General features: G+C 29.6%; 7 protein-coding genes across 7 annotated transcripts; 6 read left to right on the top strand and 1 right to left on the bottom strand.

Annotated features, from left to right (window-relative positions):
• The first annotated feature begins 2,455 nt into the window (after positions 1–2,455).
• On the top strand, positions 2,456–6,844 carry LOC113393586 (endocuticle structural glycoprotein SgAbd-2). Its single transcript, XM_026630562.2, has 4 exons — positions 2,456–2,597; positions 4,445–4,677; positions 5,575–5,839; positions 6,149–6,844. The coding sequence occupies exons 1-4, from the start codon at positions 2,586–2,588 to the stop codon at positions 6,242–6,244; spliced, it is 606 nt and encodes a 201-aa protein (XP_026486347.2). The 5' UTR covers positions 2,456–2,585; the 3' UTR covers positions 6,245–6,844.
• An 11,663-nt stretch (positions 6,845–18,507) lies between these two features.
• LOC113393589 (endocuticle structural glycoprotein SgAbd-8-like) lies at positions 18,508–23,915 on the top strand. Its single transcript, XM_026630566.2, has 3 exons — positions 18,508–18,701; positions 19,843–20,014; positions 23,093–23,915. Exons 1-3 carry the CDS (start codon positions 18,508–18,510, stop codon positions 23,219–23,221), a joined length of 495 nt encoding a protein of 164 aa, XP_026486351.2. The 3' UTR covers positions 23,222–23,915.
• A 9,632-nt stretch (positions 23,916–33,547) lies between these two features.
• On the top strand, positions 33,548–36,555 carry LOC113393469 (endocuticle structural glycoprotein SgAbd-2-like). The gene is made up of 4 exons (XM_026630357.2): positions 33,548–33,679; positions 34,435–34,577; positions 35,775–35,929; positions 36,270–36,555. The coding sequence occupies exons 1-4, from the start codon at positions 33,671–33,673 to the stop codon at positions 36,389–36,391; spliced, it is 429 nt and encodes a 142-aa protein (XP_026486142.1). The 5' UTR covers positions 33,548–33,670; the 3' UTR covers positions 36,392–36,555.
• A 6,645-nt stretch (positions 36,556–43,200) lies between these two features.
• Positions 43,201–44,605, top strand: LOC113393268 (uncharacterized). The gene is made up of 4 exons (XM_064215251.1): positions 43,201–43,297; positions 43,402–43,530; positions 43,917–44,085; positions 44,425–44,605. The coding sequence occupies exons 1-4, from the start codon at positions 43,230–43,232 to the stop codon at positions 44,479–44,481; spliced, it is 423 nt and encodes a 140-aa protein (XP_064071321.1). The 5' UTR covers positions 43,201–43,229; the 3' UTR covers positions 44,482–44,605.
• A 9,046-nt stretch (positions 44,606–53,651) lies between these two features.
• On the top strand, positions 53,652–55,592 carry LOC135193347 (uncharacterized). The gene is made up of 5 exons (XM_064215250.1): positions 53,652–53,729; positions 53,814–53,860; positions 54,061–54,142; positions 54,566–54,670; positions 55,420–55,592. The coding sequence occupies exons 1-5, from the start codon at positions 53,667–53,669 to the stop codon at positions 55,570–55,572; spliced, it is 450 nt and encodes a 149-aa protein (XP_064071320.1). The 5' UTR covers positions 53,652–53,666; the 3' UTR covers positions 55,573–55,592.
• An 8,089-nt stretch (positions 55,593–63,681) lies between these two features.
• On the top strand, positions 63,682–64,395 carry LOC113393251 (endocuticle structural glycoprotein SgAbd-5-like). The gene is made up of 3 exons (XM_026630042.2): positions 63,682–63,741; positions 63,852–63,964; positions 64,048–64,395. The coding sequence occupies exons 1-3, from the start codon at positions 63,733–63,735 to the stop codon at positions 64,271–64,273; spliced, it is 348 nt and encodes a 115-aa protein (XP_026485827.1). The 5' UTR covers positions 63,682–63,732; the 3' UTR covers positions 64,274–64,395.
• A 2,842-nt stretch (positions 64,396–67,237) lies between these two features.
• Positions 67,238–68,506, bottom strand: LOC113401749 (flexible cuticle protein 12-like). The gene is made up of 3 exons (XM_064215252.1): positions 68,439–68,506; positions 67,907–68,016; positions 67,238–67,499 (listed from the first exon to the last, which is right to left on the bottom strand). Exons 1-3 carry the CDS (start codon positions 68,445–68,447, stop codon positions 67,298–67,300), a joined length of 321 nt encoding a protein of 106 aa, XP_064071322.1. The 5' UTR covers positions 68,448–68,506; the 3' UTR covers positions 67,238–67,297.
• Positions 68,507–72,089: the final 3,583 nt, after the last annotated feature.

The following is a 72,089-nucleotide window of genomic DNA, read 5'->3' as shown; positions in this document are numbered from 1 at the left end:
ATTAGTTGACAACAGATGTATTGAACATTATTTAATGAAATACTAACTGAACATGCGGCTTCAACCGTGCGAAAATCATAAAACTATCAATAGTACCCAAATCTTCAAAACCCATTTTAGCACCCGATTAGCGTAACATTACACGTAGCATAACATTCGAATTTTAATAGTTATATAGATTATTATAAAAGACAACTTTTAAAATACTTAAAAGACTTTTAGTTTCAAACATCCGACTTTTAATTCGATACCATTATCTGTTTATAAATAAGCTGAAACAAAAAATTGGTCATGAAATACTGCTTATATGTTTTTATAGATTTATTATATTGTTAATAATTTTTGGTTGTCATATATAATACTTCATAATATATAAACATAAATTAAAAAATCAATATTCGTAACAAACAAGCTGTACTTTACATTCAATCTATATTATTGGTCGATCAGAAAATATCATCCGTCCTGTGCAGATAGGAACAAAGGCATACCTTTGTATTACAAGCTTTTATTTAACTTGCAATATTTGTTTGTTTGTTCCAGTCAAATCTTGCAAGCCGGAGTTGGAACTTGACTTGTTGGTTCAATTACGATGTCAATGCATTTTTATGGTAATCATGAGCTGATTGTAAACCCAGGATTGGTTCCAGATAATAGAATTACTCAACAGTCAACAGTCAACAGAGTTGGAATTTCACGCCGGGAAACATATATTGCGTGTAATGTGTTTGGTTTACTTATTAGGAATATTTTTCGAAATAATATTTACATACCTATAATCATTAAAAGCCCTTAACGTAATTCTATATTTAAAATTAATTTTCAGAGTGTTTATCAGAATTTTAATCGTCCATATGGTCTTTCGACAGAACACGTGAATCTTAAATGTATGCCGCGTGTTCCAATATGAGCGAGCAATAACTAGATTTTTAAATTATTTTCTTTAAATCTTGTTTGTGTCGAGGAAAAACACCCCGAGGAAATAAACATGTCATAAAATTTGTATAATTTATATATAAACAGTGAGATTTTAAGCCTGTAGAGGGGAAAAGGCCCCTATTTATATATTTAATAAAAATACCCACAGAAACAGTCTGTTAGTTTTTGAGCAAAGGTCATATGTCATCACTTTTTTAGTGTGCATTTGGTGATATAAGTTTGATTGAATATCATATGAATGACTAAAATTCAAAGAGATGTATTTTCAAACATTTTAGCTGTAGTTAGACCTTTGTTGATTAAATTAGATAGTATGTAGCTGCTGAAAATATTCGTTAAACACTTTTACAAGAAAGTATAACTATTTTAGTCATTATGAAATATCGCCGAATAATACGATATTTGTTATCATAATCGTATTGCGTGGTTCGTTTGACTGTGAAACCGATACAGTTAAAATTAATTAATTGAAATTTGATGCACAACATTAAATCTTTACTTTTCGATGGATTCGTAATAAATAAGTAAGTTATGTATTCCTTTTACGTTAGTATACATACATGTAGATGCGTTATTAAATATATCTAAAGTTAAATGTAACCCGTAGGTACACCTTTCTTCATCTGGGGTTAGTTGTCACTTAGCTCCAATAAATGAGATTAAAATGTGAATATATGACAGAATTTCATTGAACCCATATAGGTTTCCCCAGGATACTTTACTTCACCGCCAAAGTTAATTAAAAATACAAATTATACACATGATTTGAACCTGGATCTTCGGTTAAGTCTCTGATTTTAAATACGAAGCTAATCTACGATTTAAGTAATTTGAAACATTAAGTTTCATTCTGTATTTGCTATTTCAATAATACCGTTTTATTCAAAATGTTCAGTATACTTTATAATTTATATATATTATTTTGGTAGCAATTACAGGATTCCACATGGACACCCCTTTGAACTTGTTGCACAAGTTAAGATAAGTGATACTAAGATGTTGCTACACTGACGAACGAAAACAACGCCTTCTTATGTAATGTAAGCTTCTATAACAACTTGTCCCAATACACGGACATATTTTATAGTATTGTAAAGCTTTAGAATTATCATTAGAATTAGAATTTGTAACAATTTAAGACTAGTTAAAAGTTTCTACAGAAACTGTAACAATTTTATGAAATAAAAAATAATCGTAATATTACTTTATATTGTCGAATGTCATGATTACTTAATTAAAATAGTAAATTCTTAATTAAATATATTTATTACGAATTTAATGTATTATCATTAAATTTAAAAGAAACTGCGCGTTTAATATCGAATTAAAAAGTTTTTAAAAGGAATGGTAAAAAAATAAATATCAATAATTATCGTCAATGGTAGATTAATTAAAAACATATCAAATTATTTACCTAAAAATATAACATTAACGAAAAATCAATTGAAAAAAAAAAATTACAACTAGATGTAGCTGATTCAGCACATCGGAGCGACAAATCAGGTATGAAAGTGTGATGGCTCAGGGCAGAGCGCGAGTAAGTGGCAGGGGTGAAGTATATAAGTAAGCGCACTACTACCACTCTGACATAGTTCAGAGACATCACGTGCCTCGCTGCTACACCAAAAAAACACACAAAAACAACAATGAAAATACTGGTAAGTTCATAAAGTTCATTAATATCTTCTCGCGTCGATAAGGACGATATGAAGCTCGACAGGTTTTAAATTTTTGCCATGTGACTAACCTTAAGATATGGGTCAGTGTGTGAGTGGCTTTTTAATGAAATATTATAAATATTTGAGGATTTCCGCAATCGTTTGTTGCGAGATGCGGCATCTAATAGGGACGGTAGACGAGTCGGTTGTTGAACTTTGACATAATGTTGGAATGCCTGCACCTAATTGTGGCATCGGTGCACTAGGTCACGACTTTTGTTCTCAATTCTCTTTTAAATTTAGTTTCACTTTTGATGAGCTTTGATCATATTTGTTTAATTTGTTAATTTTTTTCGTTCTGTTATAATCTTAAATCTGTTTAAAAACTAAATAATAATAACAAAACATATTTAATTATATACCTAGTTATATTATTTCGAAATATTTGCTCAATTTATAAATTTATTCACAATTTATAATTAAAAGTTAATTGCATATGCGTGTATGCCATAAGTATTATCGTAATCATAATCATTTTTATATAAAAGTTCCGTAATTGAACGCGGCTATTATTGAATATATCATCATTACGATACATTACGCATTTAACAAGCAAAAAAATAATGAATGGGAAGCATTTGTATAAGCGATTCTAAGCGTTGGCATTTCTTTTTCATACCGCTGCGCATAGCCTCGTTTATGAGAATATCTGTTATACAAACGTCTGTAATTGCATAATATCACTTTCTAGGTCATTATTTGGCGTTAAGTATGCTTAGTGCTTTATTACTGTTTGAACTATTGATAGCGTACTTTTAACAATCAAAATTTAATATATTTTTTTTACATTACTAGATTTTATTTTCGCTTATATCAAATACGTGATCCGTTTTCTTTTTTTTTTTGAATGCTTAATGTTTTTGTTTCTTCTACCGAATGTAATTATATTAAGTCTTGTTCCTCAATCCATTTAGATAAATGGATTGAGGATATTTGTTATTAATAATACCATATGACCCTAATATATTTTGTGGTTATTTGAACATCATTCAAAGCGTGCGGTAACATGTTCTTACCAAATCGATGTCACATTATTATTCATTTATGTCTACTCTAATATTTAATATGTAAATTATTTTAATAGGATTCGCGATCTTGACATATTACTCTTCGACCCTTTCTTGGTATTTTAAGCCGTCTGTGAATTTTAATGATTACCATATATTACTATTGATGATACTCTTATTTTTATTTAAATATGTCTTCATTAATAATTAATGATATATATATATTTTATCCATACATACTTATATTTTTACTAAATATTGTCTTACCTAAATTTTAAATGAAATGTAAAATATTATATTTTACATTTCATTTTATTTTTTTAATTTAAAATTAGTATTTCAATAAATAGTATTGAATAATTTACTTTAATAAATTAGATTAAATATATTTAACATGACCGATATAAGTTAGGTCATATTGCTCACGATTTTTCTGCTAAGTTGCGTAAGAGCAAACACGTCGATACGGTGTTCAATGTTAAAACGTAACAAAAGTTTAACACATCTGAATGAAAACAATGCAGCAAGTGTAGATGTGTAATGTCAATACATGTTTTACCGGGACCTGCTTTCGCACAAGCACCGTGGCGAATAAGCCGCTGTCGCAATTCGTTACCTATTGTATCCGCTCACGAGATAAGGTATCTTGCGACATCGCGAATATGATTAAGCTCTTCTCCGTCTGACATCATCTCGACTCATTATTCCTTACAACAATACAACAATCATTACATCGTTTTCAACTTTTCTTTATGTAATTATAAGTTTTGTAATTTACAGATCGTGCTGTCTGTTGCGCTAGCGCTTGCGGCTGCTCTTCCTCAGAGAAAATTATCCCTCAAGCCTGAAGATGACCAAGCCACCGCTGAGCAGAATTACAATAACTATCCACAACCAGACTACAGACAATCTCCTCCGGACTTCAGGCCTAAAGTACAGATCGACACTACTACTTTCATTCCTATCATCCACTTCGACAAAGAACAGGGTACTGATGGCAGCTACAAAACTTCGTAAGTAATTAAATATCAAATTTTATAATGCCAGTTATTTAATTATGTGACTCAATCACCGTTTAAAAAAACAGCCATAGTATTTGAGAAATAAACGAAATAATTATAGAGACAATTTCTAGAAAATTCGATTTCGAAATTTTTAAGAAATAACATGATTCATGAATAACTCTTCGTATATTTAATCATAAATCATTACGAAATTCTTAAACGCTAAACATTCTTAAATCTGTCTTGTTGGTTGTTGGTGTTGTTGTCTGTAATGCTATCGCGTAATATGTTCGTCTAATAATTCAATTATAACTATGAACTATGCCTCAAATAAGATGATTTAAAAATATTCTCTCATCCAGTCTAGCAATATTTTCATCTTAATCGAAAAATAAAATAAATAGTCAGGTCAAACCTACTTCTTGAAATAAATTTAATTCAACTAAAGATGATAATTACGAATATTAAACCGACCTTTATATACCACCAATTCTATTCAAGGATAAGTGCACTCTACTTTACAAGGTATAATAAATAATTGCAATATTTAGTCACCAGATAAACAATAGGCTTTATTAAAATTATTAATATATAGATTTTAATTTAATTTTAAATATTTAACGTGTAGACTTTATTATTTCCAACATTTACTCAATCAAAACAAACAAAAAAAAAATCTAGGCGCCGAAGCTAGTTAACTACTAATATTATTCCTTTCACTTTGTACCTAATTGATAAAATGTCAATGTACCAGAAATGAATGTGTCTGTATTTCCTCACTCATGTTTGATTAAAACATAGCACTTGTAGTTATATAGTATTTGATATACTTAAATATATGCCTTCTTCTTCTGAATAAAGTTATTCTAAATTTTTATAATAATTTGCAACTGATATAATTTTCAGATACGAAACCGGTAACAACATCCACGCTCAAGAAAATGGTTACCTGAAGAATGTGGTGAACAGTGAAAACGAAAACATTCCAAGTCTCGTACAAGAGGGCTCCTACACCTACACCGCCCCCGACGGTCAAGTCATCACCGTGGAATACACCGCTGACGAGTTCGGTTTCAGAGTCAAGGGTGACCATATCCCAACTCCTCCCCCCGTATCCGCTGAAATCCAAAAAGGTCTTGACCTCATCTACGCTGGAATTAAGGCTAATGCGGTAATTAAATTAATATATTAAATACAGAAATATTCCGATAGATTTCATGGCATACAACGCAGGTTTTTCAAGATCTATTTGCGTGTTTATTTTACACAGAATTTCTTCATCTTCTCGATTTTAAATAGAAATTGTGTAAATTATTGAATTATTTTTGATTAATACGAATACAATAAAAACGAAAGATTTCGGTAGATACATTCATAGCTATGTATAATATATATCATAGCTTTACAACTTTACTAAAAACACCTATATATTTAATATATTTTTACTGTCATAATTTAATTTTTTTTATATAATTTTCAGGAACGTACTGCCCTTGAATCCAAAAACCCCGAGACAGCAAGACAAAACGAAGCGAATGCAGCTCGCGACTACAAAGGTCAATACTACCAACAGTAAACTTAGACAGTGAACGCTAACTGTGAATTGAGTGACTATACCCATTCTATCAAGCAATAATAATAGTGTCACATTATCAATTGTGATTAGTACTAGTGCTCTGTGAGCATGCCGAAAGTCATTCGTTATAGATAATAAATATGGAACTGAAAAGTGCAGATCAACTAAAAATGCCAGGTTACAAAATATTCGTATTAAGTGTGTAAATTTTAAAAACCTAGTTCTAATTTGATATCAAACAGACTGTCTTGTATAATGCCATTCGACATTTATAATGTTAACTTAATATTTAGGAATTTAGAATTTATTCACAATATTTTCAAACTCTCGTTATTGAAATACGAAGAAACACATTCAAACAATTCTCGTATAAGTTGATAATATATCTGGTACAATTATAGTGGGCTCATTAATATTGAACATTTTATACTGAATTAATACTCACCCTTTAAAATTATAGACTTGTTGGTTTTTGTTACAATATGATACAATGAGCATAAGCTACTAATTTAATTGTACCAGTATACGCTTTATACTTTTGTACATATTTTTATACAACTTATCATTAATTTGATATAATAAACTGTTAAAATATTAAAACTTCTTATTAATTCTGACCTCCTTTCATTGAAATATGAACACTTATAAGTCTTTTTGTCACATGACAAAATATTTGATTACATTTTTATAAGTTAAAATTACAAACAAATGTACATATCATGACTCCGTCAAATAGTTGGAAGGATTCTAGTTACATTTATTCTTTAAAAAGCGATCCAGTTTCTCTAGACTTAATATTAAGTGTCTATATATTTTGAGGATACAATGATATAGGGTATTACTCGTTTATTATACAACTCATCCATAACTATAGCACACATTCTTAAGGAGAAGAGTCGAGATCACCCAGTGGTTAGATTAAGTGAATCTTAAACTGATTGACAAAGGTTATTTTGTAATTTCAACTTATTGAGCATATCATTTAATCGTAACGCTATTATATTATAGTGGCAATACTTGTCTCATTTAGAATTGTGAACAACAAAGTATTTTAATCTCGGAGATAAAGAATATTTGAAGATTGACGTAACTTTTTTTTTCCCTTTAAACTCGAAATGAACAAAGTAAAATCATTTTATTTTTCATTAGAATACTATCACTCAGAGCCCCACTATTTTACAGAATCAATTTATATGACTCTTCAAAGAACGACAGGTAGAACAGATCAATGAGACGATGTTGATGATTTACTTTTTGTATATTTATGCATTATACGGCCATCACGTTTGCATAATCTTAAACTCATGTATTATCATAGGCATAAAATATTGACGTATTACACAGGATAATAAGGCAAAGTTAAAGATTGAATGAGTGTCCACCCTTTAAACAGTGCGAGTCTACTTTGCCTACGCCAAATTTCAAGTCTACATACAGCCTTATTAATAATTATTATTTGTCAGTGAGGATATTTTCTTTTGTAAACCCACTTTTTACAAGGCATATGCCCGACGTGATACCTGCCTAAGTAGACTTCCAATGTCTAGACCTGAATGCTTTGAAAGTACCAAGAATAGCACCGGTTAGCCTCTCCTCTCTTAAGCTTTTGGCGGGTAAAAGAGCGAGTATCGTTGCTTCCTCTCGCGAGATGTCTTCCTAGATAAGCAATAAAATTACAATACAAAACGATTTTAAGCGAATTAGTATTGATATAATTATCATTTTAATAATTTTTTAACAGATGAAAATCGAAGATGGTCAATACCTCCCTACAAAACTACCCTAAAATATATTTATAAATAATCAATATTCATAAATAAGAAGTTTTTACAAAATATCTAACTGAAATAAACTACAAATATACATAAAATTATACCAGAAGATGCAGCGACTCGCGGAGAATTTGTAGTATATAATATAATTATCTAGCTAGCTGTTTCAGCCACTTTAAAATTTCAATATTGACGTGATAATAATACATTCCATGTTCTTACTATTTATATTCATATTATAAGGTATTTTGAATACAAAGTATGACAATTAACTCATGATCTAACTGACGTTACGATCGTAGTTTTGTTGCAATAGTAATTACATTTGAAATCCGTTAGGAAATCTAAAAGCATCTACTGAACATTCAATTTTATGTTCAATCAGTCGCATCAAATCGTTTAAGTTGAAATCGGCCGTACGTACTACTCATGACTTAATCGAGCCCTCAAATTTATTTCAATAACAAAATGTCGAGTGTATTATAATATGAAATGACAAAAAAGCGGGATTAGTTGTTGCATCAACTAAATTACAAAAACAGTAATTACGAAAAAAGGAAAATCAAAATTGCATGCAAATGTGGCCTCTTTAACTAATAGTCATTTTTATTTCTTTACGTGAAGTGCGATTTGACCAACAGAGTAGTTCTATTGGTATATAAATGTCTGCAACACTAGCCCTTCCACCTTCCTAACAAACGCGGAAGAAAACAACCTTATAAACGATGGAAAAAGGACATTCAGAATAGTGTATTAGATCGCGTAAAAATCGCCTTTTAGGATAAAATAGCTTACTTTAAGATCCTTAGATTCATAAAAAGACGATACAATTTCAAAAATAGCACCCAGTCATATAAAATGTTGAGGTGGATGTGCGGCGTAAAGCGGGCTGACCGCATACACAACTCGTACATCCGAGGTAGTCTCGGTGTCCGTGACGTAGCTTAGTAGTAGTAGTAGCATAGTAGATAAGCTCCAAGAGCGTCGTCTGAGGTGGTATGGCCATGTCGCACATCAAACTAAGGACTATGTCGGGAGAAAGTGCCTTAATATATTTGTACATGGAACTAGGCTTTTCAGGCGCCCAAGGAAGCGATGGCTGGATGTCGTGAAGCAGGACATGAGAGCCTAGACTTGCACAGAATGACGCTAAAGACTGTGCATAGTGGAGTAGACTATGTCGGAAGGCAAACCCTGGTAATAGCTGGGATTAATAAATACCAGTCGGAAGAAGAAGAATTTAAATTGAAATTGTAAAAGCATGTTAAATTCTCACCAAGCAGAAGTTGATGTATCGGATTTATCTGCATATTATTAGCATAGCTTATATATTAAGAAAAATTTAACATTTTATTAATTGAAACCAGTACTGTTAGACATTTATAAAAACACTTCTTTCACCGTCAATTTGCCTTTAGCTACTATTTAATAATATGATGCGCCTGAAAAAATATTATTTTTAAGTTTTCAGTTTAAGTGCACATGCAGCTACATTTTTGAAGTCGATTTCGTTATATTTTTCGCAACAATTTATTTTGCTTTTAATGTTTATTAATAAGGTATAAATCGTAGTACCATTTTTGAAGAATAGTAATATATCTTCTAGTTTTTTTGGTATATTTAAATTTACATCAGACCTATGTTCGTGATATCCTTGTTACAAGACGTGAATCTTAACCGGTGATTCTGTGTCCAAGTATTTATGATTCATATCGTGTTCAAAGGTGAAGGAAAACATCATGTGGAAACCTGCAAGTCTAAAATGTTTCCACTAGAGAATTAGAGCAGCGTGGTGTTAAGCTCAAAACCTTTGCATCATAAGGGAGAGGATGCTTTTGCCCAGCAGTGGGTCATTAACTAGCTATTAATTTACTCTACTTTACGATACGCAATATCATTAATTAAAATAATCATCAATATAATTTAGCAGCTGGCGAAGATATCGCTTAATAATAGATAACTTTAGATTGGAATTTGATACCCTCTTACTTTATAGTTGGTAAAAGTGAGTCATATTTTAAAATAATGTAACATACTATCATTTTAATGTTAATAAACAATATTTTTAAGCGTTTTTAGGGATCAACATCAGCTTCGCCTTTCAAAGAAATATACCCATGAGGAGAGCCATAAGTTTCGAAGAAGTTGCGATAGCTTTCATGGCTTCCCTGTATCAGTGCAGCTTGTCTTGGTCAGCACTAAGAGAAGGAGGAGGAGGTGGAACTACGGGCAGTCTTATTAAACATTCCCATTTCTATGAAACCGCTGCCACAAACATGTCAAAGTATTTATTTTTAGTATTAAAGTCATAATCACTTTTTTTTCTCATATTAAATTTTTAACGTCAGCAGTGAAAAAATAATACTTACTTGTTTCGAGATAAACGTGTTCATAAACTCTCGTTGTGTTAAAACATCTTTACCACGGATCACACATTATTTAAAGTTATAAAATATTTTTTATTAAAATACAACAAAGAACAACGTATGTCGTAGTAGGTTGGCCGGTTTTTAATTTTTTTTTATACAGCCGTTCTCTAACCAGCCAGTAACTTTTTTTTTTTCAATCTCTAAAATTGATTCTTTGTTAAATCATAACAATTTAGTAAATTGAAATCAAGAATCCTCTTAATTTTTCTGCACATCTACGGCTACAGCTCTTCAAAATGAGACCATAACCGATTTTTTTATGTGCAGCTATCGTTCCATAATCGCTGGGACAAAAATCGGCTTAAGCTATTAATTAAGCTAAGCTAAACGAAAATGATATCAGAATTTAGGAAGTAAAATTAAAATGTAATTAAGTAGTTAGCGTAATAGGGTTGTATTATAGATACATAAGGATATAATATACGTATTTATATATTAATCATAAACTCTTAGTAGTGCACAATACAGCTGAGTTATTAACAAATCGCGTGAAATAAGTTTGTTTATCTTTATTCCTAATTCCATTTGAATAGTCAATAGACTTTTGTATTTGTATATAATTTGTTATGTATGCAGACACCCACTAAATTATCATGAAAAATATATTTCCAAGGTGTGTAATCTTCCTTCATATAATACAAAAACAACAAATTCTCCCGCTTGATTCTGATTATATTAATATACTTATTTAAAACTGCTTGCGTTAACGTTAGGTTAAGCTTTGTCTTCATGAAATTTGAGTACAAATGATGGGGCGAAATTAAACGTATTGAACTATAAATCATACGAAATTTTACTCTATAATAATGGTTAATGATAACATCCGTTTAAGTTAACAATTGAGGACATATATCATAAATTAAAAATGACAAAAGGTGGCAGAGGCCGGTCTGTGATGACTGTATGTAACGGCGCTTGCTGGAAGAACTGAATTTGAACAGAGAAGCTCCTCAAGCAACGGTGGCTTCCACGTGGCTTTTGAATAATATATAATGTGTTTATATTACCATACTTTATGTTTGTAATGCAGATGTTATTGTTATTATAAAATTGCTTTAGAGCAATTAAATAAAATACAGACGTTTTGTCAATATTTTGAAAAATATAATACATATATATATAAATTATATATAATAAATAAGACGCACCACTAAATAAAAAACATGTTTTCAACACCTAATATTGAATACACAACGGTGAGGTTTTTTTTTAAAATAAGAATATAATTACCGCAATAAGAAGACACGTGGAGGTACTATAATTATTATTAATTTTCAGTCTGACGTTAAATACTTATGACACGTATCATGCAGTGCTATTTGACAGCAAACATCAACAAGAACCGTTGATTTGAATTCCGCTACGGACAAACATTAAACTAACATGCTGTCTCGAATAAAGTATGTATGCAAATCTATATATAAAAAATATTTATAGTATATGAACTTTTTAACAAATAAAAAATTAAATTATTATAATTTCCTATGTTTTTTTACATATGTATATAATTATTGATTTGGTGTGTATTTAAGTGCCTTTGAAATCCTTATATATATATATTTTTATGAAATACATAGCAAACAAGCATGAGGCTCATCTGATGAAAAGGAACTACCTATGGATAGACATCTGCAACACCGGAGGCCTTGCAAATGCGTTAATCTATATAATATCATTACAATTATGACCATTATTAAATGAAATAATTTCACTATAATACTCTCAGAGACAAAAAGAAAAAGATAAAACTGTGCCATATCTGCACGATTGTCTCGGCCTAATCACTGAACTATTTTCCCCTTCAGCTTTCGTTCCCTTTTCCGTCACTCTGACACAATTAAAATTTTGTACAGTTTTAATTTTGTGTTTGTCTAGTAGTATAGTAGTATACATAAAAGTCAATGGTCTGTCTGTCTGTTATACTTTCATGCCTAAATCACTGAACCTTGAAATTTGGAACGAATTAAGCTTGAGCCCCAAGGACAGACATAGGTTACTTTTGGACCCTTTAAGGGAGTAAATTTTATGCAATTTTTTTTAAATGAAACTGATCAATACGCGTGCGATGCTGCGGTTACAACTAGTTTTTTTTTATATTAATTATTTAAACAAACAAGTGACTTGTTATTAGTTAAACGATAAAGTGTTGAGAAGGTCCACCGCTCTGTATAAAAACATAAATAAGATTTCAGATAAACGCTGTCTGTATAGTTGGAAAATATAATATATATATATCATTATATAACACAAAACTAAATCAAGGAAATGAATATGTGTATATATCCTTTAAATACTTTTTTTCATTTGTTTTATACATCATGACGTATCCAGAAAAATAAATATTGTCTCTTGGGGTAGAATGTGTTGGTTACCTTACCCTATTACGAGAGGATTTACTTTCATCATGACAACAGTTTGCATAATGGCATAATGTCATAGGATCAGTTTACAATAATATTATGTATTATGTATATTCACAATACTATAGATCTTTTCGAAAGAAACGGTGTCAATAAGTACAGATACGAGGAGGAAAGGTAAACTAATAACACCTAGATTTTGACTTCGCAAAGTTAATACATCCTTCCTGGGGAACGGTATTCGTTTTGTACCGGTTCTTCTCGGTAGAATCTACTTTCCGAACCGGTCGCGGCTACCAAGCTTTACAATGAATTCAACAAGTGCTCTTATGAGCCTACTTGAATAAAGAATATTTTGATTTTGATTTCGATAACATTAGTTTATTTCGGTAATTTTAACATTTTAATGTCAAATGTTTTTATTTTATAATAAACATTTTTTTTATAAAAACCATTAGTGACAGTTTTTTATTTAATAGAATATTAGCAATATCTTGCACAGCCTCATCATCATCAGCCTGATCATAATAAACAGATAGATAAAAAATATTACAGAGATTAATTTAATAAAAAATTAAGGCCTCTATCACTAATAGTAATCTTTTACAGACGTACTCGGGTGTAACATGTTATGGCTTATATTTATGAGCCATTAAACTAAGGGTAGTGCAAATATATGTTAATTGATAACACAATTAAATTGTATAATAAAAAAATATTAAAAAACCAGACTAGGCACTCATGCAACACGAATTAGAACGAACTTTTAACAATAATTAATTTAATGTATGTATATAATATAATTTAAGATTACTCGTACCTATATGAAAAGTCGCATGCTAAACAAATACCAGAAGTACACTATAATTATTAATTCATACGTTATTAAACGCAATAATTCAGATAATGTAAATTTATTCTTGTTACATTGATTGTACGTATTTTATAAGTGTCATCAAATACCACCCGCAAAACAGGATTTGCAGATCATTTATGGACGATTTGTATATGTATTACTAAATATATACTTGGCCTTTATGGACAAGTCAAGTATTGAACGATGGTGAAATAAACCATAATGAACGGTTTCTATTTAATAAAACATTTGATTAGCCTGCCACTATATGTCAGATTCACTTGTTAACACTTTGGCTGATTTGCAATATTATTTGGCAATCTTTGGATAATAAGGTGCTTACAATGATTTACTGAATAACATCAGTTTTATATGCATGCAATTAATTGCATTTTGTTCAACAAAAGCTTAAAGAGTTTAGATATTTTTCTTAGTTTAATATCTCGGTCAGGTTTGTTTCATATCATTAAAAAAAATCCTTAAATAGCTGAGATGGTCCAGCGGTTGGTACACATACATCTTTTACGATTACGAACAACTCTTCTCGTACTCAGCAGTGATGAAACACAGCTTGAGAAAAGAAATGGGCATGTGTCATATAACATTCTGCCACACTTGTATCCATACAGGAGCTGATATACTTCTCCCTAGTTTAATAGGGGAAAATTGACAGCTATTACTTTTAAAAAAAAATTTTTTTTTGTTAAGTTATTGCATTAATAAAGAAAATAGCAGAAATTGGTATAATTTTAAAAACAAAAAAGGAGTAGCTGAAACTGTCGCTTGCAATGTTTAAAGACAAAGTTGAATGTTTATAATATTATGTACATTTTTGTTCCATTTTTTACTTCTTTTTTGCACATTTATCAGAAAAAAAAATATTAATTATATTTTATAAAAGGTAATATCAATAAATAGTTTTAAAATTATTTAAAATATCTATTAGCTTTTGAATTACAGTTTAACGCTCACCCAACCTTTATAAATAATTCTATACCTGGTGAAATATTTAAGTTAATAAATATATAAATTTAATAATACCTCAGAAATTACATACGTTGATAATATAACTTAAAATTTTCCAACAAAGATAAAAATATTAATCTAAGATCCGTATATCGTATAACATCTAAGCCTTGACATTATACAGCGTGTTCCCATACTACATTTTCCTATGTTATATTTAATAATTCCTTGAACAAGTTAATGTATTGAAAGATGTTTTTAATATCGCAAATATTGTGTTTTTATTGATTTTTTGTTAATACTACTAACTAATGTTGAAGTTGAATTTAATATAACTCAATTTATACAGTAACGACCTCACTAATAAATGTTGTGTAGGTAAATAAAGTGGTTTTAACTATTAAATAATGCATTGATTTATTTACAAATGTTTAGGGTTTTGGTTATATTTCGATAGTGAAGTGATTGTCGAATTTGTGACGACTGTATTTTGCATTGTAGCATAATCGTGGTTATATATATTTAAAATATACGCATTACATAACGCGATAAAATTTAATATTACTAGTTATATTTTGAGTTATAATTATAATGATCACTGAATTACTTACTTAATTGACCTTAGCATTTTTTTGTAATTACTAGTATTCAAAATAATTAAAAAAAATCTAATTGCTAGAACAATTGCGTGCGTGCATATATAAATTTACCGTTACTTTCATTCTATTGAATATTTGCTTTAACGAAACTATAAGAAATAAACAACTGTCGTCAGCCACTAGTATTATTAGGAATTTAATTAATATTAATACTTAGAGTATATAGATAACTTGCAACATACGGTATCGAAAATTTACGATGGACAATTCATAAGAGATTAGCGATAAGTAGAATTGTTATATTTTAACAATAAAATAAATTATGCTTAATATTGTTAGTAGTAAGTCTTAAGATACGTTGTACTAAACTAACGTAAATGAAATAATAATTCATCAAAGTAAACAAATTTGTCTTAAACTTATCAAAATTCAATTTAGTATTTGCGTTGACGGTGGCTTTGACGTTCGTTTTGATGTAGGGCTGATGTTTACGCTTCGTCTGTTTCTGGGCCACTTATATATATGTACAGCAGGACCAGGCCGAAACAATATATTTTGGTAAATCATCAAATTCAGTGAACTGAGAGTATATATTGTTTTTTATTCAATTGTGCCGTGGCCTCAACTTTAACCGTAATGATAATAACTTAATTTGATATGATAATAATGATGTTGCTTAAGAAATAATACATTATGAGCAGTTTTTGTATGATTATTAATTATGACTAGCTTATGAAATACAGGCTGAATGTTAATAAAGTAACTAACCAGTAACCTTAGCTCTCTTATTGAAAATCCAGATGATAATAACGTTAAATTTACTCAAAAGATTTAATGTACGTAAGGTATGTTTATTTAAAATAGGTAGGCAGAATGGCGAGTGGACTTTATGATGAATTATCACAACTATATATAAAAATATTAACATATCCCTTACATCCTCATTGCGCCGTCAACCTTGGGAACTGGGATGTTATGTCACTTGTGCCTGTAGTTATACAGGCTAACTTGATGTTTGGTCATAAGTGAGTGGTACCTACCTAGAAGGGTTTGCACAAAGCCCTACGACCAAGAGTATTGAAATATGTCTTGGTGTATTTTCTCTTCCCTTGTTATTGGTATAAGAATTTTACCAGAGATTTGTGTCTTCCGGTTAACGGATCCGATACAGCAACAAAATATTTTGATATCTCTATAAATAAGTCTTATTCCATATTTACTATGTATAATAATATTTTACTTTGTGTATTGTCTGTTAAAAACGTATTGATGAGAAATAATCAGCTTATTTTATTATATGATGCCTGAATAGAACCATTAATTTGATCTCATATAATTAAAGTACCGAGTTAAATTAACGCAAGCTTCCGCATGATAATAAGAATTGTTTAGATATATTTAAATATAAAAAGTTTATAACCATCAATGAAACGTGGGTTCAATTTATACAATAACAAAGATCATCCGAAATTGGCGCTGCTAACAATAAACGTAAAATACAATTCCAATCAAGGATTCAATAAAACTGTAATTACTTATAATGGGTATCCATTAGTAACTTATTGTTTAAAATGCATTTGTTATGTGTGCGTTCAATAAATATATTCATAAGTTAGCTAATGTGCGCTTCGTTAGATGAATCGTTGGGATGCGCTCAGGTCGCACGAAGTTCAGAGGTAAAGAAGCTGGTATATAAACCTAAGGCAGTGTTACTGTTCACATACTTGTGGTGAAGCTTGGAGAATCCAGACCTGATATAATTGTCCAGCCGACAACATGGTGAGACTTATTGCATTGATTTTTAAATATTATTATTATCGTTTTTATATTACAATTTTCAAAGAAAAAATATTTTCATGATTGTTAGATATATGAGGAAATTGGGTACCTGTTGTGTGTGTCATTTCCGCCTTTATGCAATCCTGGTTTCGGTGGGATGGCAACATCCCTTCATTTTCGACACTTTGCCAAGTATAGGTTCTAAATTGAATAAATTGTGTCACTTGTGAATTCAGTCGGACAGCTGATAAATACAGTAATTTATTTTATTATTTATAAAACATTAACAAGAATTTCGAAAACAATTATCGCATTCATTAGATACGGTTTAAGCATTACTGAAAAAAAAAACCGCTTTGATGAAATAAAACGTAAAACATGATGAAGTAACGCAGCTGCTAATTTAGAGGAGCAAAAGCAATATCTCCCCATGAAAAGCCAATTAGTAAATAAAAAAAAAATACTATTTTTTTTTAAATATTATTTTATTATTTATAATTTCAAGATAACTGATTTTTTTAGTTATTATTTATGAATTATAGTTTATGATGTAATTTAATAAATACATAATTAATATTACATTATATCTTTAATAATAATAAATGTTAAAGATATTATAAGTGGCTGAAGTTTATAGTGTACTTTTCGTTCGAGCATCGCATTAATTTATGCAAGATAAGCGTCAAGTCATGAAACCCTTTCTTTCCTCATTCCGGTAGTAACATTTGAACCATTCACGTTACGCTTTAGATGTGTACGATGGCAATGATGTATGACGTATCTCTTGATTCCCTTCATTTTATTTTAAGTTCATGGAGATTTGCTTAGTATCATATTTTTATTCCATACTGTAGTAGCTGTCATGGATAATTAAAAAGTAAAGTACGGACGGAAATGTTAATTATAAAATATATTTTTTGTTAATTTATAAAACAAATATTTTTAGGCATTTTGTAAGAAGCCTATGTCATCAGTAACTATAATGTATTTTATTTATCAACAAACAAATTGATTAACCATCAATTAGTTTGGATTGTATTGCTATACGTATAAAGTAACAAAAGCGTAATAGGTACCATTGAATGGCTACATCATTTAAAAAGCCTGCTTATGTTATAATATCAATTATTACACTATAATTTATTGCTTTAAAATAATATTAGGCGTTTTTCATATTTGAAATGAAATTATCAATAACAATTAAATAGTATTTTCAATAATAATTAAACGTATTTATGCTGTTTTCTGCCGAGGAGTTCGTCGAATCCGGGCTGTAGAATCAAGTAATAATAAACAAGTATTAAAAATGCACTGTCCTCGGAACTGATCTAGCATATAAAATTATATTATATTAATCTCCATAGAATAAGATAAATAAATAAACATACAATTTGACATAATGATTTGTTATCGTTTGGATTCGGGATTGGTCATTTTATGTGTTGAAATTAAACCACATACGGTTCAATTGATAATATGATATTGGACGAGTCCCCATTATAATGACAGGGTATAAAAATAAACGTAAATTTTACGTGTATGGATACTTAATTTTTTTTTTGTTTCAGATCTCTATATTTTTTATTGGTTTGCTAGTTGTCAGCTTAAATGCGCAACCGCAGAGAGGAAATGATCCCATACCTATACTTCGCTTTGAATCAGACGGGCCAAATGTAGATGGATCCTATAAATGGGCGTAAGTACTTTTGTGGACTGAGTAGGGGTCTCTAATTATTTTCCGCTAAGACACACAACCTTACTAATCACTGGTCCTTATCTGCTATCAATATTTTTTTAAAATACGAAATAAGGCGATGTAGTTTTGCTTTAGTATAGAGCCGCCTCGTTGAAATGATAGTGGCTAATTTTGGGCTGCAATTCTCTTATGTAAAAATTTAGAACAAACACAAAAAATTGGTCGAAAGTGTTGCAGTCTGGTGTTACGGCCTGTTACTGTAGCCAATCGACTGTTTTGTTAGATTTCCCTTTAATCGGACTACATGTATATGGGTGACGGGATAGAAATCATAAATAATTTACACATGTTTGCGCATATTGGGTAGTCTTTGAGATTTTCCACTTTCCAAAATCGTGTTGTCAAATTTCAAATGACGGCGAGAATTTCAATCAAACTAATAACAAAACACTATCAATAAAATAACATTAACAAAGATCATAAAAAAAGTTGAATGTTACAATCAAACATATTTAAAATAAATGTCATATAAATGAACGAATTAAATATACTTTACTGTTGATATATTATATAAATGTAATTAATGCTAACAGATGTTATTTGAAACTTCAACAAACAATAATTGTAAATTATTATACTTATATTGTATACTGAGATTATGTAGCATAATGTGTTCTAGCGTTTCTAATTTCTTAATATTTAAAGTTACGTTAGATATCACTAAAAGGTAACTTGTTGATTCAATAAAATTGTGCAAGATTAAAACCAGCTAGGTTTTGTATATGTATGCGTCTATGTTACGTATTACCCTTTTTTTAATAATCTCTTCTAAAGTTGTTTTTGGTTGCATGTAAAAGACTATAGTAGACCATCAAGTACATTTTGATATAATTAAATTGGCTATTGAGTACAATCTTCGATAACATAAGACAGAAACGAATAAAATATTCCAAGTTATAGATAAGCTTATTTTCATATTCGTTATTCAATTTGTAATACAAGTACTCGAACGTCTTAAGTACTCAACGTGTGAAACTAATTTTTCGTCTTATTATAAGCACTTTGTTTAATATATATATTTTAAATAAGAAAAATAATTTCCTGTGGTAGTTGTTGAAATCATCAATTTGTTTTTATTTAGATTCGAAACTGGTAACGAAATAGCAGCGCAAGAGAAAGGATACGTAAAGAATTTCGGACAAGGTGAAGGTAAGGAGATACAAGTCGCTGAGGGTAGTGTCAGCTACAAGGCACCAGATGGGTCACCTATCGCTCTCACATACATCGCCGATGAAAATGGGTTCCAACCTCAGGTAAGATAATTTACATTGTCTGCCTGCTTCGTTGAGTGTTAAGCCTGGCTTAAGTCAGTTGGCTTTAGTCTTATAAAGACTGCGAATTTTGAGATGTGTTGGTAACAAAGCTTTTGATCGGGCCAATAATATAAAAATATTTTAGTTTTATGACGAAAAAACGTTAATAGCTGCCTATTTTTTGAAAATGGCACTTGGTAAGCACTCGATGACGTTAGTACTGAGTCTCAACAGGAATTGGGTTGCACTTGTTTTTTTCACACACTTGTGTTCTTCAATATATAAACTACAAAATCTCTCTTGTGCATCAGCTTACCCGAAATACATCAGAACTTGTGAAAAGAACGATATATAATAGCTTACCAAACCAATACATTTAATGACGCATAAAATAACCCGAAGAAATAGAGTAAAAAATGTATGCAATCAATAAAAGGAATAACAAGGGGAAAACGTAAAATATATCGAGGTAGTACACTTTTAAAAAATACTTCTATATAAGGTATTTTGAGAATATAGATTTATGTGTGACGAAAACTCTGTTTTAGTGTACCTACGTATTGTACGTTATATTACTAAACTATCATTTGATTCGTAACTCACACATCTTTATGACATAATACTTTTATTAGCAATTATATCGAGAGTCAGCAAAGAGATAAGCACAAGGAATAATACCTATTACGTCTTAAGCAGATTTAGTGCACGTAAATATTTTACATTATTTACTATTGAAATTAGTCAGACGCATAAACTTGATGATTGCGCGCTGATATTTTTAAAAACCCATTTCGTAGTCAGGACAAGTATACTTGATGTTATCTAAAGATGACTGTTGTAGATCTTCAAGCACTTTACCATTTTTGTTTGCGATTATACCGCTTCCGTCTGAACATTTTGCAGAATTCATTATAATTATTCATACTTTTTATATATTTGTTCATGGTATTACCCTTAAATGTCCATTGCATTTTACAAATTCTTCCTTACTTAAATACTAAAACGACTTAATTCAATATTATTTTAATCTAAATTCAATAAAAGTACATTATATAATATAAAGTTTTTTATACAGAAAACGAGAATATAAAACGAATCGTTGCGCAGTGATAAAATATTTCTTTATCTTCTTCTATAATGTTATTCACCTGACCCTATACCGGCATACAAAAACCTTGACATCTTTCGTTCGTTAATAGCTATGTAACTGACAGATGTGTCGCGGAATCCGGCATACTAAAATAAATAATGGTAAATTATATAATTTTATTTTATTGATAAGAAAATAAAATATTAATTGTTAATATAAGCTTGTTAGTTTTTTTTCTTTTTTTTAATCTGTCAGGTTACGAACTTTGCGCCTTTGTTTAAAGTATTAATGTCTGCCAATCGCACTTTACTCCAAATTCACAATGCATATGTATGTAATCAGCATTGACCTACTGAAGAATAAGAAACTATAGTTTTTATTTATATGACATTTACAAATGTAAGACCACACAATATTCATTTGGAAAGGTTCGTCATAATCAGTGTGATCTCAACAAGTACGACTACGAACAATAAATGTATACAATTGACAATAATCAGCATTTGTTTTAAAGGTTTTGATTCATTGTTACGACTTTTTTTTAACAAGCTATTATATAATTTGGCTGTTTAGCTAGTTTCCTTGTTACGAAATTATTTTGTGTAATGTTATTAATTCTTTAAACAATTGCATAATACTTGTATAAAATCTCTCAATATAATAACGAACAATTGTTGTAAGATTAAAAAAACCTTATGTTATTAGGAATTACAAATTCAAACTGAAATACCTAGTTGGGAGTGGTTCTAGCACAAATTATGCCTTGAAAGCCTGAATCATCGTTATTACGTAAGGACCTATAGAAGATGTCAGTGCAGAACAGGCGCGGGTGTGAGTTGGCCAATTTATATGTGTAAATGTCGCTTCAAAATATCAAATGTCGACCCGTGACCCGTTCTTGGGAAATGGGAAATGGTCTTAATGTTGATGTGACACTGATATGAATATCTATAATTCGTCGAAACAAACTAGGCCATTACCAAACGAGCTCACTTATAGTTTACGACGCCTACGCAACTTTATCGGCTAATATAGCAACAGCTACAAAAATTTGAATTTGAACTCATTTCAATATTTTAGTAATAAATCTCATCTGTTTCATATAAATAACGTCAGTTTCTCTTACAATATATAATGAATTTAGTAGAATATATAAAATGTTTACGTAATACCTTCAAATTACTTTTGGATAATTAAAACGCAACATCAAACATCACCGACAGTTTTAAATCATTCCCTAGAAGCCAAGGCCCTATACTCGTTACATAATATAGGCAAAACATTTGCTTAGCGAGTGAGTTGGGTTGGGCTTAACCAGTTAACTATGAGTTGTTAATTGAACCCGTGGATAGAACATGTGAATCTTAGCCAAAAACCATGCGTTCAAAATTGGACAAGAAGCGCGTTTGTGTTTAAAAAAAACATCCTGTATACTTATGTTGAATGACTATCACCCAACCTCAAAAGGGCACCGCTGTATAAATAAGCTTCAAATACATTAAAATGAGCGAAAGCCTTACGCAGCAGAGGAATATATACGGGCTGAAACTTAATGTCATTCAAAACATTTAAGACAGATTAATTATATCACAATAATTACCTTATAAAGCTTTTCTTGTATCCTTCATCTCACGTACATCTTCCATATGCATATAAAAATGAGCTCGTTATCATGAACTCGGTGGACATCTCTATTTATAGTCTCGTAACAAGTTTGGAACTGAGAACAATTCTTTGCATAATATTAACATTTTCTTTACCAAAACACATACCTGTTTGTAGGACAGATATTGTCTGCTAACTGCATTATTATCGTGCAATGCGTACCACAGATCTACATATGATCTGAATAATTTTGTAGCACTGTTGCATTTATGCTAAATACTTCAAGAACATAATTTTATATGTAATATTTTATTATGTTAGTGTACTTGTATCCTGTTTAAAAATATGTTACGATATGGATATAACGGAAAATCGTTTTTCAGGGTAATCATCTTCCAACTCCGCCACCAATACCTCCCGCAATACAAAGAGCTCTGGAATACATCGCAGCCAATCCTCAGCAACCAGGTCAAGGTCAACCTCCAGCATACAAGAATAGAGGAAAACGTTAAGCGCCAGAAAGAAAGAGTGTACAACCTAAAACTGCCAATTCATAACACTTTTACTAATTTCCTGATAATATAAAAAGAATCTTCACTGTAAATTCGGGTGTACATCAAAAACTCATGAAGGTCTCTGCATCCACGAACATTGCTATGAATCACCATTCACAGTCACTGCTAGTCAAGCAGAAAGTTCAAAATATTATTAACACAATAATATACCTACGAATCTATTGATCTGTACCCGCCTTTAAGAGCATGAGGTATTTATGTAACCTATAACATCGCCTTGATAGTTATGGAGATATTACACCTGCCGAATATTCACGACAAAGTGTCAGTCACAGCTAAAATAAGCGATTTTTTCATATAAATATATGAATTCTCGTCGGAAAACCTAACAACTAAGCTCATTTATCATACGCATATCCATCTATCATTTTAAATTCACAATGGATTTGAATTCAAGCACTATCTAGTCTTTACAGGACGCACAAATTATTCTCATATTATATTGTATGTCGTAATTCCATTAAGATTCTACATATAATAAAATATCATTTAACACGCCCATTTATAGTGATCATCAATAACATTACAAAAGCGATTCGCAGAATTATAGTTTCATAGCTATTATTACTTGTATCTTTTAATACTTATTTTTATTAAATAAAAATATAAAATAAATACATTTTATTACAAATTTTTGTCTTATTTTATATTTATTAATGCTCCCTACTTCGTACGGGTTAAGAATTTTAACTTGAAATATTTTTATTCAATGAGATAAAAATTAGACCTGTTCACACTTCGCTCATACATTTATTGAATTGTATGAAAAATTAAATCTGGATGTTGACAAATATAATGATCATCAAGTAATTAAAAATATTTCATTAAAACCGGTCAAGCTGTAAAAAGGAGAAGAAGAATTACGAACACATCCTCACCGGAATTTTAATCTAGAAATATGTGCAATTATCGAAGTGGTTAATGATTTTATGTTACGTAATAAAAATCTTTTTTAGCTTAAGTGAGCTTAATATCCTTCTATCATCCTTTATTATATATATTTAAACAAATGCAAAACAACAGAACCCGGAGCAGCCTATAAAATTAAAGTTACAAAATCGAATTGTTATTGTGTTATATTTATGGCACACCTAGTGCTCAACAGACCTTGGCTATACTTTAAAAGACATTCGAATTAAGTAAAAAATGCCTCATCCAAAAATATTTTAAAATAAATGATTCATGTCATAAACAAATTATGAAATATATTTCAAGCGAAATAGATTTATTATGTTGCTTTGATCTTAAGCTTAACATATTTTCATACACGCACCACAATATCCTTGATTTATATGCGAATATTTAAATCGTTTTTTTTAGAGTTGTTTTATAAAAATTAGATCCTGTACACATTTTTTATAAAGGTTTCTTCGCTTGTATACCGAAGAAACCTTTTTAAAAACAGAAGCGTTTTATTTCGGAATGTTGGGCACGAACTCGATCACGTACCCTTCCCTACCTACCCTTATCGCGTCTAATAAAGATTCACCTAACTAGATAACTTATATTGTAGGTATTCTGAAATAGGGTAAATTAATTTCCAAAAGGTTGCCATTTAAGTTAAGTTTGACAGTCTTTTATTATAAAAAAGTTCTGTCCTCTTGACAATGTTGAAGTTTGTTTAAACCTAGACTTCTAATCTTTTTTCAGTTATCGTTAACTGCGCTTTTAGGAATGTGGGTCAACTTTAATTATTATTTATTTATATAATTCGTAATGGATCAAAAATACAATATTATATATTACCTATACAATATTAGATATATAACTTACTAATAATACAGTATTAATGAAGTATGAAATATATTAATTAATAATTATTAGTCGTAATTTTGTTGAATTATGTTATTAATCATATTATAATTATCTGATGCTGGCTTATGTCAGCCTACTGTTAACAATAATTAAAATAGAATAAAATATTTTTAATACTAAACAACAACTTGGTCTTATCTAGTTTCAAGCAACATACGAAATTTTACAAAAATATATTTTTGTTTGCATTAAAGTTATATGAAAGCCTAAAATATATTATTAAATGTTTATTAACAAACACATTCCTTGCTTAATACAACAACTAAATATTTTGACAAACCATTATTCCTGAAGATCTTTATCTACAATAACCTATAATAATAAAAATAATAAAGAAAATATGATTACAACTCGTGCCAGTGGCGAAACAGCATTTAAATAATTGTCAACAAAATATTGACAGTCAGTGATAGTGACAGTGTCGTGTTATTATTTATGACTTAAATCTCCATCGTGTCTTCTCTATCGCACGTCACATTGGCGAAATAATCTGTGCCCCCTTGGCACAAATAAAAGCCACAATAAAAATAAAAAGAATATTTGTGACTTACTTAAGATTTTCAAAAGTCGCATCGAATCGATCACCACAAATTGTATATTGCACGGATCAGTAAAGAATGCGTAACCTTTGAAATTCTGTAGTTTGCTAGAAACTATTATTGCCTTGATTCATTATTCAATAAACAATAATATCTTATAATGATGATTCATAAAGCTGTGTGCATACAGAGTTTTGTAAATCTAATGAAAATTATATATCATATCACCTGCGTGAGTTCTTAATCTACGCATTAGAAGTTGATTTAAAATATATCTTAGGTAATTTACCACTGTTAAGTTATTTAGCTTTATCTTGAAGCGTGTGAGTATTTCGAGGTATAAGTTTATACAAGCAATAAAAGATTAATATTGAGATAGTAAAATAAATAGAATCTCAATTTTGTATCGTTAAGCACGCTATATTGAAACACGTTCATACTGGACCTGTCATAGATTCATGGTAGTTAACCCCTCTCTTGTATTTGCACTTGTGTTGTGAATAATATGTATTTTAAGGATAGTTTTATTAGCAAATAAATACAATAAAATCACGATAAGTAAGTAAGTATTATAAAAATGTCACCTACTCTGCGTATTATAAGAACTTTTAAAAGAAACAGTTTTTAAAACTTACCAATTTTTATATTCTTATATCCTTTTTATATATCTTCAATAAAATTTTGATGATACAATTTTTACTCACATATTATATAAATAAGTATTGTTGTGTTATACCTGTATTTTCAATAGCTACCTGGTGCTAAGGATTTGACCCCTAATTAAGACCATACATATCATTTATTTATTGTTATTAGTATGCATAAAACATTCATTAATATTTCTAGATACCCATCCTACTCGTTCATTTATCAGCAATGAATAGTGTTATGATCTATCAAATTCAAGGTAGCTCAGCATACTATGTAGTGAGGTAAACTCGACGCACCTTTGACAAATGAAATTTGTAATATGATCGCGGAAGTACTGATTAGCCAATATAACAGCCTTTGAAATTCACCACGTATGTTAGGGACGGATGACAATTGGAGCGAACTGTTTCTATAATTTTATCATTCGATTGAATAAGGTACGATACCTTTCGATGACTTCGACTGAAGGCTAAATACCAGGAGCTTTTCTACATTTAGGGCTCTACCTAAATGTAGAAAAGCTCCTAGGGCTCTCCCTATATCCATCAGTTAACTGTGATTGGTTGAATTATTAATTATAATCGTCATCAACGATCATAACGATAATTAATCACAACCTTTCGTCAAACTTTCTTTCCGCTTGTACTTGGCCCTGTAAGAATACATGATACAGTGCACCTTATATATATATTTGAGAAGTTCGTTCGCCTTTACAAGATCTGTCCCAACTTCTATCATTTTTTTATTCAAAACATACATTAATCTTTTATTGGTTTTCGTAATACTTATTATATTATTAAAAATATAATTGGCGACTCGTTGGCGAATGAGTTTTGATGCTTTTTAATAAGCCTACGTGTTATTATAGGAACATACTGAAGAAGAAGCTGTATAAATAAAAAGTCACTACTTATTATTAGTAAGCAAATACACTTAAATTTTACGAGCCTGCATCGTTTAAGACACAATCGTATTTATAGTTGTTACTTATTTTTGGTTATTGACTACAGAAAAATATTATTAGTCACTGATGATGATAATATTTTTGCATAATTATTTCTCGATCTATTTAAAAATTTAACCTTCCTTTGTTTACAGCAGTGTCAAGCAATTACTAATATCCGTGATGCAGTCATCCACTTATCTACCACCCTCCACCAATAACCACCCTTATACCAATAATATAAACGCGGGTATGATATTAAATTTGACTATTTTAAAATATTAATTGTTTTTACTCCATACTGTACTTTGATTACTTGCATATCCTCGCTTCGCTCGAAGTTGTTAAACATATTAAAATGAAAAACAACACATTAGGAAATTGAAATAGCTCAATTAGTTTTATTATTACTGTAGATTTTGTATAAAAACCTCTTTTTTTTTAAAAAAAACGGTGCGATGCCTTTCTGAAATTTAAATTTGATTTTACTGATTAAATAATTAATTAAGTTTAGCTCGTCCTTTTGAATTTTCCCACGCGTACATACATTCACATACTGTAGTAGGTGCAGTATGATTCGACTCTCTCCCGAGATGTTTAAAAAGTTAATGTTACAAAATGCTTTAATAGTTAAATCATTATTTTGATTAAAATTTGTATTCATCCAAGTTCCTAATTATCTCTATTGCTTGCAACAGCGAACACTAATGGGGTCAATTATTATTATAAGTCAATTATAGGAAGATGTCGATCGGCCCGCATACATAATATACAGAAACTCATCAATCTTAAACTGATTCTTGCACGCAAATATTTTGACATTCGATATAGCTGGTAAATGTCATATGTGACTATCGGTGTATACTTGGTATTGAAAATTTATTGACATATCAGAAACCGACTATAAAAAATATATTTTTATTGTATATCTCCGTTATTTTGTAATTGTAATATCGAATCTTATAGTCATATTTGGTATTATAAGGCTATTTTAGTAAATCGAATAATCTTTTGGAATTACATTTTAAATTAAATGTTTGGTAAAAATAAGGCAAATTACAGTATGAATCTCAAAGTTTATTTAATCAATAAATATAATATAATATTGCAGACGAGTCTTATGATATAAAGTGGCGTTTAATATATCTGTCCTTTTATAAACATTATGAATTATTACAAATTACTCTAATTAGTTTATTGGTATTTAAATCATAATAAAGAAACAAATATTTTACATATTATAATTTTAAATTGTATAAGTTATAATACATTGCACAAGTTAAAGTCCTTGTGATTTGAATAAGTATAATTTATTTCTAAGCTTTACATATTAAAATAATTGTTTTTAAATTCTGTATGTGTAATTTTAAATTCTAAAATTACTATTTTTTTGTTAGCAATTAATAGTTTATTTTACCCGCCTTCGTAGGTATCCAAAAACACTATATATGTATAAATGTTTTAAAAACATCTCGATATATAGTACGTATAATAATTATAAATGTTTTTTTATTTAAACTGTCTTTTGTAAAAAAAGTAAATTTTCTATTATAGCATCATGTAATATATGAGCTTTAAGTTATATAAGTTTCACTTATATCGTTACACACTTGACTCTGTCAGCATGAGATTACCTACACATAATATCTGCTTGTTATATGTTGAAAGACCAAGGGTCAAACCACCATAAAAATGGACTATAATTTTTAAAATTGGTGATAGAAAACTATAAATCACAATTTATAAATATTTAATACATACAATAAGCTACTTTTACAAATTGACATTGGGTGGAGTGTTGGCGAAACTAGCAGCTTTTCCCCGTTGAATCGCAAATTTATTTGTCTGGGCGAAAAGTGAACCAGCCCAGCCAGCTAGCCCTCCTGTAGTACATTATGATATACGAGTTTTTTGGGACTTCATACGCATCATTTTTTTCCATAAATTTAGATATTGTCTATTAATTATTTATATCCTTGAATAATTTATATTTTTATTAATAAGTATTTGAACACTGAGTTTAGTTTTCAAGTAATAACGAGCCGGTTGCATTTTAAAATTTTTATTTTTATAGCATTTTTAGGTGGACGGGCAAATGGGCCTCCTGATGGTAAGTGATCGGAAATGTACCACTAACCAAGAAAAGTAAAATGACATGTCCCTTGAGCGTGTGACACTGGCTGACTAGTTTTCAAAGCGGAACACAACAATACAAAATATTGCTGAGTTTGAATTTGAGTTGAGTTTAAGTACGTATTAATTTTGATTTGAGTATAACAAATATTCTAAGGTCTAGAAAGCATGTTATTGGATCCGTGTACAAGCATGCTATGTCTCAAGCATACATACATAATTTCTTATTAGCTACATCAGAAATTATTTACGACTAAATCTTGTAAATGTTAATTAAGGTTACCTTTTATTAAAGGGTGTCATAAGTTTACATCTCGCGATTTGTATATATTAATTAGATATGTATACTTATAGACGTGGAATATGTGGAAATGTACATTGTTTTTATTTTTGATGAAACTTGGTATATCGAGGTTCTTCTGGATGGCAAACCAGCGTAAGTCATCGTCTCGTAACTTCGTGCAACAAAAATTAAGGCATACAAACTGGCTACCTGATGCTTATTGGTCACCATCAACCCCCGTATTGGCACTGTAAGAAATATTCACCACTTACATACATCGGAAGTGTGCAACCAACCTTGGGCACTAAGATGTTATATACAATGTGCCCGTAGTTACACTGTTTTACTCACCCAACGGTATACAACAATACTATGTACTGCTGTTTGGCGGTAGAATATATGATGAGTGGGAGGTAGCTACCCAGACGGACTTGTACAAAGCACTACCCGATATTGATCTTCCGTTTCATTTTTTTTTTGAATAAGGCCAAACAATAGTTTCAGACATGTTTCATATTGATACCTTGTTATATTAGAAATACATATAAATTAATAAATTATATTGACTGACTGTTCCGAATCTCATTTTTTGCTCCAACATATTGAACATAGCTAAAAAATGATTTATAAAGGCCAAAAATGAAGTGTAAATCATAAAGGTCATGGTAAAGCTTACTAGACTAAATATGAAACCATTTATTTCTAGTGAATATATCTTGAGTTATTACTGAACGCTTGATCGACCAATTATATATTTAACAATAGGCTTTTGATACATGGTATTTGTTGATTATTTTGATTCAATAAGATGATGTCCTGTCGGGTTGTCTCAAGATGGTTTCCTTTACTGCCAAGCACGAGATCAATTATACACAAAAAATAAGTACGTAACGTGAAAGTTGCCTGGGCTGGAACCCACTAACGTCGGTTAAGAGGCACGCGTTCTAACCACCAAGCCATTGCGGCTTTTTATTTATTCTAAAGTTATATAAAAATAGATTGATATGCGATGTTGTATGTAGAGCAAACATTGGTCAGATTTAACAGTAGTTTTGATTTTTAGTTTAGATTTGAATAATATGTTTATTTAAAACTTTATAACATTCTACAGTAAAATAAAAATCGACTTTCTAGATTTGTTTACAAAATGCAATTTTTGTTTTTTTTTTTTTTTACATAAAAGCGAAACTATTAATGCGTGAGTAGTAATATCTGGGAATTAAACAAAGATAAAAATTAACTTACCTACATTTCAACGTCAGAAATCCATCAAGAGTATTTTGATAGCTAAACGCTAGGCTAGCAAAAGGCTATCATCACGATCTATCGTTTAAATGTTATATCATAAATAGTTAAATATTTATTATTCTTAAAACAAAATGTCTATGTTTTAAATCAATACTAATATTTCCAAAAAAAATAGAAAATATATTTAAAAAAAACATTTGTTATAATGCGATATAATTCCTAATGTGTTTAAATTTCATGCATCGGTGTAATTAAGCAAACGGGAAAAGTATCTGTTGTCAGCTTTGCTCGTGGAAATTAGCTGTATAATGGCTAACACTGCTAAATTGAATATAATAATGTTAGATTACTGTTCACTACGAAGCATTTACAACTTAATTTAAAACTATCATAATTAGGCGATGGATTTAGTAAATACTTTTTGTTCTAATGCTTTAATATTTTACTCTGGTTATTTTAATTCGGCTTTGTGTAAGCCCGTCTAAGTAGTAACCAACCACTCATCACATACTCTATCGTCAAGCAGCAATATTTGGTATTGTTGTGTTCCGGTTTGAAGGGTGAGTAGGCTAGTGTGACTGAAGTACACATAACTAAAGCAAGGGACATACATATTAGTTCCCAAGGTTGGTGGTGCATTGGCCAATCTTTAAGTTTTATCATGACCAATAACCATCAGATGGCCCATTTGCCAAACTCCAAATGTAAAATAAAAAATAATGAATTTAAATAAAAATTTAAATGAATTACTACAATTGAGTTAATTGAATATTCTATTATCATACATTTTGGCCTTTACGAATAAACGATCGAAAATATCATGTTGCTGTGTAATGTGAATTTATTGTAATCGGCTCGCTGTGAAGGCTTGAAGCGAATCATTAAATTAAGCGCTGCCAGACTTGCCTTGTATGTGATGGGTTATTTGATTGTTTACGCTATTAGTGCCATTAACCCGCGAGGTGCATTTAGTCTTTATAAAATTTCAATAAAGAAAGCTTCAACTGCTACGTACTTTATTCAACCTTTAAAGTTATATTTCTAATATAATCAAAAGTTAAAATGATTACAATTACAGATAGGTACAAATATATATATTGGTAAAATAAATATTTTACACGTATATTAATAATATACATATCATACAATACGACATAAATGCGCTTTCATAGAATTAAAAATAAAACACCATTTTAAAACAATAATGAATTAATGTTATGTACTTACAATAGGCAGCTTTATGACTAAGAGAGTAATCTCCATGTGAAAAATTAATAATTTTATTTATTATTTATCTATTTGTTATTTGAGCAATCCTTAAAACTCTTTATTACATATAAATAAAAAATAGAATACACCAAGGAGTATTTATTATATTAAAATCTCCTTAACATATCTTTCAACACTCAGGTCAGTAAAGTTAAACATGTAGACGATATATTCGTTTTGCAATGTACGCTATTATTAAGGTCATTTAGAGTCTCGTCCCGGATAAAGTGAAATCGAAAAGATTTTGGTCAAAAATCATTTATAAAAAACTTACATGTAAATAACATGTAGTACTATTAAATTGAAATCAACATACTTTTCACTCATTCTTAAGGGAATTTTGGACGTTTCAGAATTAAGTCGAATTATAAGCTACCAACGTGTTGAAATTTGAAATTAAAAAAAAAAGAGTAACCCATTCGTTCCTATTTTTTTAAATATATAGTCAAGTCATCAAGTCAACTTTTATTGTGTAATAAACTTACAAAATTCTAACAAAGAACTTTAAAAATTGGCAATTTGTTAAAATTTTATATGGGATAATAAAAAAAATATTTCGATTCAATCAATCATTAAATTTATATTAAAAAAAATAAAAATGGAAAAATATCGATTTATATGCAGAACTTATCATTCCAGATATCGATAACTCTTTAAGAACTTACTAATATTTTATCATTAAACGATAATAAATAATTTATGCAGTCCCTTTTAATTGGACATGCGGTACGATGAAATGGCTATCGAAGGTAATTTATAAATATAAGGCTTTGTTGTTAAACGTCTTCAGTGACGAGGAAGTAATTAAATAAAGTATTGGAATAGTTTTTGCATTAAAATGACGTTATGGAAAAAGTATCTTATTTTGGTTCTAGCGTCAGAAAGACGAGTACTTATGATAGAAATTTATTGAATTCCAATGCATTTAAGAAATACATAGTGAAACTTTTAATTAGAATGGATCTAATGTAATTAAATTTTTTTTTTTTAATTAGGTCCATTTCTGTTCAAATCCATTTTGTATCAATTGCCTTAAATTAAGTGACTAAATTTAGTGATTAACTTTTATTAAAAAAAAATCAGGAATCAATGTTTTTAATATTTTTAATAACAACTATAATTTCGTACGATTTTTTTCGCTTCTAATGACAGACTTCGTTGTTATCATTGTAGCCCACGTGTTATTTATGATTAACTTATTTAAAACTATTACTCAAAAACCTACGTTCTTTATTTAAAAAATATATCAAGAAGAATTAATTTTAGTAATCTTAATATTATAGACAATGACATATGAAGAGATTGAAGATATGCTGGCGGGTCGATCTTTGATGTGTTTACGTTTCGCGCTTACGCCTTCGAATCGCTATACTCCAATTTCACGCACTGCACTGACGCTGTCTCGTATAAAAGCAGCTGCGTCGATCTGAAAAATCATTCCAGCCTTAAACATCTACCGAGGATCACCACATCACTTCCTTATTTAATTAATCATAAAAACAAAAATGAAATCGGTGAGTTAAAGACTAGTTAATATTCACATAGCTATATGAACATTAGGTAATCCTTCGTGCAAAATTAAACTAAAGTTTTTTGAAACATATTTTTATTAAATAGAAAAAAAGAAAGCTTATAAACTTATAAAAAATAATATTATAAAAATAATATTTATTATAATAATATTTTATAGTAAATATAACAAACTTTTAAAGTAAAAATATATCTATTATAATTAATTATATTATAATCCATATATTAATACTGATTTATTTCTTTTTATTTCTGAATTCCTTATTTCGTCAAATATCGTTTGTCATATATATCTTTGAGGTATATTTTATTAGCTTTTATAAATAAAATTATTAACAATATTCATATAACTAGGGAATATTTCGTGATTAGGAAAATTAAACAATCAATATCACTTATATGATTTTGTATAGAATAACGATCGAACACGTTCGCATGTGTCCATAAATACGTGATAATATAACATGTAACCATCATAATTGAAAGATCGAACATAGTAAACCATAATAGTAATAATTATTAATCTCTTTTATAGTACGTACTTTTAAATTTTATGTACATTTTTCGATATTTTTATTAATTTACTAGGATTTTTTTTACTTGATTTATATAAATTTTGCAGAATGAAAATTATAAACCTTTAAAGGTTTACATCACAATTCCTCAGTTTACAAAATCGTATGTTTTGAGTCCGACAAATAATAGTAAATTATTTAATATAACTATTATATTTTTGCAGTTCGTCGTACTAGCCGCCCTTGTGGCAATGACCTACGCGGCCCCGCAGTTCCAATATCAACCACAGCCTCAGTATCAGAATCAAGTGATTCCGATCATCAGACAGAATCAGGAGATCAATCCCGATGGATCCTACCAATACAGGTGAAGCTTTTTGAAAACATATTGTTAGAATAGAACAATTTTTTCAACCAAGTACATCTAAACATACATAGTAAAATAAGTAGTATATATATCGCGTTATTTATATTTTAATATATGAATGTAGGTAATTATTGTACATCATTTAGTTTTTTTTTTTTTAATTATGTATGAAACTTTTACCCTTCGATAGTTACTGTAGCGTATTCTTACGCACAAGAAAAAAAGATCGTTTTCTCACATTCCTAGTTATCATAATTTGTCTTGTTATTCATCACAAAGTGTAAATTTGAACTAATACCGTAACTCTCTATTTTATGCCAAAAGTCGTCATCGTTGTGAAATAACACACTAAAAGGCAGATCATAAATGGACATTCCTCTAGTGTCAAATATATTAAACGTTAAATTCGTGGGAGTTACCTGTGAGACTGTCTCAGCCTAAGAGCCAAGCCCTCATTACGTAATTGACTCAGATGCGTCGTTGCTGTTTAGTGTCATTTCATATGTAAATATATGTTTACTATTCTTGCATAATTTATTGAGATATCATAAATGTGAAAACTAGAACAATCATTCATGAGATGCCCATATAAATAAGAATACCTATTAATGGATGACAAAACTGTACCACATATTTTAAAAGAGACAAACAAAATGACATACGTAATTATTATTTTAACCTACTGTACAGTTCACTAAATCCACTCGTAAGTTATATTTGTTCATCCAAATCACGTTTAAAATACATGTGTGATTTACAAACGATTGCCGAATCAGAGAAATCGTTTACTATGATTTATAAAAATATTCTTAAATTTAATTACTTTTAAAATAATTATATAATATATTTTAATATTACATTTAATATTTTCTTTACTTAATATATCTAAGTTATATACTGTTTTATGAGTCGGTACTCACTTTGATTCGTTATAAGGTTAAGTAATGATCGTTATCAATTCAAGAAATATAAACAGCATACACTTGGATGCAGCGATAAAATATTGTTTTGACCATATAAGTTTTGCATAAACGAAATATAACCAAATTTTTGAGTTTTCCTTTTTTTACGATCTTTATTTTTTATCAAAAAATAACATTAAAAATACAATACCACTAAACTAACTAATACTTATAATTTAATTGAACATCATATAATTTATACATAATATAATATGTTTATGCAATAAATCTGCAGCTATGAAACTGGCAACGGTATTGCTGCACAAGAACAAGGTTACCTGAAGAATGCTGGAATTAAAGATGCCGAGGCACAGGTCGCTCAAGGTTCATTCTCCTACACCTCACCTGAAGGTGTCCCAATTACACTGAACTACATCGCTGACGAGAACGGTAAATTAAGATTTATTTTTATTATATTTAATCATGCACATGTGCACCGATATTGTAATAAGATTACTTTACAACTAGCACCACCAGAAAAAAGTTCCACTAAGTATTTCTATCATTTTCAATTGCTATCCTCTCGATGAATAAGTAACCCTCTTCAATAAGTCCTCGTCTCATTATTGCTAATTGTTATTCGTTTATTAACCCTTCTTCGTTAAGAGTTAACTATATATGTACCTATAACAGTTTAGACTGCCTCGGCAATTAGTCAAGGAACAATTTTATTAATATTCATATGTTACTTTTCGTATACAATTTAAATTTATTTTAATATTTTTTACAGGTTTCCGTGCCGAAGGTGCTCATTTGCCTACCCCTCCTCCCACTCCTGATTCGATCCTTCGCTCCCTTCAATTGATAGCATCTAGTCCCCAAAACCAATACCAACAAGGTTTCCGTGGTTAATTTCCCCGATCCTCCCCAATAAACTACCCAAGCGAACTCAAGACTCACTGATCTAATGACTCTTGGAAAATACCTAACAACTCAACGATCTTCTAGTTATAAGAATAAATGCTACTGTGATGTATTTTAATTTTATAAGAACGAGAATAAATTAAAAACTTAAATGAATGCATTTTAACTATATTCCCTGTCAAAACTTAAACAATAACATGATATACATTTATTTAAGTACTACCTTATTTTTATATCATAAAGCTGGAGAGTTTGATATCACACTAAACTCAATTGATTGCTCCTGATATTATATAACTTCACTTCACTTTAACCGTAAACGTTAATAAGTCAAATAATATAAAAAAATATATATATGTACAATTCAATTTGAACGTGAGACAATTGGAGTTACAAAGAGTACTCAGTTTATGACTTCGCTTTTTTTAAATATAATATTTATGTTGTACTAAAATTTGGACAGGTTAAATAACTTATTATAGTTTTACATAGTTTACATTTGTTTGTGAACATGCATGATATAAAACAGCTGTCTGATTAACACTAAAAATATGGAAAAATAGTTTAAAAAATGTGCAAAGTCTTATATAAAATTGAATATTCTATTTAAATTAAAATGCGACAAAATTCTTACAAATATGTTTAAGTTTATTCAAAAAAAAGGAACACTACAAATGATTATGAGACATGCATAATAATTATTTAAAATATAATGTGCTCGTATGTACATACTTAGTGCATAAGACTAATAGAGAGTAGTCGGAAGTTGCATCACATTTGTGAATAAAGAGCAATGCTATGGTGTGCTACTTAATAGCATATCATTTATTTAACGAAAAAATCGAAAAGAATAAAATCCTGACTGATTTCAACCACGGCAACAAAACATTACTTTGTGGTACATTACTTGGTGGTAGGGCTTAGTGCAAACCCGTCTGGGTAGTTACCACCCACTCATCAGATATTCTAACGCCAAACAGCAGTACTCAGTATTGTTGTGTTCCGGTTTGAAGGGTGAGTGAGCCAGTGTAACTACAGGCACAAGGGACGTAACATCTTAGTTCCCAAGGTGGTGGCGCATTGGTGATGTAAGGAATGGTTAATATTTCTTACAACGCCATTATCTATGGGCGGTGGTGACCACTTACCATAAAGTGGCCCATTTGCTCGTGCGCCTACAGACACCATAAAAATAAAACATACTTTACTCCATTAAGATTTGAAGTAATTTTAATGCTGCCACATGCTTAGAAAGTAGATTATATTAAGAAAAAATGCCAATAATCGCATAATTAAAAATCCTACATAGCCCTTGAATTTGTATAGGCATTGTAATTATACAATGTAAAAATAAGTAACTCAAAACTCACTGCAGAACACGAGCGTGAAATGTTATAATGAGATATGTGATATTGAAAATATAGTTCAATCATTATATACAAAACTGTTACTGTTTCATTTATCCAAATGGCTGATTTTTGGATATGTTGTAGGAGGGCTAAGAGAGAAAAGCTTAACTTGAAATTGTCGACTTCGATTTCCAACGTGCGTTCATCGCCATCTTGAAAAAAAAGGTTGAATTACATTTTTTTGCGATAACTTGGCTGTTCGTCGTGATACGAAAATTATGATAAGATACTTTTTTGTTTCATTTATGCTCTAAAGTTTAGGTCCCATGCATTTTTAACCTAGCGCTGATTGAGATATCGAGCCCGAAAGTGCCGATGACTTTTGCTCTTTCGATCTTGGAGATCATTCAGCATGTACCTGGTCTTTCGAATCAGATCGGCGCAGCTCGAATTTTACAAAGATTACACAGCTGAGCGAAAAAAACGTCGTAACTACGCACGTCGTACGTACTTTATTTTTCAGTTTCACTCTCGATATCTCAAAGTATCTTTTCATAATTCTCGTGTCACAACGCACAGCCGAGTTATTGTAGATGGTTGTTTTTATCAAGATGGCGGTAAACGCACATAAAAAATCGACAATTTCAAGTAAAGCTTTTCGCAGCCCCTCCTCCAGTATATCCAAAATCAGCCTTCTCGGTTCATTTGCATTTACAAATTTATTTAATGACTGGTCTAATAATAATTATAAAATTTATAGGATACACGTATCAAAATGGCATATTACCATAAGTCAGTTGCAAACATTTCACGAGTGACATGCGAGGTGAATTCTCAGAATCTCAGAATTGTACTGCTGTTTGCTTTGCTAATTTGCATCCGTATGTTATTGAAATTTTCGTTTTCGATGTTAGAGCGCGAGATTTTCGTATATGTATACGCGTACCTAATTTTATATTTTTACCATTTATTGGTAGATTTTGTAAAATATTTTAATATAGAACATTGCTTTATAATTATCCAAAAACATAATTATATAGTCTCGGACAAAAAATACAAATATATTTGTCATACAAAGTGACATAAGCAACTTACCTACATTATATCGTCTAATTAGTGTTCAAAGCCCTGAAATTGCATATTTAAATTCAATCTTAAACTATCTGTTTACTGTATCTATTTAATGTTCAATTTGCTTTCACAACTGATCGATGATTATTATTATTCTATTCATTTACGATATATTATGATTAAAAAAGCACTTAAGTCGATAATATAAGAACCTTATATGACACGATACAACCGATATACTGGGACTTATAAGTAGTTAGATCTAACAATAACATTCAATTTATACAAAATGTATACAAAATTCAAGTCCACTTATGTGCATTTTAAATGCAGTGTCTTTTTGTCGATTTCAGGCGTAATTTTTTTTCTTAAATTTATAATGTACTCATTTCTGCATCTTATTCATAAAATATCTATATTTTTACTCTCGTATTATATATGTATACGAGATTTATTTGTACGCTTTAAAGTAGCCATACACAGTAAGGTGTATCTGACAGGTTTGCTTTAACAGGTAACCTCGTTGGTTTAGTGGGTAGATAAAAGGCCCAAGGTTCTGGGTTTAATTCCTAGGTCGCAATTTCAAATATGTACAATGTCCGTCCTGAAACTATATAATATCATAATATAAAAATTTGTCAATTTTTTATTTTTTCAAAGTAATATGCCAATGTCATGTCATATGGCATATTACTTTGGGGTAATGCTGCAGATATTCAATCTGTTTTTATTTTACAAATGAGAGCAATCCGGTCTATTTATAATCTTGGAGCTAGAGACTCTCTTCGGGATGTTTTTAACAAAGTAGGAATACTGACTGTTGCGTCACAGTATATTTACAACAATATTATGTATATTCACAGTAGCATTGATCACTTTGATAAAATCAGTGATAATCATTGTATGTGCACAAGAAGTAAGGATAAGCTTAGAACGCCAAGTTTCCGACTCTGCAAAGTCAATAAATCATTCTTAGGGCAAGGTATCCGCTTCTATAATAAAATTCCGCAGACATTTTTAACTTTGCCGTTTCATAGATTCAAGTCAATTGTAAAAAATATATTGGTAAAGAAGGCATATTATTCGATACAAGAGTATATTGATGATAAAAAAGCGTGGAGTTAATGCTTGTTGACTTCCAGGCAGGAGACATAACATACATATATCATTGTATTTAACTAACATTACTGTATTTTTAGATATTGAAATAGAGTAACTACTGAGTTTCTTGCCGGTTCTTCTCGGGAAAATGTACATTCCGAACCGGTGGTAGCTTTACTTTAAATAGTTTGTTAAATGACGATTCAAAAGTGCTTGTAAAAGCCTACTTGAATAAAGTATATTTTGATTTTGATTTTGTATATACGGGAAATAGTAAAAAAAATAACTAAACCTCATTTGTCTTTTATTACGTAACCTAAATCTCAGGGCTGTAAAATATTAAATAACTTTATTTATATAAATCTGAAATGTTCCTCTAAGTTACATATATGTCCTAAATATTTTTCGAAATACGTAATATATTATCAAATTTAGCATTGTAAAAAATACGCATATATTTGTGGTCAACAACGCCATCTTGTGTAAAGAAAAGAAATCTTGTCCTAACCACAAGACTGGTTATTTGGCCATGATATCTCAGCCTTTATTCAGCAACTCAGAAAATTCGTGCCTCATACGATAGATGTCAGTACCCTCACTTCGATCAATGTTTTCTATTATTCCATTCTGCGTACATTTAATTTTATTAACATTTAATTCATTCTTATTTAAGAAAAAATGCTATAATTTTCGAAAAGGAACTCCTAAAAAAATAATTAATAATGTAGATAGCAATATTGAAACAGCCTTATTTAGAAACGAAACGATTCTATCTGCAAAAAGAAAAATATGTACTAACGAAATATTTCTTAGAAAATTAACATGTTATATTCGACTATTATATAGCCCATTGTATTTTTTTAATTTTAAATGTATATTAACGTAATATTTGAAAAAGGATCGCGTTTGTTATTTTTAAAGTATAATTTTGCATATTTTCCTTTGCTATACACAAAATGTGATGATCTTTTTTAATCACCAATAATATTTATAGGTGGTTTGCCATACTTAATTCTATATTAACTATCAACTATTTTTTGTGGGTTGTGTTTATTGTGTCATTGCACTCTTTTCTCTAAGTTTACCATCTCTTATGTATTTTAAAATTCGCAAGAAGTTTTCATGGGATGTGTATTATTAAATAAAGGTTAGCCCATATCTTTTCTGCTAATCAATTATGACAAATGTCATGGCATTTCGTCACTCTGTTGATGTCGAAAAGGCACAAAACCAATAACACACACTTTCCCATTTATGATATTAGTAGATTTATAGATTTGACATTTATAATTAGCATTATCTATGTGTACCTGCTATGTGTAATAAACACTAAATGAATATTTTAAATAAAGAACACCGATTAATAATCATTATCACAAATTATTAGATACAAATATTTAAGTTTGCAAATGATAATTATTTACGTAACACCCATTTACCAACGTAAGTTCAGCCAACATTCGTTCCCTTTTCGGTTAACAGATGGTATTTCGACTGTTGGCAATAATAGTGTTATATAATGTGGAAGATGTCATCATAGGGGCCCATTAAGCTCGTTAACTTACCTATGATCCGATGTCATCTGTCACGCAGACGCACAACGTTCCAATATACAAAGAGTGATAACTTTTGACAGTATTTCGATATATCATAAATCAACAATGGGCGGCTTTTATCGAAGACGGGCGTGTACTTTGTATTATATAATATGAATTATATAAAATGGCTATGATAATTATTAAATCGCCACGGTACGGTACTTATTTATTTTATGATTTTAAACCATTTTACACCATAAATTATAAGAAACAATGACTATGTTTTATAGAAGTATACTGTTCTCAGTATAAATATTTATATATTATAGCTTTAACTAGTTTAAAACCTTATTTTACAACTCTATATTAGTTTTTTATTTACTTCTGAGTTCATCAACTTGTTTATTTTAAATGCTCGTCTAGTTTCTTTTTTGCCCCGTATTCGTTCATACAATTATAATGGGCTTTTGCTATTTATCAGCATCTGACTTGTTTTGTATTTGTGTGGGAAGTGGACTGTGCAGATCAAATCGCGATTAGAGGAGTTATAGCTAATTTTAAAGAAAGAAGAAGGTTCGAGGGGTTATTCGGTTGTTTTTTTTTATAACAGTGATCTCCGTAATTATTGAACCGATTTCTTTATTTTTTAGGAGGGTATACTTTCCGTTTGGTCTCAGGTAACTGGGATTTCAATATTAATATTGAAGAAAAAAATTGAAGTCGCTTTTTTGTTATAATATTTTATTATGTAATGATAAAATTATTAGTAATTTTACATAATTTAATGATTAAATTAGGAGTTTCTATTTTTATGTTACTAATAAAATTTCATATTTCACCCTTTCTACAAAACTTATACTAGGTTTAGGTTTAAATAACTTTATTATCAACAAAGACGTACAGTGACTTATGTGATAACATAAATTAAAGTAGGAACGAGCAATTCGTCGTCGTTGTCATTCTATGTACAATTATTATAAGCAAAAATAGAACAAAAACAAATACAATTATGCTCAATTTTGTTCCCATGTTTGTGATGAAAAAAAAAAGAAAAAAATATATATATTATTTGTTCAATAAATAATCGGATAATTTTTTAAATGAATCAACATTTTTTATATGTGAGGGGTATACTGTTATAAAGCCGCGCTCCGTTGACTGCTATTGTTGTTTTGCCGTATGACGTGCGATGTTTTGGTATGATGAGGGAGCTAGCCCCTCGACTGCTGCGCTCGGAAACTTGTTTTTGCTTAGTGAATTAAAGATTAGTATGGATAGTCCTATTAAAACTAACTTCTGATGACTTGGCGATTACCGCTAGAGAAGTCTTTGAGCTATCAAAGACAGCCTGGCAATTCAAGGAAATAATAGCTCCAGCGTCATAGACACAATGCCACAAACAATCTGTATGGACAGCGTATATTTAAATTATTTTATATACCTATATTTTGTATATATTTTTTAAGTTATTGAGAATAATTAGAAAGTTCTATTAATCGGCATTTCTCAAAATCCAATAAATATGCTGAGTGATGAGTCTCTTAAAATTAAAAAAATATCATTATTGTACGAATCGGGACCGTGATGGCGTTTTCTGGTTTTATGATCACTATGTCAGTACACAGTTCTAGTTATATATAATAAAACGAACGACTTTACCCCCTATATATAAAACTCTATGTATATTTTATTTATTATTATATATTACAATGCCTTGTATAAAAACGACTCATGGCAACACAATTATCTTTTGCTTCACGAATCATCATGAAGCTTTATTCTAAACCCGTTGTTATTACCTGCAAACTAATGATTTGTTTAAAAATAAACTATATAATATAAATCTTAACTATTAAAGAATTTTATCGTTAAATATTTTAAATTAAATAAAAAGCAATGGTCTGTGCTATATTTAAAATTATTTATTTTATTTGTTTTAGATGCACTATGAACTATTTTTCTCCGCTATACTAGTAGCAGTTTATTGTGCACCGTTACCAAAGGATAGTGACTCTACAATATTAAGCTACAACCACACAAACGACGGAAAAGGCGATTACAATTACAGGTATAGTCTCTCTTATTATTAACTAATGAAATATTACAAGCCTAACAATGAATACATATCTGTAATAATTTGCTTCTTTGTCTGCTAAATTGTTCTCATTCGATTCAGTAAATATATATTCTAATATTACTCACGAGTGCTTATCAAAAATATATTTTGTTATTAGTAAAACATAGGAACGTCAGTTTAAAATCGAAATTTTGATTAGCAAAATCTGAACGAAAGACAATAAGTATATAATTTCAATTACAATATGTTTTAGTCTTAAAATATAAAAACTTAATATTTAAGCTTAAAACTTAATATTTTTTTATTTTAAATTTTGTATAATTACTTCGCAATTTTATTGCATAATCTAAATAAGGCAAACAATTTAAAAATTACAGATTTGGAACATCAAACGGAATAATAAGAGAGGAATCAGGTACACTAGTCGACGTGGGTTTGCCAAAAGGCTCATATTCATACATAAATTCTGATAGAGTTTCGGTAACTGTGTACTATGATGCTGATGACAAGGGATATAGGATTATAAAACCACCGTCTGTCGCAATCGTAAGTTAAATATAATAGAAATATGAATTTAAGCCTGTAAATGTCGTACTGCTGGTCTAAGGCCACCTTGGAAAGAAGTTTCCGCCACACTGCTGTATTGTTTCAGCACCGAACACGAGCAGATATATAAACAAAATCTTAAAACATAAAAATACAGTAGTGCTGAACCTGCAATCTTTGGTTAAGATCACGAGTTTTGATTATTGGGCCCTCACGGCTTAATTCTCATGTTTTTTTTTATAATTCTTATGTACATATTTATAATTTCTTAAAATTATAAATATATAATAATTTCTTAAAATTATAAATATGTACATTTCGTACTGTTTTTTATTTCAGTCTGTCTACTCGGACTCGGTGTCTCCAGCTGTCCTAACAACGCTTCTGAGGAAATAAAGAAAGTTCTTCTTTTGTCGGCAGTTCAATGACCTAAGCGTGCACGTCTTTCATTTTATTAGTTAGTACGCTAATTTGGCAAATACTTGTCGGTCAAAGGCGTCGATAAGGCAAATATTTGTGTGTGTTTGTGATAATATATACTGTGAATATTTTGATTTGATTACTGGGACGTTTTTTCCTAATATACGCGAATACATTAAGCATTTCAAGCATTTTCACACAAACACTCCATTCAAAGGGAAGTTTGGCGTTTAGCTAATTTATTTAATAATAAAAAGGTATCTAATATTGTTTAAAGTTATTTTATTTTTATGAATGTAACGGCTTACTGAGTGAAATATAATTTGAAACAAAACTTATGATTGTTTTAATAATTTACAAAAACAAAATACATCTTTGAAATCAAGTAAAAAATGACAGTGTTGATATATAATTTTTATTTTTTCATTTTATTGCTTTTTTAACATTACGTCGAATTATAAATTACTTTTTAAGTTTGTGTTAGTTGCTTAGGGTTATAATGCAATTTATTATAAAAATCTCGAGTATATAGGTATTAGCTAAATATTAGGTTCCAAGTAAATATATATCTACATATGTATAAATAAACTGAAATGTAAAGATGTGTGAACGCTATTCTAACACGCAATGCGTAAAGGCTGACCGTACTCTATAGGTTAATATTTATCTTATGGCAAAGTCGTAACCGAATACATTTAATATCTATAAAACTACGAAACAAATTCCATAGTTAAATATAAATAGTCGTTTTACAATTTATATCTATTACCTATAGAATTTTAAATTTTACTACACATATTGTGATAAATATTAACATTGTGTTACAAATTAATCAGCCTAAGGTAAATTGATTTAATATGTTGTAATGGTTATTATGAATTTCTCAGTGAAGTCTGAAATGAAAGAAAAAATAGTAATAAAAAATAAAAACTTCAATAAAGGAAGCGATTTTTTTTTAAATAAAAAAGAATAACGTCGACACAATTACAATAATTGTCCTACAGCGCTACAATTCTGGTTTACCTTTTAATGCGAGATTTGCGGTTTACTTGCAGCACTGGCGCAGTCGAGGTAAAATGCAGTCGCCGACTAATTTTAATATTACCATATATTTTTTGTGTAATTGGTAGGCGGCAGAAGGGGCCACCGGATGGTAAGTGGTCACTACTGCTCATACACAATGGATCTGTAAGAAATAATAAACATTCCTTACATCGTCTGAGAGTTATGACCCTCGTGCCTGTAGTGACTGGTTTAGTCACAATTCAAACCGAATCCCAACAACACTGAGGACTACTTTTTGGCGCTAGAACATCAGATGTGTTGGTGGCACGTACCCAGAGAAGCTTGCACAAAGTAAGTGATAACATAATAATATTATTCATTCTATAACGAATTTTAACAAATTACCTTGATTTATATATAGAGTCATTAAATCGGTTCTTTTAAGTTTTATTATCACCATCGAGAAACGAATAAAAACTGCCTGAGGGTTTTAACAATCATATATTTCTACTTATTTATTTATAATTATTTATACAAACCTGTTTGTAAAGATAAGTTTATACAAAATAAGGTAGGCAACATTTCAGTATTACTAATAAAATTATACATATTGACCATTAATTATTATGTAAGTTGAAGTCATTATGGTGTCGACGACCTGATAATATTTGACTTCGCATTTATTGCAAAATAATGAAAACCACACGTTTAAAATTTATATACATATTATAATGTTATAAACTTTACATTTAAATTATAATTACGTAACTCATAAGTTTATTTTTTTTATCAATGAAGATAATTTTATTTACATAAGAATTATAAACATTAAGTTCATAAATATATACAAATATGAATTAAAAATAGTTACTGTATAAATCTAGACCACGTGGAATAGTGGCAAGAATGCTAAAAGCATTTCCCCGTTGAATCGCTTAGTTAAAAGAACTCATAAGTTAGTTTCGTCTGTTAGACTGCTTCATTTATCTAGATGAGTCTGTATTTAGAATTGAAATGGAAATAAATAAATAAACTATATAAATTATGACCAAAAATTTGTTACTATATTTGTTATCTAATAAATACAAATGAGTTTAAAAATACAAATATCAATGTTATAAATAGCATTAGAACTAACAAAGATTTTTCTTAATCGAATTGAATTACGTTTCTGTGTTCTATAATATCTTCTTTATTTGGGTCAGTAAACCTAAAAATATTAAGTAAAAAACTTTCCCAACGATTCCTACGACGCCACCGCTTCGCCTGTTGACTGAATATTGACAAACAATACCCACGCCGAACCTTAAGATACCTTAAGATACGCTTACAACTTAATGCTACCCAATCCTGGGCAATACTTGTCTTGTACAATACATTTCAATGACAAATTAAGTATACCATAACACCATATTCGATTTGGCGTAAGACATCTTCAGATAATAACCTCATTGATTGTTGGCATTACATTAAAATGGATAATAAATTAATGCATTTTAAACACTATTCTTTGACAGGCACTATATAATCATAAAATTGTGTTAACGATCATATTATAACTTTTTATCATAATTTGGGATTATGTTCTTAGCTATTAACAAAGTTGACAGTTTATAGATGCACCTGGGAAGTAACGAGAGTATATTCAAGACGTACACGTAATATTATAAATGTTTCAATACCTATATACTTAAATATTCTAACTCTAAATCTGTCTTAAACAGAATTCGTAACTTTTGTCTTAAAAACTTTGATACAAATACCTAACAATGTGAATTCTCAGGTTTATGCTGTAATGTGCTGTAATGCTTTTATATAATGATTTTGACTTTGACTACTTCATTTACCTAACAAAGACGAAAACAATGGGTCACTGATAAGGCTCTAACCTTTCAGGTCGAAACATTTACCTAGTAGTTGAGGCTGCTTATGAGGAAGTACCCAGATAGAGGCTGCCTCGAGACTAGACAGTCTACTCAGACGAGTATAAGCAAAAACATCGCTTGAATCGATTTAAATGTTTTGCTATGAATCTTTAATTAAAGTCAAACTATATCGGTGTGAATTCTTTAAAAAAAAAAAGGCGTTTAAATATTTTATCAAAAAAAACAAATTGTTAAGGTAATTAATGATTTGTCGAAAATATAATTCAAATATTAAGCGACAACAACTACTATAACGCAACGTCTTAACGCACACGATAACTATACCATATTTTTATCGTACTCACAATTCATAAGCAAACATATCTTAATATCTGTGAAATTACTGACACAATTTCCAAAGTAATAAATATAAATCGGCGTTTTCCATTTCATACCCATAAATAATGCTTAAGAATTTACTATCATTTTTGTAATAAATATTAACATTACATTTTTATTTGATCACGTTAAGCTTTATATTTTTTTAATGTGTCCCGGTTAGTATTTTGCTAAAAATACTCATGAAGTATTTATTGAGATACTGTTATAACATCATGTAACATTTTAGAGTGTGATTTAAGTTAAGATACATGCATGATTGCGGTGATTTCGCACAATATTCTGCATAGGTATGTACTTGTACATTCTAGCGAAATGGGCGAATGGGATTAATCCGAGTAAAATTTCAGCCATTCATTGATAAGTACCTAAAATATTGCCCAGAATACATTTATGTCAAAGCTATTTAGTTTCAATTTTACAAATAGCATTTTTCTTATTTAATAAAATATTAATATTACAATAAACGTTGACAATTTCTATTATTGTAATATTAATATTTTATTAAATAAGAACAATGCTATTTGTAAAATTATAGATTTGTATAAAATGTTCATTAAATTTATATTAGGTCATTATATATTTTACTATAATAAAAAGTAATAAATCTGTTGACGAATAGAATGTTTAGGTACTATATTAATTTATTTTTTAAATTAAGATTATTTATAGAATATAATTATTTTTTTTGTTTAATCGTATAAAATTATTATACGGCATAGAGGACCGAGTAAAATTAAATAAAAACAGCAGTAGTTATATAAAAAAAGGATGTTATATATATTTGCTAAGTTACGTACGAGCAGTACCTACAATAACAAATATTTGTACGGAATATATGAAATAATTGATAATGATTATTCCGGTACCTAAAATGCTGCCTCGTAAAATATACGAAGTTAGCCAATACACAACTCTTATGAAACCAATCCATTTTAGAGTAATCTTTGATTTGAAATAGAAAATTTTGGCAGAGTTGTATTTCAACTTCGTTTTCTCGGATGAGAATATTATAATATTTTTTTTATTGATTAATAAGTAACCCTAACATATTTTATAAAGAAATCAGCCTATAATTTAACCATTATATCTGATAATTTTATTATTAATTTACATAAAGACAAATAACAAATAAAAAATTATCTTAATCGATTTAATATTTTAAAGAAAACAAATGTCCTTTCTTGGAATTTAAGCTTGCTTGATACCAAATTCAGTTCAGTGTTTTGCCGTGAAATAGCAACATACAGACAGACGGAGTTATTTTCGTATTTATAATAATTATTATAGATTAACATTACCTCTCTTTAGTATTAGAACATGCCATTGTATTTGCCATTTCATGCATTTGAATATGACTTTTGCCTGTTATTTTATTGCATACGTCTTATCTTATTCCTCTCTGTTTACTACTTCAGTAGCAATTCTTGCAGTTTTCACTGGGAAAAAGTAGTTTTTAAATATTGATAAGTTATATTCTAGATTCATTTATAATTCACAGATAAATATTAATAATAAGATAATAATAATGTTTCTAATACAGATAAATGGTAATAGTCCAGTCAATAAAGCCCGTGAAGGTCAAGTAATTAGTATCATTATGATTTTTGTTTTTTTTTTTCATTATTTTTGTTTCATTATATGGTTTGGGACGTTAAAATAATAACAAATTAAAATTTTCAACCCTCTGGGGTGAACGCTAGGGGGTTGAGAGGGTGAAAAGCGTTTTTGCTTATAACTTTGTGAAAAAAATTGTTAGATGGTTGAAAATTCGACAGAAGGTGTAAATAATTATAACTTACCTTGTATTAATATTTCAACCTTTTTTTTTTAACTATATAACTTGAACAGGAATTGGATTTATCTTTTCAAGATATATTTCTCACAAGATTACACTTTAATTATATTACAATTTTTTTATACTAAATCAATTTTGATATAAACATCTTGAGGCAATATTTTTATTATATTCATTTCGAATCTTCATTCGGTTTAGTTGTATTGTGTATTCATTTTATTTCATGAAAAATGATTTATTTTAAAAATATCTCTCGTAACGTAAGTTTAACTGTTGCAGTTTTCTGTGTACCTATGTGTGGTTTCACTCGAGATGTGTTTTTCTTTTGTTTTAGTTGCTCTTCGTAGTCGTGCTTTTTATTGTAATTGTAATCACTCAATGTGCACCGATACCGACGGACGATGAAGCTACAATATTAACATACGAATACACAAATGACGGAAGAGGCAACTATGATTACAGGTATAATCATTTACTTAAATTTTTCATCTTTTATCTTTTATTGTACATTACATCAGTGTGACTCAATCATTCTCAATAATATAATCCCCTTAACATTATAAGAAAAATCAAGAACTTGAATGCATATAATATTAACTAACAGAGAAAAACCCAAAAATGTAAAATAAAGAGCACTATTTTATTCATGGCCTCAAACCTTCGTCCCTCTACTAATGCTAAGTACTCAAATGTCGCTTAGAGTTTTTTAAAGTATTACATTTTAAAATATAATAACTTATTTTAATTGCAAATACAAATGAAATGTTTATTTATGTAGAATATTTTAAGTCATTTATATACTATGGTGTGTGACATACGAAAGGAAGAAAATAATACAAGTAATAATAAAATTACAGATTTGAAACCTCGAACGGCATAATACGAAAGGAAACGGGCACACTAATCGATGTGGGTCTCCCGACCGAACATATCCTCGTAAGAGGCTCGTATTCTTACTATAATCCAGAGGGTAAAGTGGTCACTGTGTCCTATATTGCAGATGAGAAGGGATATAATATTTTAACTAGCCCACCACAATATTCGTATGTAAGTTACATTCCAAATATAAATTTAATTCTAATTGTGTAAATAAAATTTGAATACATTTAATGACGAAGTCGAGATGGACTCGACGGAGAGTAAACTAAAAAACAAATTTATCATAGACAATACAAGGTATTCCTGTTTGGCAGTAGATTAATTTTTAAAAACTGGTACCTAGCCAGACAAGATCCACTTATAGCTATATAATACATTATGAGGAATCAATTATATCAAATATCTTGTTTTTATATTACAGTCAAATGCACCAGTATCTTCAGCTGTTCTCGCAACTCTGCTAGGCTGATTAATTATCTACATATATTGATTTTTAAATACTGAATTAAAGTATTAATTGGTTACTCCTTATAAATGGTAATAGTCCTAATAGAATAAATACTATCACTAAACACTAATAAGCAAGCTCACTTTATGAACAATATAAAAATCGAAATCAGTCATGATTCGAGTTTTATATTGTTTTTTTTTTTAATAATATATAAACAAGAAAAGTAATAAATTTTATTTTTAAATTTGGAATTCGGAAGTGTTTCAATTAAGAAGATTAATTTAATGATTACAAAAACTGATTTAGAGATTTGGTTCATGTGTATATTTTTTTTTACAAAATATACTAATGATTCGAATTATTATTTACATTTATTGACTCATTTCTGTTCTATCTGTTATATCTTTAATTAAAAGCAATAAAATATGCTGAGATCTTTTTTTAATTGTTTTCATTTTGTGTATACTCTAATAAAAAGTATAGTAAAAAGAGGTTTTACTCTTATTTGATTATACATTCCTGTTACAATTCTAACTCAGATATACACGGCTTTAATTTAATCAAATATACTATGAACAATGACAGATATTATTTAAGGTATATTTTAGATCGAATATTATATTATATATTAAGATATATAAATAATTATGAAACATAGTTAGTGGAATAGTCATTGTTAATGTCACTAAAAGTCATTAAAATTAAATATAATCACACAAATGTTTCGATCTCTCTCGGTAAGTTATTTTTTTTTAAATTTATTGCGATTTATTACAAGAATATTTTCGAAAATGTTTATTTAATCAAAATGATTATTACATCTAGCGATGATATTTCTTACAATTCGTTTATCGTCGTCGTCCTATAACATACATTTATATTAGTTATAATAGAAGTATATATTTTTAGCTTTTATTTTTGTAATTTTAATCTTATTTCAACTCAGTAAAACTAATAAACATCACCAGAAGAACAAAAAATGCAAATTAACTCGATGATCAGACCGCAGCTTTTAACGATTGATCGATTCTAGTCATCTATTAAGCTTAATACATCGATTTTTTTACAAACTTCTTACATAACATATCGAGATTCATTGGCACTGATCTATTAAGATGTCAATGACATGATATAGTCCTTGACGTCGCATTGTTTGTAAAGGAATGAAGTCCAGAGTTGACATTCTTAAGGAACTGGATATAAGGTGTGGGCAGTTGGACCAATGTCGCAGTTTACTTAGACACACAGTACGAAAAAACGTTTTCAAATTATGGTGAGTTGAGATAAGTTTCTACATTAATTTATCATTCAAACACAACGTAACAAGCTTAAGCAAAGTTGAGATCAAATATTTCTAAAACCAATAAACGACTGTGAGTTTCACTTTTAATTATATAAATAATGCTATACAATTTATTTTTTGGTCCTAGAAGTGATCGTTATCGATACAAATGCGGATACTAATATGAGTCAAGAACTTCGTGTAACTTTATTAAAACCTACTTAGGTATATTCCTCTTAGACGAGCGATCACGACTGTTAATAAGTCACGTCTACTCCGGATCGTTATAATATACCATCTACATCCGTGTGTGAAATCCAAAGACTCGATAAATATTTTTTGTTCTCTTGGAATTCCAGCAAAATGATGATCTTTTAAAGATAATAAGAAGTTAGCCTTGACATATGTTATATGTTACAGGTAAAAGGTGTGCGCTTCTGCCTATACGCAGTCATCGTCTATGTGATAATCGACTTTTTTTCTAAGTCCGACGCCCTTGAAACACAAGTAAAGGACTATATTTATAATAATAATGGGTTAGGGACATATAGTTTTGAGTAAGTATTGTTACATATATTTATGTATGCAATCGGACATTGGAGAAAAGATGCCTTAAAATTTATTGTTTATTTAATCATTGTCAAAAGGCTTAGGTATAACAAATAAGTTCGTCTTAAGTCGTGAGGATGTCAAGTAATCTAAAAATGAAAGTCTTCGTCATAAGGATGTCACTCATAACTTTAAGCTTTTGTTTTTAATGTTTCATAACAGATATGTCTTTGTATATTACATTGAAGAAATAATATATTTCTTCATTATTTTTGTTAAAATTTTAATAGAAAAATTTAAATTAAAGACTCGTTTTTTTATAATATTAAATAAATTAAGGGCTCTTTCCAGTGCCATCGATTTTTTTTAAACTGTGTTATTTGTAGCTGCTAATAAACAAGTTTTATGAATAAATTAGAACTATATTACATAAATAGTTCAAGAGATAATTTAGTAGAGGAATATTATAATTTAAGAATAAAATTCAAGGTTAATCATGTATATTAAAATGATTGTTCTTGATATTTTATTTGATGATAATTTTCGTTTTAGGTTTGAAACTATAGATGGAACTTTTAGAAGGGAAGATGGAGGAATCGCTTCGAATGCGAAAGGTGTTGTTGGCTTCGTGGTTCGTGGTGTATACGGTTTCATAGATCCTGAAGGACGTCATCATTCCGTGAGATACATAGCGGACGCGGACGGTTACCAACCACAGGCAGACGATGGCGATGTTAGATATAACGATAGACGAATAGTTTAAGTTATAAAATAAACAATGAAACGTTATTGGTCGTTTTTATTAATACGAAAAATAAAATTTTACGAAACCGACGAAATAAAATCAGAAATTATTGTTCGTAAAACGAAATTGCCACTTACACAATAAATAATACCTAACAGTTTTATACGTTTTGATGTTTTGAATAAACGATGCAAGTTTTCTTTGACAGCGACGTAATGTTCAAATTAATATTTTGCTTATTCGCTTATTTCGTGAGTCATTTTGAGTGCATGTTAACCTTACATTTATTTGCTTGTATTAATCATGAGTATTTAAGGTTTTTGAAAATGTTTTAGATACTACATTGCCTTGTAAAACACTGTGATTGCGAAATTTATACTTAGTAAGTATTTTGTCATACTTTATCAAGAGGCGTACATGTTACTATTATTAGATACATTAACCGGTGATAATTTTAAATTTAATTGAACGGTGTATTAAATTACAATAATTTATATTCACATTTTTATAAAAAATAGGATACAGATAGTGTCCAGTTATATTTTTATTCTATGTTTAGATAAAACAATCAATATATTTTAGCGAAGACTTGGAATTAAGAAGAATATTTCCAAGTGAATTTCCTCAAGACACTGTAAGGAAAAGTGGCGTTTTGGAACCAGAAGTAATTATTTAAAGTTTACTTATATATATTCAATTGTAAGTCTCTCGACGTTATAATCGTTGCTCTGTTGTAACTGCTAGTATTTGTCCGATATGACCGAGGGAGGTCACAATCAAAGAACATATTTATTTCTTCTTTTATTGACATTAGAATACATACCGATTGTTAATAGTTGAGGCAATCTAAGACAATTACAAAAAAGGATTACATAGGGCATGCTTACTTTATTTGTAAAAAATATTTCTGAGGAGAAATAAATGTTCACGAAAAAATATAAATTATTTTTAGATCGTATTTTTTGAAGGCAGGTTCACGTATAATATTGTAAGAATGTATTGTATGCACTGTCTACTTAAAAATTACCAATTCAAACAACCAAAACTAGCATTAAGGATTGTAAGAATTTTAGTGTATTTTTTCTAGCACTTAGGACGCTACTTTGAGTTGAGACGCTACTTTAAATATCCAAAGTCAAAACTAAATAGTCACTTTGAAGAATTAAATTGTTATAATGAAAACGGAGTTAAAGTAAGTAATAAACTGTTGTTATGTTAAACATGTTTCTCTTTTTTTTTTGTTTATTTAAACTATTTAATTCTCTCCTAACTTGTACTTTTCTTGTATTTTTAGTCTTAGCAAAATATTACTGGACTTGTTAAAAATAACTGTTATGTTTTATCTCAATTGCCACCTCCGTTATTTTACCACCAAAATTCCGGATTGTGTTCAAAGGTGTAGTGAGCCTGTGCAAGTATAATTATAGACCCAGGGAAAAACATCTAAAAAACATCTAAAATCCCGTTCGCTGTATTGAAGGATAAGTGGCATTTTTTTTTTTGAAAAATTGTAGCAATTTAATTAAGGAATTACTAATATTCCTATTTACCCCTCCTTTTAAGTTTATAACTTGTGTTGGGAGTGGGGATAACAATAGCCTAAGGGGTCAGGATCGACCCTGCGACTTTTTACATCTCTAGGAGGCCCGTAAGTCGTTGCGCTATTGACGCTTAAATGCCAATGTCTATATATCGAATACAAAAAAATAAAAATACACAAACAGACATTAATTACCCAATAACATAACTTTAGTGTAACTCTTTTCCCAGGGCTATATTCAGGAGAAACACAAAGAAAAAATTCAATTACTTATTATATAAAATAAATTGTACAAAAACATTCTTTATAGACGCATTACAATTCTTCTCGTTGACATTATAAATAATTGAAAAAGAATTAATTCACATTACAAATTGGTGAATTCCTTGATTCCTTCACAGGTATGTAAGGTAGATGTAAGCCAGTATTCGCCAGACGAGGAGCACTATATGTCATCAGATGCAACGAACCACGTGGACAGGCGTAGAGTATATTGCTTCATGCTACTTTGCTTCACTGAAGACGAACTCGATAGAGTTGTCGCTTCTTTTTAATTTTTATAAATACATTGATAAACTGCACCAAATATAAATTATTAATAAAAACAATCCTTTTAAATACAAGTGTATTATCTCCAAGTTTATACATGTACATATATATTATTTATATAACTAATTCATGGTTAGCTAAATTGTGGAGCTTTTAGACAGTAAACTTTAAAGATCAGACCTGAGTTTTAAATTCAGGGTCTGGGTATTTACGGCTATAAAGCAGTAAATTAGCTTATAAAAGCTAGCCGCAACGAGATGGTCATTTTTTACTCCAGACTGGCATCGAATTCAATACTATAATATATTATCTTTTTTTGTGTATTGATTTTATGTAGTATATACATATAAATCGCATCCCTTATCTCTGTAACTGAGCCTGATATTATTTACACATTCATAGTTGAAAAATCAAAGTATTTAAATTCTCAAAATACACGAAGAATATGTGAAAATTATAATAATAATAAATAATAAATAAATAAATATTGGACAACATCACATACATTACTCTGATCCCAATGTAAGTAGCTAAAGCACTTGTGTTATGGCAAATCAGAAGAAACGACGGTACCACATACACCCAAACCCAAGACAATATAGAAAATTAATGAACTTTTTCTACATCGACTCGGCCGGGAATCGAACCCGGGACCTCGGAGTGGCGTACCCATGAAAACCGGTGTACACCCTACTCAACCACGGAGGTCATCAAATTTATAATTTAGTTTCATAAAAAACAACTGGAATAAAAATTATATTAGTCAAGTGGGTAGAATTTGAATATTGTGATATTTTTTATGTATTTTTGTAAAACTATTTTACAAACTGGACCTATAGAATACTGTCCGGTATTGAATAGATGACATATTGCATATGGTATCTGGTGTACCTGTTGTCAAATATAGCAAATTTTTTAATTATTTATAAATCATTTCATGTATATGTGGTTTAAACTTTACCATTTCCACCCAACCGGTTGAACTGATATTTCGCTTGGTGATCACCAATAGATGCGAAATTTCAACCCAACCAATTAATAATATTATAATTTTATACTGTTTTTTTAGTATTTATAAATCACATTCGCGTTCACATCGTTATGTTGAATCTTTTCTTATTATTTTACTTGAATGTTCTAAGGTTATCATTATCATATTATGTTTTTTATTCTTTAGGTTTTTTATCTTAACATAATTGGGCACACATAATCCTTCTCTTCTTTTTATCTATATATTATATACAAATGCAAGTCGCCATGCACGCGAATTCGATTCACACTTGACTGGTTTTTTTATAAAACAAATCATTTCTTAAAGGTAAGCAGTATAATAAAATTTTATTCATAAAAATAAAATACGTAGATGATTATCACCAAAAATGGCATAATAAAAATTACGGCCTGTTTAGGTAGGTAGAATATATTAATTACGAGTATATACTATTTATATACAATACCCATAAAATTTACAATAAAAACACATTGTATGTTTATATGTTTGTATTTGATCGTGTATAATTATATAATTTGGTACAATTTGTTTTCGTAACAAGTAGAAGGTATAAATTAAAATTTCATACATCAAAACTCAATTCAATGGTTTATAATTATAAAACCAAAGTAAGTACTTCATTTATTTTAAAATATGTACTAAAAGCACTTTGAAAGTTTTTGTTTCACATACATTTATTATTACGAGAAATATTTATAGTAAATATTAAATTGAATTACAAAATTTGAGCATTACATACTTATTATAATTATGAAACTAATAATAATAAAATAATAATATCAAAGATTTAATAATGCATAAACTACTCCATAGAATTGTATAAGGCATTATAATATTTTTTTCAATGTTAAACGTATCCAATCGTATGGCCGAAGGCTATAATTTTAATATTAAAGTTAGTATGTATGGACACGTCGGAAAATTTATTTTGGTAGTGAAGTAAATAATCACAAGTGGTTAATATTTCGAAACACAAGGATGTTTACCAAAATTTTATTTTATACTACGATTTAATTATAACTCATTATCTGTAAGTATTTATTGCTAAATTAAGGTTAACACTAATTAAAATTGAGTTAGAATATTAAACTTTTACTTTATCTTAATTTCACTAAATAGAAGCCTACGAGTACCTACGTTATCCTGTATACAAAGTACAAGTATAACAATTGTATTGATATGGTGATTGCTTGAATGTAATTGAAGCTGATGTGCTTAATGAAATCCAGTGGCGAGTCACAACGGAGTGTATAGTATAAAGCCTTATCTATGCGAATATACATAATACATATACTATGTGACTACTTGGTAATAAATCAAACGGTGTCGAAGTATATTAATCAAACATATAATATGCAGATATAATTACATCTTTCTTCTTCGTTCAGACCGTAAACGTAAAAATGTATTTTTTTTTTATAATATATTTTTAAATTAATGACAGTATAAAAAACACATTATAATAAGTATCAAGCCAAACTATCACTACGTCCGTATTCTGCTATTACCTACATATTAACACTCATCCCTCCTTTTTTCGTTTATTCATTATCTATCTCTAAAACATCTAGTCCAAGTGTAAACGAGAATTATAATGAATGGAATAATTCTTAAAATTAATATTTGGATACGGTTGTTAATTATTAATGCTTTGTGAAATAAATTAAATAATGCCGAATATTTTTTACAATTTATAGACATAAATAGACTTTTAAATAAAGTTTTTGTCTACCTACTATAGTTTTAGCAGCATTTACTTAGTAACATTGCGGACTGACAAACTTTCACCCATTGCATTGACACAAAAGTTTGTATATAAATTAAATCTGCAACAAAAAACATAAAATTATCGTAAATAAAGTTCCATATCAATTGAATTAGTAGGTAGCTGTTACGTGAATCCAGAATAATATAACTGTTATGCAACAAAAAGTACGTTTTGTAATTTCCTAGGAACTACTAATTTTATTCAGATACTGATCGATAAGAATCCCAGTGCTTACATAATACAATTGATGATAATATATTGAATAATAAAACAACAATCCTACCTACATTTTTGTTGTGATATGATATGATAATGTGATATACCTTTATATTGTATAGTTATTAATGACTTATTCTAGGTACATAACATAATAAAGATCAGTATAGGAACTGCGTATGCCTTGTTCAAGCTTTTCTTTGTAATGTAACAGCCTATAATTTTAATGTAAAAGTCTTCTCTTCTTTCATCCTCCTGGGTAGCCAATCAGATATTCTACCGCTAAACAGCAATAATTAGTATTATTGTGTTTCAGTTCAAAAAGTGAGTAAGTGCAAGCTGTGTAAACATTGGCGATGTAAGGAATGATTATTATTTGACCACTGTCAAAAAGAGAAAAGTGCGATTTACCCCTAGCTTAAGATCAATTAGTAAAAATAAATTAAGCACATGAAAATTCAGTGGTGTGTAGCCAGGTTTATTTAGTTAAGAATCCTAATCTAACCACATGGCTATCTAGACTCATTCATTTACGTCATATTTTTATTCATAAAAAAAATCATTATTTCACACTGTAAGATACATCTTATGAATCGTTGGCTCTTGTTTCTACATTAACAGACTGATTTCTAAATAAGATCTTCATATTACAACAATAAGGTGTACACTTTTACTGTTGTCCGAGACACCTATTATTTCGTTGTTATGGTTCACGCGGAGATGTTACACAAACATATTTCGTGTTATATAATCGGAATAGAACATCTGACAAAAATGTTTGCACGATCGATCTTTGAGATTTAGACATTTGATAGAACAATCAATTCGATGATATCTTACCCATAACTGTGGGCTGCGTTACAAAGACGAAGTCTCAAAATATGTAATGCTAACGAAACTAAGTAAATGAACTGATTTGTTTTCATTTCATATTTGATATAAATATAATATTAAGTTACATATTTGCGTTTAAATTAATTTACTCTTCACAGCTACCGCTTTTTATATAGAACTTCCTTATTTTTGCTCGTAGTAGTAGTAGTCGCTTCTGAAGATGCAGATCCCAAAATTCGGGATTAAAATCCAGGATGAGCTAGTAAAAGTTATAGACGTTTTCAAGGTCAAGAAACTGCTAGTAGCAATACGGAAGTCGGCAATGATACACCTCTCAAAAAACTATGTAAAGTCGCTCGTCTTGCCCCTATTTTACTGAGATAGTAAAGGATTGGAGTACCAAGTTTCACAATTAATAAATTTTAGATTGGCTGCTGGAGTCAAAAATTGGTCAAAAGTATTATGATTTTTGGTATTGCCATTTTTATTCTCATATATCAAAACTTAGAAAAACATATGCGATACGACATATTCCACAAACAACTTTTTAAATGAATTCATCCGATGTTACTTATACTCGACAGCCAAGGTTAACGAGACAAATCAAATCAAAACATAATTTATTCAAGTAGACCCAAGTATCACAAGTTATTTAGAATGGCTATTTTAAAAGTCTCTTTTGTATAAAAAACGTGGGTAAAATATAATAAAATGTTTTATTATTGTGCTTCACATAGAAAACGCCAATATTAAAATTGCTATAAACATATTATATGTCGCTATAAATATAACAATATATAATGTAAAAAGTCTACCTCATTTTTTGTTGATGCTGGATTAACAGTTTGATATTGACTATTTCTGGGATGAGATGGTGGTCCATTATAATTAAGAGGTAATTAAGAGGCTTTACCTCAGAAGTGAAACCTATATCCAGTTTGTAATCGACACTTTTTGTTCCACATACATATACTATTAACAGATATCATCTACATTTTAATGCGTGAACAGAAAACTTATTACGAACGATATAAATCAGAAGAAAAAAATAGATTTTAATTGATACTTTTATTTTATATAAATTCTTAAAAATTTAAAAAACGTGATAACTCAAAAATGGTTCACTTTTGCATCATGCATATGGGGGTTAAAATTATCGCAAATAATCACCCCTATTACCTCCTAACGGGAATACGTCAAATTACCAATAATATATACAGGGGTATATAAATATTCAATATGAAACATTCATAGTTTCCGTTCATACTAATAATGACAACACTCGTCATGTCAAAGTTAAAAATCAATTATGCTTGTTTTGACGGTTGGTTCTTTTTATAGTTGTACTGACAAAATATCGTCTAGTTGAGCCTTATTTTTCGAATGTTGACCAACGAGCGAACACTAGTTAAATTAACAAACATATTCATGAATCCACGGCTAATGTATGCCTCTATGTCATCATACTTTAAAGTTATATCGCACGACCTTGTACAATATTGGAAATTAGTAATGAAACTTTTATATATGTTTGGGAATCTATCGTAATAAATGGAAAAATTGACCCAGAAGGCAAAACTAGTGTCGGAGGTCAGGCGCACGTCTTCGGTTCAACAATCTATGACGTAATGCGATTGGTCGGCACGACCAATACCGCGATGAAGGGTTCTTAATTTAATATTTTCTATAAATTTTGCAACCTACAAATTATCATTATGGGTCTAAAATTGTTTAATTTTTTATTTATATTCTTGTAGTATATTACTACGACAAAATTACCCTTATAAACTTTTACAGCTTGAGGCCAAATATTATAAATGAATTTAAAGTTTAACTAAAATATTGCAAAATTTTTATGTTATAAGTAAACATTAACCGCCTTACTAGTAAACGTTGTAGAATCGGTGATTAGTTTCGCACTGATTTATCTCTTTCTGTCCTAATGATTTTGACATTTGAAAGAGGAAGACAAATAATTGTGTAACTATACAAACACTTTACACAGTTTAATAATAATTGTATAATAATATTATAATAATTATTAGAGGTCCAAATGTTTACAAATATTCAACTACAGTCTTCCCCTTAGTTGCCAAGGTTGGTGGCACATTGGCGATATAGGTACAAAAGTTATTATTTCTTACTGTGCCAATATCTATAGGTGGTCGTGACCACTTACCACAAGGCTGGCTGATTGCTTAACAAATAGTGCAACTAAATTAATAAAAAATAAGAGCGACTATTTTTTTGTTTTTCAAACGCAACTATTCAAAAACATATGACACATATTTATCTTTATGCCCTTTTTAAAAAGACAAATCAATTACTCATAGTGGTTGACATTAAGAGAGTGCATTGACCCCTTAAAATAAAAACTGCAAATACATATATTTGAGTGCCCCCATTTTATTTCCATATTTCAAAATCTTGATGTCCCATAGATGAACATTATTAATTCGAAATTTAAATAAAATCTTAATTAATTAATTGTGCAATTATACATTAGCAACTTGAAACACAAACGCCTCGCCTTCTAATAACAGATAGCCTCTAAGTAGATAATTACATAAAGCAATGGGAATGAGCAGTTATTTTCTCATGTTCTTACGAGACCACTCTTTCCTAAAAGACTCATCAGAAACCAATTTGACACATATTATTATTCTACGCAAAAAGTATCCTTGACTTTTCCTCGTCATAATCAACATAAAATAGCTACATGAGCATTTATTAATACACGACACGCATATTTTATACCGTAGGCTTTATTCTTATTTAAATAAGAATTGTTTTTAACGCGGAATATAATTTAAAAGTATCGTCTTCTAAATAACATCGACTACTTGGAAATGTAAAGGCCGAATAACACTTGTACTGAGTTCCCATAACCTTAAAATACCTACTTGAATGTACAAACATATGCGTCCATGAAGGTTTCTTAAATTAGGTACATATATTAATATCGTAAATCACATATTTTTAATTAAGCGGACAAACATTGATTGAATCGTTTTAACTAAAGTAAAACGTTAATTTATTTAAAATTAAATGACGTCTATTTCGGACGAGAGGACTTTTTTTTAATGTATCTGGTCAGGCAAAAGGGCAATATGACGGTTTGAGGTCATCACCGCCGATAGACCTTGGCGTTGTAAGAAATATTAGCCATTCCTTAAATCGCTAATGCGGCACATACCTTGGAAACAGAGATGTCCCTTGGGCCTGTTGTTACACTGGCTCACTCACTCTTCAAACATAATAATACTAATTATTTACTGGTTGGGGGTAAAATATTTGATAGGGCTTGCACAAAGCCTTACTACCTAGTATTTACGCGGTTTACAATTATATATTTGTTAGAGCCGTTTTTTCCAGAATACTCTACATACTTATATAGTCATTATAAACTATTAAATAGTAGAAGTAGTAGTTAGATGACAAATCAGATATAACTTCACGGGAATAGCCGCAAATAATAACATTGAAAGTACGTAGAGTAATTAAGTTATGACGTAAATCATATTTAATCACTTTTTTGTCTCATTCTGTACAGCTAACGAAATAATTTTATATTTACCTTTTAGCAACATAAATAAGTGTTGACTTAAGAGACTATTAAAGTATTGTTATAAAACGATTTGATACAAGTACATGTATGTAATTAAAAAAAGTCTTATGTCGGCATATTTTTCATATTAAATACACCATTATGCATATTTATGTTTTTTGCTTTGCTCCAATTTACATTAATTATGTTTACGACCACGTATCATAGAGCCTGCTAATTAATGAACGACTTTGTAATAGAGCATCTTCCGCGTCAAAGCTGGGTCAAACGTAGTTTGTTAAGATATCACTCACAATATAATCAAACAAATTTCGAAAAAAATCGATTAATAAAATGTTACAATATTTAATAGGTGATAATCATGCATCGTATGCAACAAATTACACCATTAAACAATTAATTGAATTGTTTTATTTAAAAAAGAAAATAACTAAATTCATGCAATAACTATTAACATTGACATTTGTAGTTTTATTATTACTTAATAAAAACATAGGTCATGTTAGTCGTTTACAAACCCATGTACCGGGTCGTCTATGTATTCGCAATACGCGAAGTACAATAAGCTTGCTCGACTATAGATACATCTATGATAGACGCTGTGTTTTGCTTTGCGTATAATAAGAAGCACGGCGACGGACCAAACATGTCGCAATCTAAGTAAAAGAAGAAATACTTACATATATAAGAGGGACGCTAAGATACGTAATCAAACCACACATCAACTATTCTTCGAAGACGACGGTCGATATCAAAACAATAAAAATATGAAGCTGGTTAGTAAAAAGTGAAGTCATTTTATAGGACTAAGTGTTGTGAACAGTTTATAGGACTAAGTGTTGTGAGAATTAAATTTGGTTATCTTTAACAAAACCTTATCTTCCAGTTCGTTGTCCTCGCTCTCGTAGCTGCCGTGGCTGCTGCTCCTCAATATCCCCAAGATGTTCAAATTGTTCGTTATGATACTAGCAATGGAGGCCTCGACGGTTACAATTTCGCGTAAGAACAATTAAAACCATACTAAAAATGATATAAACTGCTCTTGGCCTCTTACCTAAATTTTATATATTTTTTTCTTCCAGTTGGGAATTATCCGATGGAAGTAAGCACGAAGAAGTGGGACAATTGAAGAACCAAGATACCGAAAATGAGGCAATTGCAGTCCAAGGAAAATACTCCTGGGTTGGTCCCGATGGTGTTCTATATACCGTAATCTACACCGCTGATGAGAATGGTTTCCAACCTCGAATTGAACAAGGTCCAGGCGGCACTATACCTTCTGCGGTAGTAGCATCTCTTCTCGGCTAAAACATTTAATTTATGATGAGGACATAAATGTAACTAGGTCAATACTCATGAACTGTATATAACATTTATATACTGATTCTTTAGATTTATTGTTCATAATATAGTTAATTTTATATATGAAAGTTTTTGATTCTACCCTCCCTAAAACTTTACACATGCAGATTTTTGATTTATACGTCAAAGTAAAAAGATACGACTTTAAAACAGATCTTGATATCCGTGTACTACGCAAACTTAGGAAGTTTATAATTGTTAATTGTTTTTACTATTATATAATATTAGAAACAAGTAGTGAGTAATAATAGTGAGTTAATTATATATATATATATATATATATATATATATATATAATGACCGATTAATAAAATTTTTAACAAAACTAAAATTTTCCACGTTAACGTATCATGCACAAATTATAAAAGTTATATCGTAACATAAAAATCACTTATAATTGTACTACGCATTAATTAGTTCATATGGTTTTTCTATTTTCCTGTGGCGTACAATAAAGTATAAATTAAATATTTCAAAATATTAAATACATACAGTAACATTTCAAGGCCTTCTATAAATACTCAAACAAATTGTGGGTACACACATCAATGCAGTCAACCAGTAAATATGTGTTTTTATATAAACAATAGGTCACGCTTGACCGCAAATATATCTTGATTCAAAGTGCTGGTTAAGCTTAAAATATTCATTGAGCGCAGATCCATACTTGATTATTTTACCATTGGAACGTTTTTTAATCTTATTCTGCATGCCTATCTATTAAATCCCTCTTATACAAAATAAATAATTTATTAAAAATTTACTACAATACAATATTATAATATGTAAAATCCACTAAGTTAAATTATAAACAAGAATTATTAACTAACATCATTGATATTTTAAATATACTACAATTAATTACACATAAATTATCAAAAACGCTCCATTATTCTTAATCACGAAAGCATCGGGTACAGACGAGAAGTGTTATTATAATTTATCTTAATTAAATTGAGCGTAGTTTTGCTGTCATTTCATTATAAGGCGTTTAATTGTATTTCGTGGGATATGATTATTATCATGCGAAGTTTCATAGTGTTAACTTGTCGGGAACTCTAAATAGAAAAGTGTCCGCTGCAATACGAGACTAAAAGAATAGAAAGTTCACTTGTGTTTGCAAACTCACTCGGACACTATATAAACAGTCATGCAGGGTTACCTAGTTTCCCCTAAGATAAGCCGCGCTTACCGAAATCCGCCAGAAGGACCACCATTATCATGATCATCTAATACGCATCGTACATTCCATCGTCGTACTTGTTGTTCTTGAGTACAAAACCTCGTTCTGCACTTCAATCAAATCATTTTTGATTTATTTTATATTCAAAATAGATAGGCAGATTAAGCAAATGGACCACCCAATGTAAGTTGTCATCACTGTTATCTCACCACTTACCCTTCAAACCGGAACATAACAATACTAAGTATTGCTGTTTGCTGGTAGAATATGTGATGTGATGAGGGCGCGTACCGACCTAGACGGACTTGCTCGAAGCCCGTAGGCGTTTGCTTGACGCCGACTCCAAGAATTAAGTAATGTAAATATTAAAATATTATTGTTATGTATGTATGTATGTATGTATGTATGTATGTATGTATGTATGTATGTATGTATGTATGTACGTATGTACGTATGTACGTATGTACGTATGTACGTATGTACGTATGTACGTATGTACGTATGTATCTATGTATCTATGTATGTATGTATCTATGTATGTATGTATGTATGTATGTATGTATATATGTATATATGTATGTATGTATGTATGTATGTATGTATGTATGTATGTATGTATGTATGTATGTATGTATGTATGTATGTATGTATGTATCTATGTATGTATGTATGTATGTATGTATGTATGTATGTATGTATGTATGTATGTATGTATGTATGTATGTATGTATGTATGTATGTATGTATGTATGTATGTATGTATGTATGTATGTATGTATGTATGTATGTATGTATGTATGTATGTATGTATGTATGTATCTATGTATCTATGTATGTATGTATGTATGTATGTATGTATGTATGTATGTATGTATGTATGTATGTATGTATCTATGTATCTATGTATCTATGTACGTATGTATATATGTATGTATGTATGTATGTATGTATCTATGTATCTATGTATCTATGTACGTATGTATATATGTATGTATGTATGTATGTATGTATGTATGTACATTTATTGCAATCGCTGGAAGTATTTTAAATATCTAATTTAAAAAAAACACCATGTATTGTTTTCTTTGGTCTATGTTCATGCAGCATGGTGTCTGCACCTACGGTCATTAATGGATCTCAAAGTTTATGCTAACTCCGGGGTAGATAACTAAAAAGTGAGTGACTTACAGCATTTTCTGGTTGAATCCGATTTCTGTTCCATCGGTTTATGGAAGTGAGGCAATAGAAAGGGAAACCGATTTTGTAAAAGCACTTGTTGAAATGTCACTGATAATATCTCCTGCGTAGTTGACTAGTCTTTGTTGTTACTCTAACCTAGCCTAGGGATGACCCCTCTCGCGACCCTATTGGTGAACCAGTCGAATCGTAAGTTGTTACGTCTCGGCTCCATATTTCATAACGCATTGATTATAAACTTATGGAACGGGCAAGAAAGTGACTTAATGAAGTTTCAATAAAATTCTGTCGCGCCTATCTGAATTCTTCTTCAAACCTCCTATTCGAAGTTGTTTTTCGTAATTAGAGTCTGTTCCACATAAACATATTCTTATATCAAACTTAACTATAATTAAATAAGGTGATTATTTATTTTCAATATAGGACTTCCTTTATTATGCCCATAAAATATTATATAATATTTTGGATTTCATCAGTTTATTGAAATGGCTAAACTTTTTTTTTATAAGTACGAAAAAAAAAGAGAAATATTTTCTTATTCAATATTTTATTTCGCTAGTTAACATCATATCAACGGATCAGTACGGAAATTAGACAACGGAAGTGTATTTAGTATTGGCTACGCCTTGTTTGTCGATGGTTGAGCGGTATCCTAGTTCATCAGCTTCGTATGTGACGACATATCTTAAACCATCGGGAGCGTTCCATGAGTATGATCCCTTGACTACCGCAACTTCACCATTCTTTAGCTCACCGACTGCTTCCTGTTGTGTGCCGTCAGATTGTTCAACACTGTAAGAAATAAACCAAGCAACTTATAGATATTTGTAGAATATTAATATTATATGCGTAGCTATAATAAAAATATTATATTGAAAATAATATTTAATAAATATAATAAAGCAAATCATTTAATTGGTATGCCTTTGCAATTATTCAAGTTTTCCAATTAATCAGTTTAAGCGTTACATCTGCAGTGGAGACCGCTTGGGCATGCTACCGTATCACCCCGACGGTTGAAATTTTACTTTTAGAATATTCGTATTGATAATTATATAAAATATTAAATTGACATATATGTTACAACAGTATCAATTTAAACCAAACCATTTAGATAATACTATCATATTAAAGTGGCACAAAAAAAAAAAATGTGACAATCAATTTTAAAAAAATTACTCAAATGAATTGATACTCACGCAAATCTGTAGGTTCCAGTTCCAATGTTATCGTTTTCGTAGCGAAGGACCTCAGCGCCTTCATAAGGTGGAGCTGCGCAGGCAACAGCCACGAAACATAAGACGACAAACTAAAGAAAAAAAAGAGACCAATATTTAATTGATGATTTCCGACCTTACTAACCGAATCTCGCCACGAAGGCCAATCTCCACGGAGATTAGCATATTTCTTAGGATATATTATCATTCAAATTTAACAAAACATAGGTGACCTCTCGCTCTATATTCTCACACTCTCATTATACAATGAGATGGCAATCTGTTATGATCTGAAAGATAACAAATACGGAACTAGTTACGATACAAGCTTTGTATGTCAAGAGCGAGGAAACACTGAAAGCTTACACATCGCCAACTTCTTGGCAGAAAAACCTAATAATTGATCTGCCAGATCGTAAAAGATTTGACCCTAGGACCTTGGAATCAAATGAAGTGTCTAATTATTATGTATTTTTCTAAATGAAAACACGAATAAAAAATAAATCGAACTCACCAATTTCATTTTGTTGGAGATGCTTCACGTATTCACGACAAAGTAAAGTATTTTATTTCCGTCGCTATTTATATTGTCGAATTATGTATATATAACAAAAATACTTATTAATATATGTCATTAATTTTAAAACTAAAACTGGAGAAAAAAATCCTTTAAATGTCAAAGCCAAGCATAATAATATCTGAATCAAAGAAAACTAGTTTGACCTGTATATTAATCTACAATAGTTAGAAGAAGATTCACTTAATAATTATACAATATTCAACTGATACAGTGATTTTAAATATTCATTGATTTATTATGTTAATATATTTTTTGTGCCAAATTTAATTTATTTTTCTTATTCGTTTTAAAGTAATGAGAAATTGTAAAATTGTTTTAATTTTCATATTGCGTAAGTAAAAAATGTTACAAAAGACTAACCATAATGCCACAAACGTCCAAAGTTCAACCTTTGTATCGAAGCGGTCACATAAAACATTTAATGAGGCTCCAATGAAAACTTTTATGCCGCAATAAAATATTTCGATAATTATAAAACATTTGATAAGCTTAATCTAGAAATATATTACATAACTGAACGGCAAACGGAAACATTTAAAATATCTCTAATAATGAAGGTACTCACCACCGAAATCTCTAATCTACTCAGGTTACTTCCCTTTTATCCAGTGGCGTGATTTTAACTTAATTTAAAAATTGTTAAACTTTAAAGTTTAATTTGACATCTCTTTCAACTGTGACAAGGGCGAAAATTTTAAAGCTTTATTATAATGAGTTGGTCAACCTTGTTTGTGCTGCAATAGCAGCAGCAACAACTCCAGTACGGTACGCTGTCTCAAAACCTCAGGAAGTCCAAATTGAGGAATTTGATTTATAGAACGATGGACTTGGCAACTATTATTACAAATAAGTATTACAGGTTATATTTGACATATTCTTTGATATGAGGACTAAACGACTATAAGAAAAAGAAGAATATTCTTACAGTTTTTATTTATTTCTTCTGATTTTTGCGTGTAACTTATAAGAATTTGAAGTGTTGGAATTAGGTGTATTTTTTATATATTCTAAGTAAAATAATTTTCTTTATTTATTTATTTATTCATGATTATACATACTAACAATACAATAAATTCCATACTTTAAAGTAAACAAACAATAAAAACAGACATACCTATCCCTTACTAGCGTTCATGGAAGTCATAATATCTCCTCAATAAGTTTAAGCTTAAACTATTAGAATATAAAATTATTTTATACATTTGAAAAGCTTAGGAAAATATTAAAGCGTGGATATCGGTCGGTAGGTTTTGACATTCATTTCGTCGCCTTTTTTGGAAACAGGCATAATTCGTGCATTTTTCCATTTGTCTGGGACACCGTCTCTATCACCTTCTCTGGGTGAACGATTGAACATTAAAAACATTGGCATACAATGCCACAACGTTTAACAAACAAAGGATAAATACGTTCAGGACCAGAAACCTTGTACCAACAAAGAACCAGATCTTTTTCAGCTTGAAATAGCTAATTGATGTTTTCGGATAAATTAGTGCATGTCTTTCTATTCCATTATTTTTTTTTAAATTTAATATTCACTTTGCTTTGAGTTCTACAATATATATATATTATCACTTCTAGCAGTTCATGATATTTATCAACCATAACGTTGATATTAGAACCATCAGCAAACTGCAGGGACCAGTATTTGATCTTTAGCTCAGCTATGATTTAAGTATACCAGCATTTTGGTAATAATATTGAATTGCACTAAGAGGACGAAGGGAATATTTAAAACATTAGGGTGATGTATGAAGATTTTCATACAAACGTCAGATAAGGGTTTATAGATGTTGAACTTTCGACTAAAAAAAGCGAAACCACGTATACTCTTTTTCAACATTTGCGGATACCCAATAATATTTTTACTCAGGTCCGACAACAGACAACGATTGTTGAATGTCTGAAAGTGTTATTGACAAGATTAATTTTATTATAAAATATAAGAAAGAACCGTCGGTTTTCAACATAATATGTGATATAAGTTCTTACAGCAAATCTAATAGCACTGCAGGTCCCTGCATGTTTTTAATATTATAATTACTTGCATTAAAACTGAGCCTGCTCATAACTTATAGCAATAATGTAAAAATACCATAAAAAAAAAATATAAAATACCCTATTTAATCAAAACTTTGTTGTACTTATTATACAATAATATAATAGTTTAATTCAATAAATAAATGAAAAATAATTACTGTAATTTTGGTCTTTAGTTTCCCTTGTTTTGTCAACTTCATCTGCTATACTATATTGTTGGGACAAGACTTTCTGTATGCTTTATATTTTATACTTTTTTACAACTATACTCTTCGTTCCATTGAAAAAATATATTTTTGAATATCTATTATCTATGATTTAAGTAAACCAGCATTATGGTAATAATATTGAATTGTACTAAGAGGGCGAAGGGAAGATTTAAAACATTAGTATAAAGATTTATTTATACAAGGTTCATTGTAATCCTCGTACTAGTTTTTTAATAATACAGTATAATAGCGTATGAATAAGGGTTACATATGTATTCTTCCAAGTGTGTATTTTTGTTTAAGTTTGTGATTATTAACATAAGCTTCTGTAACTACATGGTTTGACTCAAATATCTGAGTACTAACTTAACGAGACTAGGGTTACAGGGTTTATACCTCTGTCAAGATAGGTACAAGATCAACAGAACTGTCATTAGCATTATATAAATTGGACTGAACTGAGTTGGCCCAGTGGTTAGAACGCGTGCATCTTAACCGATGATTTCGGGTTCAAACCCAGGCAAGAACCACTGAATTTTCATGTGCTTAATATATGTTTATAATTCATCTTGTGCTCGGTGGTGAAGGAATACATCGTGAGGAAACCTGCATGTGTCTAATTTCAACAAAATTCTGCCACATGTGTATTCCATCAACCCGCGTTGAAGTAGCGTGGTGGAATATGCTCCAAACCTTCTCAACGGGTTCCAGCAGTGGGAAATTTACAGGCTGGTAATGTATGTTAAACTGGACTAGATAACTTTTAATAATCATAAAACATTGACGTAATATGATATGTCTTTATTTTATACTAATATTTATTTGAAACTTTACAATTTAACTACAGATATATTTTTAGAGTTCAAATAAGAAAATTAAAAATATGTTATGGGAACAAGACACGTAATTTAAAAAGAAACTCCTAAAAACAAATGAGACTTTTTATCAATATTATTTTAGGACGTAAGTTTTCTGTTAAACAATGCTGAGTCAAAAACAAGGACTAAATGAGCAATCTAGGACCAAATGAGCAATTACTTAAATCTATAACTAAGTTATAAATTGATCGTATTATCAGCAATTACCCCAACGATGACAGACTTATACAGTTTTTAACAATATTATTTATTAGCGGGACAAATAATATTTATATCGTTAATTCTTCATCACTCCAAATTTACATGGTCCTTTCGGTCACGGACCCATCAAGAATACATTACCTAATGAATTTTACACGCACAAATAAAATAAACAATATTGTATCGCATATTGATAATCAGCAAGAAACTAGTTTGTATTGGCTACACGGATATTATTAGTTTTTATAAAGGTCAGG

This window comes from Vanessa tameamea, chromosome 6, assembly GCF_037043105.1.
Source record: "Vanessa tameamea isolate UH-Manoa-2023 chromosome 6, ilVanTame1 primary haplotype, whole genome shotgun sequence".
Taxonomy (NCBI): Eukaryota; Metazoa; Arthropoda; class Insecta; order Lepidoptera; family Nymphalidae; genus Vanessa; species Vanessa tameamea.
The sequence above is the reverse complement of the archived record's forward strand: the minus strand, read 5'-3'. Positions and strand labels throughout refer to the sequence as shown.

Coding starts and splice junctions, on each gene's coding strand:
- LOC113393586 (XM_026630562.2), top strand. Junction 4,678..5,574: donor GATGGCAGCTACAAAACTTC/GTAAGTAATTAA, acceptor TATAATTTTCAG/ATACGAAACCGGTAACAACA. Junction 5,840..6,148: donor CTGGAATTAAGGCTAATGCG/GTAATTAAATTA, acceptor TATAATTTTCAG/GAACGTACTGCCCTTGAATC.
- LOC113393589 (XM_026630566.2), top strand. CDS start 18,508: ATGACAGGGTATAAAAATAAACGTAAATTTTACGTGTATGGATACTTA. Junction 18,702..19,842: donor GATGGATCCTATAAATGGGC/GTAAGTACTTTT, acceptor GTTTTTATTTAG/ATTCGAAACTGGTAACGAAA. Junction 20,015..23,092: donor AAAATGGGTTCCAACCTCAG/GTAAGATAATTT, acceptor ATCGTTTTTCAG/GGTAATCATCTTCCAACTCC.
- LOC113393469 (XM_026630357.2), top strand. Junction 34,578..35,774: donor GATGGATCCTACCAATACAG/GTGAAGCTTTTT, acceptor ATAAATCTGCAG/CTATGAAACTGGCAACGGTA. Junction 35,930..36,269: donor CTACATCGCTGACGAGAACG/GTAAATTAAGAT, acceptor TATTTTTTACAG/GTTTCCGTGCCGAAGGTGCT.
- LOC113393268 (XM_064215251.1), top strand. CDS start 43,230: ATGAAGCTTTATTCTAAACCCGTTGTTATTACCTGCAAACTAATGATT. Junction 43,298..43,401: donor TGTTTAAAAATAAACTATAT/AATATAAATCTT, acceptor TTATTTGTTTTA/GATGCACTATGAACTATTTT. Junction 43,531..43,916: donor AAAGGCGATTACAATTACAG/GTATAGTCTCTC, acceptor TAAAAATTACAG/ATTTGGAACATCAAACGGAA.
- LOC135193347 (XM_064215250.1), top strand. CDS start 53,667: ATGCAAGTTTTCTTTGACAGCGACGTAATGTTCAAATTAATATTTTGC. Junction 53,861..54,060: donor GATTGCGAAATTTATACTTA/GTAAGTATTTTG, acceptor AATATATTTTAG/CGAAGACTTGGAATTAAGAA. Junction 54,671..55,419: donor ATAATGAAAACGGAGTTAAA/GTAAGTAATAAA, acceptor ATTCCTTCACAG/GTATGTAAGGTAGATGTAAG.
- LOC113393251 (XM_026630042.2), top strand. Junction 63,965..64,047: donor CTCGACGGTTACAATTTCGC/GTAAGAACAATT, acceptor TTTTTCTTCCAG/TTGGGAATTATCCGATGGAA.
- LOC113401749 (XM_064215252.1), bottom strand. Junction 67,500..67,906: donor ACTGGAACCTACAGATTTGC/GTGAGTATCAAT, acceptor TATTTCTTACAG/TGTTGAACAATCTGACGGCA.